The sequence below is a fragment of the Rhododendron vialii genome, chromosome 4a (genome assembly GCF_030253575.1).
Source record: "Rhododendron vialii isolate Sample 1 chromosome 4a, ASM3025357v1".
Taxonomy (NCBI): Eukaryota; Viridiplantae; Streptophyta; class Magnoliopsida; order Ericales; family Ericaceae; genus Rhododendron; species Rhododendron vialii.
The window spans coordinates 7,781,694-7,849,089 of NC_080560.1; the positions used below are offsets into that span (position 1 = coordinate 7,781,694).

Below are 67,396 nucleotides of genomic sequence, written 5' to 3' on the forward strand. Positions count from 1 at the left end.
TTGTGTTGAACCTCAGTCCGGACTTGGAGAATGCACTTCTCTGATCTTTTTCTGCTATAATTGCTTCCCCATACTGGACTTCATGCCCACACCTAATGCAGAGGTAGTCGTTTGGGAATCTAGAGGTATGAGACTTTGCTGACTCTTCTTCAGTCTGCATGTGATCCTCCTCCCCCTGCGTTTGTTTCGTCACATTGGAACCTAGCCTTTTGGCTAGGCCGGCCGTCACCATGTTCACTTCAATCTTGGGAAAAGGATTGGATTCAATTCCCATGGGATCCTTGTCGCCTTTAGCATACTGCAACAGTCCCTTCTGGATCAAGTCCTGCACACAATTTCGGAATGTAACACAGTTGTTAGTATTATGCCTAAATGAATTGTGCCATTTACAATATTCTTTTCCTTTTCTATCCTTATCAGAAGGAATAATATGCCCAGGACTCAAAGTAACAAATTTTTGTTTCAACAATTCATCAAATATTTGGTCAGCTTGTGCCAAATCAAACGAATATTGTCTATAATTTGCTTGCCCCCCACGCCTATTGGGTTGAGATGAAGGCATATTCATTGGTTTTTCTGTTTTAACCAAAGTGTCACAAATTATAGGGGTCTTTCCAATGACTTGCGCTACATCAATCTCAATATCACCTTCCACATCTTGGTAATATGTTCCTAGAGACGTGTTCCTCAAAAGCTCTTCTTCTTGTAAAATAGCTTCAAACTGAGATGCCCTCATGGAGAGCTCAAACAGATCTTTGAAATTAGATCCATTAAACTGCTTTTTAAAATTAAACTCGAGACCATCTTGAGCTATTCGAACTATCTCGGTCTCTGGCACATTACAATGACATTGATTTCTTAATCTCTTAAATCTAGTTAAAAACTGTTCTGCCGTTTCATTTGGCTTCTGCTTTAACTTAGCCAAGTCGGCAATTGAGACCTCTGGTTCATGTCTAAAATATTGAGCATGAAATTGTTCTTCCATATCTTGCCACGTATGGATAGAATTTGCAGGCAGGCTTATGAACCATGTGAATGCTGTTTTAGTTAATGAATGTGGGAATAATTTTAACTTCAAAACATCATCAGAGCCAAGTTCTCCTAACTGTAGACAAAACCGTCCTACATGTTCAATTGTCGACTGATTTTCTGTACCACTAAAAAGTGAAAGCTCAGGCAATTTATACCCTCTTGGCAAAGGAACATTGTCAACCCAATGTGGGTAAGGCTTTCTAAACATGGGTTTTTCCACCCTGCGTAGCCCTGGTCCGTACACATCTTGGATGACTTCTAATATTTGTGCCCTATTAATATTCATGGGATCTGGGGCTCTAAGGACATTTGGTACATAAGGTTGTGCAAGAGGGCCATTCTGACCGTTCCCATTGCCAATGTTTGGCACATTGTGAACGTACTGACCACTATTTCCATTATTCGGTCCTACTGGCATAGTATGATAAGTATAACTGCCATGATTTGGCAGAGTTTGTGCGGCATTGTATATGTGTTGACCATTATTCATGACACGGACTCCTGTGAAACCAGCCTGAGGACTTTGACTAGAATTTAAACCATGATTCTGACCATTTCCACTACTGTTACCAACTTCATATATAGATGGGACACTCTGGTAAAAACTAGTTGGCTTGATTGTGGACCGTAGAGCAGTTGCTTCAACAAACGGTCGACTGTGCACATTCATATTTGAATCGAATGCTGGATTTGTATATACCTGTTGAGGTGACTGTCTAGGCAGATCTCCAGTTTGCAGTTGCTCATGTACTACACCATGTGCATCCACATCTATGACAGATGGGGGCGTAACTACCCTTCTCAATAGGGTAATCAATTCCTGTGCCGCTTCGTCTTCTGGATTAGACAAAACTTGTGCCAACTGCCTGGAAAGGCCCTGTATATTTGTTGGTGCGCTCAAGCCATTTCCTTGGCTATTTTCTGGCACCCTTTGTTCAGGATGCGCCACGTCAGTTTGGCTTTCTAGGCCTTCATTCTGAGGCTCTGCAGGTCGGTCGCCTTGTTTCCTTGTCGCTGGTGCCATTACTTCCAAATTAGTAATGATGCCCTCCTTCTAGCGCCAAAATTGTTTGTCTATTTTACTGATAGTCGACTAATCGACTAGAGATTGCTAAGTGTGCTGGAAATGTGGGTGTTTGTGGTGGTGGAGTTTGGTTCCTTGCCGTATTTCAGGACTTCTCTGGAAGCAAACTTAATGAAGTGAATGGAAATGGAAGAAGAACAACAAAATGGACTTTATTATCCCTCGGTGTAGAAGTCAAATCGACTATGTGAACACAATCGAACAGACGGTTAAATTACAAGCTACTCCTAGAGCAAGAAATGTAAAGTACAGATAAAAGTAGAAGCCTTTGGGCGATTGATTGGGGGCTCTAAATATCTTCCTTTCTTGTATTTATAGGCTGTTGTCGACTTGAAATTCAAATCATACGGACTTCCCTCCTTCGATTTGAATTAGTTGGCTCCATGCTCCCTATTCTTGCTCCACTATCTGCATGAGGCGGTTACTTCTCCATGATCTCACATGTTTCCAACGTTGTAATTATTTCAACTGCCTGCTTGCATTAACCGTCTGACTTCACGATCCGCATGTGATACAAAATTCTGACACGTGTCCAGTCGAATATCAACCGTTTGATCAGTCCATTTTCCTTAACAGGCTTCATATTGCATTTGCATTATATCAATCGGTCTAAAATGCGTTGACACGTGTAACATTCTGACCCAATCGATTATAATATACTAAATACTAAATTATGGTGTAAACAATAACTGAGATTAAAACTATAGTCCATAACGTTTTATTACGTTTTTACAAAAAAGTGAGATCTTCTTAGTTTTTGGACCGTGATCTTTATACCATTTTTTAGTAGTGTCAACCTAATTTTCCTTTGATAATTCTACAAACCAAAGACCGCATCTACTACTAGAATTTTGTGGTTGTACTTGCACCATTGTGTAAGTCCTATTGAGGTCTTTTTGAGCAATTTTTTATTTTTTTTTAGTTCAACTCAATGACAGAAATCGCTCATCATTTAAAGATGCTGTAGAACATCAATCATGCCCTCGATTACAATAATGATAGAATATCATTCACTATCATTTTAAAATGCATTTATCTTACAAATTGGATATATTGAGAGAAGGGGACGTCGTTGGTAACTTTAGCATGCCACAGTATTAATCAAGGATGGTCTGGGTGATTTAAAAAAATAGATGGAATGCAAAGGGGCTGACAATTCGACGTACGGCGACTAATTGAATGGCCCACAAGTGATAGGATTTGTGGAAATTCTAGATAATCCCAAAACGTTTTTGACTCACTTGTGGAAATTTTTCTCTCTGAAAGTTCTTAATAATGACAGCCTCTTTAATTGGCACATTTCTGGAAATTGCAAGATCACCTTCGTCCCATGCACTCTTTTCATAAGACTACAAATCGCCGGCCAGAGGCTGCACCACAGCTTCTCCCAACCCATAATTCCAATCGCTCATTTCATAGACACCTATGAAAAAAATATTTAGTGTCAAATCAATTTTATATCCTAGACAACAATCACTATGTCACGACCCAGCCATGTGACATTACATTTTTCTTACAAAATGGATATATTTTGGCAGAATTAGTTTAAATTCCAATGACGAAATTATGTTAGGGAGATAGATAGTAACACCCTATATTTTATTGGCTTAGAAATTTTTAGTATTTCTAAGTTCTAAAATATAATAGAGAATTTCGTGACTATGTGTGCGCGTGGCTATAAGGAACGAAATCATATCCTAAACTAGTTGTATAGTCCTGCCTTTTCTCTCGAATCCCTCCAAGCAATGTTAGGTACACAAAAAAATGTACCTCGAAATTATCTCCAAAAAATAAATCAATGGTACAGATTCATTTCAGAAAATAAATCAACGGTATAGATTCACTTTTTGAATAATTTCAGGATAGATTTTGTGTACTTAGAGTTATTGAATCCGTCCCCTCCATTTCCCTTCTGGGCATTTCTAGCCTTCGAGTTCTTCATGACTTGTCTTCCTAACATCTTTGTCTATGTCCCTGTAAGATTACATTAGTTTCTGAGTTAAATTGATATGGGTTTTCATCGGTTTCCCAGGACTGATCTATTTTAGAAATTATGTACTGTATAGCTTTAGCCTTACACGTTATAGATAAACTCTTGGTGCTTACGAACTTGTGTTTGATGTATCGTGAACCTTAATCGGTTTGGTTTGATGTGTTTAGGTTCGAACATTGGGGTCCCGTATATAGCTCGCACATTTGACCAGTTTGCTCGGTACGCTCTCGGATGAGAAGCTTTGTTTTGGCTTAGTGGTAGAACTTATTGTTTCACATGTGCTATTATGTTGCAAATATGATAAATGTTTACCAGGATTTTGAACCACGTGAAAAAAAAAGAAAAGAAAAGAAAAGAAACGCATGCTATCTTTTATAATTTGGGATAATTTGAGATTCATAACTATTAATGACACGTAGTTTCAACGATGCCCCGGCCACTAGGGGAAGTAAATAGTGACATGAAGTAATAAGAAGGGAACATAGCTAGTCAGATGATCGTGGGTGACGTCACGCCAAATATTTATATTCAGGGTGGCTCCCTAACTACATTGAACATTTTGCGTATAAGTCGTTAATGAGATGGAACACTTAACACATGATTGTCATGAACAGGCCTAGTTGAGCCGTTATTTGCTAAATGTAATGTTTGCAACATGGATCTAAAATGTAGAATACAAAGATTTATATTTTGAGAAATGAATTCGTTGACTTATAAATTCATGGAAACTAGTAAGTTTGCCATATCTTGTCTCACACTAGCTTAGTGCTTAAGACGCCTTTGTACGTAACGTTGAAGGTATTTTATGATTTTGTGGAACACGCGCTTGATGGCCGGAGAAGTTTGGATGTTGTTGTTTTGTTTCAATTATGTAGTAGGATCGTGTGAATTTGTAATGGCTAAAGAAGTCTGGATGATGTTGTTTTATTTCAATTGTATAGTAGGATCGTGTGAACTTGTAACTCAGACTTGTATCTTTTATTGACGTTTGTGCTGGACTTGTATCCAAGACCGTGGTTATGCTTATGTTTAATTCAGGATGTTTGTACTAACTTTAACCTATCTTGTCACACCCCAAAATGAGAAGTTACAGGCCATGAACCATGAGGCTAACCCATGGAACACGCAGCCTAAATAAATTAAAGTAACCGAAATTCAAATGATCGCTTTTTTTTATTAATTAAATCCAAAGCTAAATAAATCCCAATGATAAGTATGGGGCACAACCATCCCATGTACCAGCCAATGAAAATTTATCACCAACAATAATAGTAATCTCATTTCACTCAAAAGCTATACAAAGTGCGAAAGCGATGATTAAAATATTTATACTAAATGCAACATCCTATAGAGGTTAATAAAAAGAAATCCCTGAGATACCGCCAGAGTCCTTGCCTAAATCTCCAACTTGCTTAGAAAAGAAGTCGGATAAAAATCCGTCAGCTGACAAACTCAGTGAATAGCAAGTATGTATATTAAATAAAGTTGAAAGCGAAGATGAAAATAATTTTCCATTAAACATAATTTGGCATACGAGGTGTCTAGCAGAATAATAAATTGATCAATAAATTAAGCATTTAACCAATGAACATTCTTAGTGGTGATCACAACAATAACTCCATCAACAATGGGGAACCACAATCAAAGAGTACCATGGCCAAAATAAATCTCATCAAAATTGGATCCACTATCGAACTTAGAGTCACAGGGTTGGCAGCCCACGGTATTTTTCCCTAAGACGATCCGGCGAAAGAAAGCCGTTGAGCATTGGGGTCACCGGCCTAACACGGTCTTTTCCCCAATGACCAGGGCCACCCACGAAGAGAAATAATTTCCCTGGACTTCCGAAATAAATGTTCCCATTAATATCTACCAAGTTCTCACCAAAAAGAATATAAACAATTGATTTCAGAAAATTCATCGCATGCCAATTTATAGAACTTATAAACAGTTTTGAATTTCCGAATAACATTCATATAAATTTCTGAAAGAAATACTTTTAAGGGACACAAGAATTAATTTTTTAAAAATACGTAACATACTTAAGTACTCACTTAGGTCCAAACGTAATGGAACTCGAGTACGCAAAAAGATGCTAACTTGAATAAAAGAATTGGATACGATCGTCAAAAATCCCAAATATAATACTACCTAGACTAATAGAAAATTACAGTTTACTAATTAATCCTAGTGCTAAAGTCAATTAAGACCACCAGAACACCCAACTCTATAACTTTCATGTAGAGTAAACTCCTTGATTCCCACGTGGACACCATGGCACACCTCCTGCTCCTTAAAGAATTCACCCAAAACATATTACACCACCTGTTCCACCACACACCACCTCGCCCCAGACACAGCACATCGCATGCTGCCACACACAAATCTCGACATCTGGTCTCGCACCCACATCACATACAACATCTCCACTACTCCATATAATCTCCCAGTAACTCCTTTGTTCGATAACTTTACTCTAATCCATGTACAACAAAGAACGGAAAAAGGGACAAGAACAAAGGAAACAAGTGCCGCTTACCTAATCACGAACCAGCTGAACTCAAACGTCTCTGTGGCTTTTGCCTTTCCCACGCAAAGTTCTCTCAAACTTCTTATCTCAGACGTTCTCTCCAAATAAAACCCTATACCGTGAAAATATCTCCTAACTTTCTAAAACTACCCACTACTCCCTATATTATAGCTAATTAGTTATAATTGGAATAAGATAAAACGTAACACAATTTATAAAATTACATTTCGATTCCACTATTTTACCCAACATCAATCTCATACCCCAAATATTACAATCGTGTCAATCATATCCATAGCACGCACAAAATAATTAGTTGGGACCCAATCATAACACCAATAAATAACGGCAATATAAATAATTAAAATAAACGAAAATGCTAGGCCGTATTACACTTAGCTCTGGTTAATTTATCGTGCTTCCACTTTTTTCAGTAATAGAGTAGTAACTATAAGCTGATGTTTGTACATATATAATTGAATGTCTTGTTCAATGTTTAGAAGTCGTCCTATCTTCGATGGAATTCAAACTATGTAGTTTCGACTTTCGATTTATTTCTCCTTGGTAGGGAAGCATAGATAGCTAGATGAGCAACCATGAATTCAATCACCTAATTGATTGCCCACCATGACCCTGGAGTGCATTACTCATATGTCTACCTAGAACCCCTCTCGAGTGAGCTTTATGCATATATAAAGCTTTTGCTATCACAGGAATGCCAGAAACAATAACAAAATGGTGCCCGTAGTGGTCTGTAAGAGGGCTAGTAGGGTGCATGCCAATTGTCATGCCAAAAGAGGGAGAGAAAACAAGCAACTTAAGATTAACAAATGTGGAGTCATGGCTGTGACAGCCTCCTTTGTACTGTAAGAAACATTGTTGGTAAGAAACAAATCATTTTCTCACATTCGGGTGGGAAAGGAGAAGGAGCCAATCAAAAATATATATTTTTGTACTTCTCTCTTTATTTCTCATCAAATTAATAAATCTTAATGAGTGAATTGGCAAGAAATTCTAATCTTTTTGTTTCTGTTCCATCAAATTCAAAGAGCCTGGAACGAACTTTAGCCCTTAGGTAGCATTTGCCCCAAAAAATCGTTGAAGAGATTTGCAAAGAGGTTTAAAATTCTTAGGCCATAAAATGATGTCACCACCAGTGACCAGATTTGTGGAAATTCTTGATATTGACTAATTGTTTTCGACAGACTTGTGGAAATTCTTAATAAAGCCAAAATCAACGTCTTCCCATATTACCAAACACCTCATAGACATCCCTGAAACAGTACCCCATGGTTGTAACAAACTTCAAGAGAATCAAAAACCCAAAGTTGCAGTTACAGCCCCTTTGTCAACTTAGTAAGAAAAGAAAAGAAAGGGGTGTGGTCTCCTTTATCTATACTACTTCTTTTAAAAGCACGAAGATGTTTTCTACTTTTTGCTTTCCAAAAATGTCCCAACCAGTTTCTATGAATCCCAACTCTATCCCACGCCCCTTACCCATCCCTCCATAACTGGCACACCTGTTCTTTTAAAACACCAAACGGTCATCTGCATCAGTCTACTAACCATCACGTCCCCCCGCATGACTAAAAGTAATTAACACCTATTCTTGACGGGTGTTTCCGCTTCCTTCTGTTCCAAAACTTCTAACGTGGTGGAACTTCTCTCAGGCCAACTGTACGGGGGCCTATTGCATGTACGTTCTCCTTCAATTAATTGGGTTCTATTCTACTGGTGCGTGCCGCTTTTCAAGTAGAGAGATTAATTAGTAGAGAAGAAAATGTGGAGATCAAAGATATTGGAGTGAATTCCCACTCCAACTTTATATGCGTGACGCCGTAAGCACTCTTCAAAAAGTCTCATTGGTTGACGCCAATATCATTGCTCTTCCAACTCCTCTGCAATAGTCTATGTCCCCATTAATTTGGTGGTAAGGATCTGATTTTTCCCAACATAACGTTGTCCATATAATTTAGGAAATAATTCTTCTCTTAAATCGATCATTAATGACCTTGTTTTCTTCTCTTATTTATTTGGTGCTTCTGAAATCGAATCTAATTAATGAAATGATTAAACCTTTTTAATTCTGCATCTGTGTGTGTTTGTATATCCATGGAAAAGACTACAATACACACCTCTTATTTGGGTGTGTATTGTAGTGCTGAATAAGAGTCAAACCAAGCAAACACAAACACACAACACAGAGAAAACACAAGGATTTACGTGGTTCCCCAATAATCGGGTACGTCCACGGAGGGGCAGCGGATTCACTATATTTACTGGAGGAGGATTACAACAATCACTCAAACTCACACAGTATTGCCTCACAATTCACTCGTGTATCACTCTCTACTCTCTGATTTCTGATACAAAACTTTGAGCCAAAGGGTCTCCATTTATAGGCCATTCAAAGAATGGCTGTCATGCCATTTTCAACAAAGGAGGCTGAAGGATACTCCACAAAAGAGGCTGAAGGATACTGGAGTAAGAGTCAAAGATTTCCCTTCATTTTCCACAAAGGAGGCAGAAGGAAATGCAGGCGTGGGTTGGAGCCACAAAAGTCAACAATCTCCACCTTGGCGACAATCATTGAATCAACACTGCCCTCTGCGCCCTTAGGCGCGCACTACTCGAGAGATGTTGATCAAGTCCAAGCAATGTTGGAACTTGATCCCTGTAACCACTTTGGTGAGCATATCCGCAGGGTTATCTGCAGTCGGAATCTTCTGAAGAAGAACATCCCCTTCCTCTACAATCTCCCTGATGAAATGAAACCGAACATCGATATGCTTGGTGCGGGAATGGTGAACCTGGTTTTTCGCCAAACAAATGGCACTCTGACTGTCACAAAAAACCTCCACGTTTTTCTGAGCAATTCCCAAGTCCTCAATCAAACCATGTACCCAAATAGCTTCCTTGAAAGCCTCTGTCACTGCCATATACTCTGCCTCTGTAGTAGACAAAGCCACCGTTGACTGTAACGTTGACCTCCAACTGATTGGCCCTCCAGCAAGTGTAAACACATACCCTGTAGTCGACCGTCGCTTATCTAGGTCACCAGCATAATCGGAATCCACGTAACCAACCAAATGCTGACCAAGTTTTCTGTTTCTCTCGTACTTCAATCCAATATCCACAGTACCCTGAAGATACCGTAGAATCCATTTCACAGCCTGCCAGTGCTCTTTCCCTGGATTGTGCATGTATCGACTGACCATGCTAACTGCGTGTGAAATGTCCGGCCTCGTACAAACCATAGCATACATCAAAGCTCCCACAGCATTGGCATAAGGAACCTGAGCCATTTGCTTCCGTTCGTCTTCCTTCTGCGGCGACATCGATGCACTAAGTTTAAAATGAGCGGCCAAAGGTGTACTGACAGGTTTGGCTTTCCTGTCAATCCCAAATCTCTGCAACACTCGCTTCAGATACTGCATCTGAGTCAAACAAACTGTGCCTTTCGCCTTGTCCCGCTGAATTTCCATGCCGAGTATTTTCTTTGCCTCCCCGAGATCCTTCATGTCAAACTCCTTACTGAGTTGAGCCTTCAGTCTGTCAATCTCCACCTTGCTCTTACATGCAATCAGCATGTCATCTACATATAAGAGCAAATAGACAAATGATCCATCCGGGAGTTTGCAGAAGTAAACACAATGGTCAAAGTGACTTCTTGTGTACCCCTGCTCCATCATAAACCGATCGAAGCGCTTGTACCACTGTCTCGGCGACTGTTTCAACCCGTATAGCGACTTCTTCAGTTTACAAGCCCAATTCTCCTTTCCTGCAATTCTGTAACCATCTGGTTGAGCCATATAGATCTCCTCATCCAGATCTCCGTGTAGAAAAGCGGTCTTGACATCGAGTTGGGCTAACTCAAGGTCAAACTGTGCTACCAATGCAAGCAAGATCCTGATCGACGAATGTTTGACGACAGGGGAGAACACCTCGTTGTAGTCGATCCCCTCTGTCTGTGCGTAACCCTTGGCTACCAATCTTGCTTTGAACCTGACTTTCTCAGATCCTGTACCTTCCTTCTTCGCATAAACCCACTTGCAGCCAATAGATTTCTTGCCATTGGGAAGTTGAACCAAATCCCATGTCTGATTCTTGGAGAGTGAACCCATCTCCTCATCCATCGCCTCTTTCCACTTGTTACTATCTGTACACTGCACTGCCTCCCGGTAAGTGGAGGGGACATCATCGTCTGTCACTGGAAGTGCATAAGCTACTGTATCAGCATATCGAGCAGGTTTCCGGATTTCCCGCCTCGGTCTGCTGGTTGCAATGGATTCTGGCTGCTGTGGTATTTCCTGTAATGAAGCCTCCTCTTCAATAATGACATCCTGATCAACGGGTTGATCCTCAGGACGGCTGACTGTCTGAACAGTCTTGGCTGGAACAAGGGGAGTCTCAACCTCCACCTGTTCTGAATGCTCCACCTGCTGCTGGGCATTCGGCTCCACATTCTCCTTGGAAGGAACCTGCTGTAACATAGCAGATTCGTCGAAAGTAACATCCCTACTTAGAATCACCTTCCTGGACTCGGGACACCAGAGCCTGTATCCCTTAACACCTGAAGTGAAACCCAAGAAAACAGCTTTCTTGGCTCGTGGATCTAACTTGGACTCAGTTACATGATAGTAAGCAGAACAACCCCAAACATGTAATGAATCATAATCTGTAACTGGTTTCTCAAACCATACCTCCATCGGAGTTTTCCCTCCGATTGCTGCTGACGGTAAACGGTTGACAAGATGGGAGGCATATTTGAGAGCCTCACCCCAGAACGCCTTGCTAAGCCCGGCATTTGACAACATGCACCGAACTTTCTCCACCAAAGTACGATTCATGCGCTCTGCTACTCCATTCTGCTGCGGCGTCCCCGCAACTGTGAAGTGTCTGACTATCCCCTCCTCCCGACAGACTTGGAGAAAAGGATCTGACTTGTACTCGCCACCGTTATCTGACCTCAGCTTCTTGATTTTCCTTCCTGTCTGCGTCTCCATCATTTTCTTCCACTGAAGGAAGATTGGAAGGACCTCATACTTGTGCCTCATGGTATAAACCCAGACACGTCTGGAGAAATCATCAATAAATGTCACGAACCATCGTTTGCCTCCCAAAGTTACATTTTTGGTCGGCCCCCAAACATCTGAATGAACATAGTCAAGAATCCCCTCTGTGCGGTGAACTCCAGTGCCAAACTTGACTCGAGTTTGTTTGCCCAATATACAATGCTCACAGAAGCCAACTTTCCCTGTCTTGGCCCCTTTCAACAAGCCTTGCCTTACTAAACCCTGTAAGGCCTTCTCGCCAGCATGCCCTAAACGCATGTGCCATAGCTTGGATGCATCGTCTTCGTCTGAGCTAGTAGTAACGGCCACTCTCCCTGTGACTGTGCAACCGTCTAGGAAATACAAGTTTCCTTTTCGGCTACCTTTCAAGACAATGAGCGCCCCTCGAACTATCTTTAGCACTCCACCCATCATCGTAATCTTGTATCCTTTCACATCAAAGGCTCCAAGCGAAATGAGATTCTTCTTCAAGTCCGGAACATACCGAACGTCTGTTAGCACCCTAAACGTCCCATCATGCAACTTCAAACGGATTGAACCTATCCCTTGGACTTTGCAAGCGGTGTTATCGCCTAGCAAAACAACTCCTCCATCGAGATCTTGAAAACTCGAGAACCAGTCCCTGTTGGGACACATGTGGTAGGAACATCCCGAATCTAGTATCCACTCATCTGAATGGTCAGGTGATGATGAAACTAATAGTGCTGACTCTAGATCATCCTCTGTCTCCTCTGCAACATTTGCAGCTGGTTGTTTGTTCGGACAATCTTTCTTCCAGTGCCCCTTTTGACGACAAAGGGCACACTCGTCTTTCCCCAATCTTCTCTCTACAGACTTCCCCCTTGATTTTGAGCGAGACCTCCTTCGCCCTCCACCACCAGTCCTCCTAGTGTCGGTTCTGCCTCTTGTTGTCAAAGCTGATGCGGACGGGTCACGGTGAGCTTGCTGATCCCTCTTCCGTACCTCGTTATTCATCAAAGCATTTGAAACGTCATTAAACTTGATTTCTTCTTTACCGTACAATAAAGTAGTAGTCAAATGATCATAAGTATCAGGCAATGAATTTAACAACAGTAAAGCTTTATCCTCATCTTCTATGGAAACGTCTAGATTTTGCAAATCAGCCAAAATCTTATTGAAATTGTTCAAGTGTTGGTTCATAGTCGTACCTTGCACGTACTGGAACCCGTAGAGCTTCTTCTTGAGATACAACCGATTCTCAATACTCTTCGTCATGTACTTGTTTTCCAATTTCTCCCATAGCTCTTTAGCTAACGTTTCCTTCATCACGAAGTATTTCTGATCCTTCGTAAGACAAAGTCTGATGGTGCCACAAGCTTGGCGATTAAGCTTTATCCAATCCTTGTCTGAAATGTCGTCCGGCCTCTCCTCTAACGTAATATCCAACTCCTGTTGATACAGAACATCCAAAACTTCGCATTGCCACATGCCGAAGTTACTTGTTCCGTCAAATTTCTCCACCTCGAACTTAGCATTGGAAACCGTATTCCTTTGCCCATAACTGCTCGAAGTGACCTTGGGATGCTCGGTATTCTTCTCTGCAGATGAAGAAACTTCCGAGGTCTCCTTAAACTCTTCTTCCGCCATTAGAACTCCTTAAACTCCACCCACGTGAATATCCGGTGCACAAAAAACACCAAAAACGCGCTTTTTAGCCAACCAACGGACAAAACACCAATGTCGGAGCTGAGTTACGGAAAACGGAGTGCGGCGTTGGATCCGGAACGTCGAGAATAATCAGGAACGACTACTCACTTGCGCAAATCAGAGTTGAAACGGCTCCGAAATCGCAAAATAACACTTTCTGGAATATTCCTTGGATCAGAGAATATTCCCTCTGGTTAGGACTGACTGGACCTGCTGACTCAGCAATAAATGCTGACTGGGCGCTAATGACTGGGCCTTTTTGCTGACGTGGCGCACACCTAGCGCTGACGTGGAAAGACACGTGGCTGATGACGTGGCTGATGACTCAGCCCCTCTGATGATGTGGCTGGTGACGTGTCTGGTGACTGGGTGACACGTGGCGTGCTGACTGGGCGTAACCTTCTGAAGCTTCTGGATCGATGATGTCAAGCTGACATCAGCGTCTCTAGGTGAGCCAGTAGCACTGGATAATTTTTCCCTGGCTTTGACTAGTCAAAAACCAGCACCTGGTTTTCCTCCTTACAGATATTAAAGTAAAAAAAACTCTATTTTCTGAAAAGATAAAAAAACAGATCCGGCGAGCAGCAGCTTCTTTCACGCTCAACCGTCGAACGGAGCGTGTGACCTCGTTGTTACTCCGTTTCCGATGGGTCTTGGTGCGTTGGAATCGTCTCGCAAGGACGCACAAGACTCAGTGGTCAAACGGATTCTTGGATCAGAAAAACGTGGCTCTGTGACTCGGACAGAACACGGACTGAGAAGTAGAGTCGGAAACTATGGTGGTTTTTGTGTTCTTGGTTCTACACTACGTGCTCTGATACCAATTGTAGTGCTGAATAAGAGTCAAACCAAGCAAACACAAACACACAACACAGAGAAAACACAAGGATTTACGTGGTTCCCCAATAATCGGGTACGTCCACGGAGGGGCAGCGGATTCACTATATTTACTGGAGGAGGATTACAACAATCACTCAAACTCACACAGTATTGCCTCACAATTCACTCGTGTATCACTCTCTACTCTCTGATTTCTGATACAAAACTTTGAGCCAAAGGGTCTCCATTTATAGGCCATTCAAAGAATGGCTGTCATGCCATTTTCAACAAAGGAGGCTGAAGGATACTCCACAAAAGAGGCTGAAGGATACTGGAGTAAGAGTCAAAGATTTCCCTTCATTTTCCACAAAGGAGGCAGAAGGAAATGCAGGCGTGGGTTGGAGCCACAAAAGTCAACATGTATCATATGCACCCCTAAAAATGTTATGAATTATAGTGAAAATGTTACGAATCCTATTGCTAAAAAGTTACGAATCGTAAAAAAGTTATGAGATACACCAAAATGTTATGAATTATAATGAAAATGTTACGAATCGTACTGCTGAAAAGTTATGAATTCTAGAACAAAAGTTACGAAACACTCTAAAACGTTATGAATAAACCACAAAATAAGTGCATATGGTACATCCTTTTAAGGGTGTGTATTGTAGACTCTCCCGTATATCCATATATATTCCACCTTGAGTACTTTTTATATTTACATATCACTTTGAAAGTGTTTGAGACAGCGAGTGGATAGAGATGCATATGCATGCGGGTTGTGGGTGTTATTTTTTGTGCCTAAGGAAATAAGCACAAAAGAACAAGATGTACATGGGTACAATTGGTACAAGGGAATTCGTCAATGCACATGGAGAAGTAAAATTATTTACTAATTTGGGTGTCTTTGAAAAGTGATGGAGACTACTTCTTGAAAGCATGAAACACGTACTGGGAGGATGAATAGCCATGAGGGCATCAATGGTGCATATTGTGTCACAATTTGTTAGAATTGTGGCTCATATGTTGAGTATGAAGAGATACAAAAGAGTTCTGGAAATAAGCCAGTTGTCGACAATGGAGCGGACGATCCCTCGGATGATTCCTAATGTGAGGTAAAATAATACTCACCACAAAAATGTTTTCTCATTTTACATCACATGAAGGATCCTCTTATGAGAGAATCGTAATTCTACTTATTCTGCCTCATATTAAAGAAAATATCTACCTTGCAATGAAGGAAGGAAGAAAGATGATCATTCTCGAGAGTTTAAGCTTCAATAGAAAATAATACTACAATAATTACATGTTTTATTGACTGTCACTATTACATAACTTGACATTGCTTTCACGTGCACCGCACGTGCATTTTTACTAGTTAGTGAGAAAAAAGAAGAAGAAAGGAGTATGGTTTTCCGACATCTTATTTGGATGGACAAAAAATAGGTGTGTAAAGAAAAAAGAGTATCATAGGTACGTTTACCAATATAACCTTCCTATTTATTCCAACCCTCATTCCCATCCCCTTCCCAATCGACAGTGGTCTCCCTCACGACACCTACCACTGTGGAACGAAACCCTGGTTATCCACGAATAAATCACAACATTAGGTCTCTCTCTTTGTTAAATGTATTTTGAGGGGTGAGTTGCAGATGGTGGGCTGAGGACAGTGAGGACAGTGGTGTGGCGAAGGTGAGTGGAGCGGCGTACAGGGGTAAGACTGGAAACATCTCGATCTCTTTCTTGCGGAATCTCGCCAATATTGGCCGATGAGAAACGAAATAAGGGTTTGAAGGGGTTCTGCACACTCACCCTCTCCCACCGTTTCTCCAGGGCCGGCCAGGGGTAAGCCCCACAAGCCGGCAGGCTCGGGCAACCCCCGGCAAGGGGCAACAAAAAAAAAAAATTGTATGCTAAAAAAAAAAATAGAAATCCAGCAAAAAATATATTTAGGGGCATCATCTAAAAAATTTTGTACAAATTTTTTTAAAAAAATAAATATGTATGGTTTCCACCTACTTTAAAAAATTATGATACTTGAGAAAATCAGGAAGGTAAAAGAGAGGTTTTTACATACCTGGGGTAAATAACAGAAAAAAAAATTAGGAGGGCAAATTATTAAGAGAGAAAATTAGGAGGGCTATCAGATAAAAAGAAAAAAAGAAAAGGGACGCTATAGCCAAAACGAGAAGGGACGGATGATGTAATTCAAGCTAAATAGATAATATAATCTTGTTTTTGTCCTTTTTTTTTTGTTGCTTGTATGTCTTTTTTTTTATACTTAACACTAGTGGGCAACGAGCCCTGTTATTCGCAATAAAGATTTGTAGACAACCACAAAAGGAAAAACTCGTTTGGACCCATTCCAGGTCCCACAAAAATCTAAAAAAATATCCATAAATTTTTTAATATTATTTTATAGGGCCCTGTAAAAAATCAGCTTCAACAGACATCAGTAAGTGTTACTTTTGAATTCATATGGGCGAATTGAGCAGTTTCGCCTCAACGAATCCAAAAGTAATACTTACCGATCGATATCCCTTGGAGTTGATTTTTTACAGGGCCACATAAAATAATATTCAAAAATTTTTGGATATTTTTCTAGATTTTTGTGAGTCCCGGAATGAGCCCAAATGCATTTTTTCTTGCGTGGTTTCCTGCAAATCTTCCTTGCGATTAGAATTTTCGAGTGGGCAACCAAGCGGAAGGTCGGGCTTGGGCAACCCAAATGTCGGGACCGGCACTGCGTTTCTCACCTTCTTGTCCATCCAAATGCACTGAGAGAGAGCTCTCTCCCTCAGTTTCTTTTCTTTTCTCTCAAAGTCCCTCCATCCAAACGACCTGTTATTGCTTACATTGCCAAACACCTTACTTGTCTTTTCCCCTGTATCTCTGGTACGTGCTTTGTTAATTTGGACTCTCAAGGTTATAGATGATACCAGCTTGGTCATTGTTCTTGGTTTTGTTAATTAGTCTCTTTAATGGATTCCAGAACCCCTTGGCGAATTCACACGCCCCGGTCCAATAGACCTCTCTGACTGAGGGAACTAGCAATAGAAGTGGCAAACAAATAGAGTATCAATAACGTACGACGTCCCCTGGAAGCTAGAAACTCTGGCGTGCCGTCTTAGTTCAGTTGAGTATTTCTAAAATCAGGAGGACTTGCTGGTGGTGTATAATCTCCGATATTGACCGTGGTGGGATCGAAGCATCTGATGGAGGAAGGGAGGGAGAGAGTTGGCGTAGGGGGAAGGGAAATTACAGGATAGTGACAGTTAGGAGGCCAGCACCGTAAGAAAAATAAGGGATCCCTTATAGGATTCAAATGAGGAACTCTTAAAATGCAAACTCCCCTTTTCCGATCGAATTTCGATAATCTGAGCCGCTCAATGTGTTCAAAATGTGATTTTAAGGGTACCCGTGAGAAATTGGCAAAAAATATTGACTACAAAGAAATTGATTTGAACAATTTGTTATTGAACCGTTAAATAAGGGTGAGTTTTCCCAATGGGCTGACCCCAACAAATACCGATTTTAAGACCGGTCATTATCCTCATATACTATATCAACTTTTGGGACTAAAGGGTTATTTGTTTAGGAATCAAAGTTGCTTATTTCAATAACGTGTAGCCCAGGGAATTTTGGGAAACTCAACCTAATTTTCCTTTGATAATTCGGCATACCAAAGACCGCATGTACTACTAGAATTTTGTGGTTGTACTTGCACCATTGTGTAAGTCCTATTGAGGTATTTTTGAGCAAATTATTTTTTTTTGGTTCAACTCAATGACTGAAATCGCTCATCATTTAAAGATGCTATAGAACATCAATCATGTCCTCGATTACAATATTGATAGAATATCATTCACTATTATTTCAAAATGCATTTATCTTACAAAATAGATATATTGAGAGAACGGGACGTCGTTGGTAACTTTAGCATGCCACGGTGTTAGTCAAGGAGGGTCTGTGTGATTTCAAAAAATAGATGGAATGCAAAGGGGTTGACAATTCGATGTACGGCGATTAATTGAATGGCCCACAAGTGATAGGATTTGTGGAAATTCTAGATAATCCCAAAGCGTTTTTGACTCACTTGTGGAAATTTTTCTCTCTGAAAGTTCTTAATAATGACAGCCTCTTTAATTAGCACATTTCTGTAAATTGCAAGATCGCCTTCGTCCCACCCTTTTCATAAGACTCCAAATCGACAGCCGGCCGGAGGTTGCACCACAGCTTCTCCCAACCCGTAATTCCAATCACTCATTTCGTAGACACCTATGAAAAGAATATTTAGTGTCAAATCAATTTTATATCCTAGACAACAATCACTATGTCACAACCCAACCATGTCTAATATGTACAAAACCCGAATTTGCATTATAATATTTTCATGTGCTTAAATAGTTAAATATGTGAAATCAAACTTAACTAACTTTTTATCGAGTAAAATAGTTAAATAGTTAAATAGACCGCTAATTAGGATAACACTAAAATCTTAACTGGAGAAGTGATAAAAGCCAACGGAAGAATCTCGAGCGTTCGAAATGCAAAAGAACTTGAGAAGTATACAAAATTTATGAGTTGCTAGAATATTTTAATTTCAAGTATCCAGCAGAAATATGAATCGATCTACTATGTACTATCAGGAGAAGAAAGGGGATTCTACTACGTACTATTACATTTTTCTTACAACATGGATATATTTAGAGAACATAACGGATTAACGGTACGCTATAGAGAACATGCATTTCAAGCTTTACAAATATGGGGCCATAAGGACTTTTCGATGGAAGTTCATATGGGAATTAGTGATTTATTCACACTCCTTTTCTATTTCTATACTATTTTTTGTATTTTAGTGTTAAAAGTGTATTTATTTTTTTCTGCTAAAATGCAAAATAAATAATATGAATATAAAAAAAATGAGTGTGAAAATCATTTTTCTCTCATATTTGTTAAGGGGCTGACAAATCAACGGCCACTAATATGTGAAAATTTTCAGTGTCAAGCGAGTACCACGTGGTGCCCGCTCAGCTCATCTAAACCGTCTATTTTGATTTTGGACGACTGAGATTTGAAGAGAGAAAAATGAGAGAGAAAGAAGAGAGAGAGTGGTGGGGTGAGAGGAGAGATCGAGTGTTTCAATCTGGGCCATCCAACACACTTTTGGACTGCCCGGATGTGAGTGCTCAGCACCACGTCGGCTGGGTGACGTGATACCCACCCGGCACCCAAAAATTTCTCAATTTAATGGCCCACCGGTGACAAGATTTGTGGAAATTCTTTTGATAACACCAAAATTTTGTTGACTGACTTGTGGAAATTTTGTTTTAGAAAACTCTTAACAATGACAGCCTCTTTGGCACATTTCTGAAAAATTACAATATCACATTCGTCCCACCCTCTCAAACTCGACTTTGTGGGTTTCGAAAGACTACCAAACTACTTCCAACCGCGTGAAATCAATTTGGTTGAACATCGACAGAAAAATGATCAAGCTAATTCTTAGCTAACATTTTTCTCAATACGACCTCTATAAAATAAACCTAAAGTTACTTGCCTTGGCTGCTACTCAAATTTCGGGTACCATCCCTCCTTCCTTATACAACCTATCGTCGCTAGCTAGTTAGGTTAAAAGTGTTTCATAACCGACTTTGGGGTAGTCTACCACAGACATTCAGTTTCATATTCCCTCACCTTAAGGTCCTTCAGCTATGAGGCAACCAATTTAATGGCCCAATTCCGCTTTCAATATCCAACTCTTCGCAGTTGGTACAGCTAGAATTGCAAATAAACAATTTCACTGGAAAAGTAAGAAACGATTTCGGAAACTAACAAATCCCAAGTACGTAACATGCTTAACCACTCACCTGAGTCCGAAAGTAATGCAACTCGAACTGCGCAAAATGAGCCAAACCTGAACAAAGCATCATATAGCAATATTATCACTAATTGTATCAAGTATAATACTACCTACGGTAGTTTAAAGCTTTCTGGAACTATACTAATTTAAGCCTACGAATGATTTAAGACTAATCCTACCAAAATCATTATCCAATTTCTATTTCCATTGCTATAACCTTCTGTTCAACCACATACACCCCAAAACCCAGTGCTTTGTTCTCTATGCATTCCTCTTGTTCTCTCCCAAACCATTCAAAACCATAAACATCATTCACCATTCGCACACACACATACCACGTGCACCCACAAAAACCGCCAGCCCAATCCTCCAACACACCATGGTCCATAGTGAAACTTTTGCAAAGCTACAGACAAAACCCATCTTTCCCTTTATTAACTCCACTGATCTACACCTCCAATAAACCCAAGTTTTGTTTTCTAGTTGAAACCCATAAACTACTGGAGCATGGGAAAAGGAAAAGAGAAACAAGAATTGAAGAGTAACTAACCACTTCGGCAAATCACCCACCAAGCAAAACCCTCTACTGCGGCTTCAATCTCTAACCAAGCAAACCCTCGACTACGGCTTCTCTATCCCACAAATAATAACCCTAGTCTAAGAGCATCAACAGTGGAATAAGTAAATATGAATAATCAAAACATGCCACATCAAATTTTGATTATCCATTTAGAGGTTGCTAAAGTTAGCAATGTCAAATTCCACATTAGTTATTTTTTGCCCATAATCAAAACCAATGGGCCCTCCAAACTTTTTTCCTTCATTTCATGCATATTTTTTGAAAAAACAGTTTTTTTTTCTACTCTCTTGTCCCTTCTCGACGGTCATCTGGTCAAGAATAGCCGATTGGTGGAACATAGCTTGGGTGGCACCTTCAAATTTGGCGGCTTTATCTTTCTAGTGGTTCTCTTCTCATTTCAAAAATTTGGAGAAACATCTTTGGGAGTGTTGTTTCTATGCAACCCTATGGTCAATTTGGATTGCAAGGAATGACGCTATTTTCAACAATAAAATTGTGGATTGCAATCATCTGGAAGAGTTAATCAAAACAAGAGCAGCCGTGTGGATCAAAGACAAGTTTGATATAAAGGTGTATACGGTGGAAGATATCAAATCAAACATTGACGGTGTTAAAAGACTCATTATTTAGGTGTCTTTTTTGGGTATAACTTTTCTTTTATTTTCCTTCCCTTTTTAGGGTTGTGGTGAAATTTCTGGTTCTCCCTTCCCTTTTACTCGATGTACCCTCTTCGAGTTTAATAAATTTTTCTTTTGCCGAGCAAAAAAAAAAACAGTTTATGTTAGAAACAGTTTTTCAAAAAACATACTTTGTTCACTTAAAAACTGTAAATACAATTTTGAGAAATTTTGAAAGAATTATATTTACACAAATAGTTTTGAAATTTTAAAAACTATAAATACAGTTTTTTAAAAACAGATTTTGTGTAAAAAACAATTTTCTATAAAAGAGTTTTGAAATTTCAAAAATAGATTTTTGAAAAACACACTTTATTTACTTATAGTTTTTAAAAATTTTGAATAAATTGTTTTTTGAAAAAAAAAAAAGTTTTTGAAAAAAACAGAAAAAAAAAATCTGAAAGTTACGGTTTTTTAAAATTATTTTTTGAAAATATTGTTGAGAGAGAGAGAGAGAGAGAGAGAGAGAGAGGGAATGGAAGAGAGAACGTTTTTGTGTAATATTGGTGTATTTGATTGAGAGATAAATTTGGTTATTGACAAAATATTGCTAGCTTTGATTATTGAAGAGCCAAAATTTGATGAGTTGTTAAGAGGTTGCTAGATTTGGTTATTCCAATGTGAGCACTTTTTTGATCCAATATTGCTAACTTTAACAATTTTTTGTTTTGCTTATTCCACTGTGGATGCTCTAATATAATAACTTCCTCTAACTCACGTCCTCTCTTGGGCCTATTAATAAGCTACTTGGTATTATAGACCCTGTAATATTACTTCATCTGTCTTTTTTTAAGTGTCCTGCTTCGTAACTCCAACTTATTAAAAAGACATCATCATTACACCTTTCACATCAACTTTTTCCTCCATTTTCCCAACTTACCCATCATCATTACACTTTTACTCACTAACTTTTCAAAATAGAATCTACTTTTAGGGGCAAAATGGAAAATTCACCAATTTTTACCCACTAACTTTACAAAATGAACACTTATTAAAGGGAAAATTTCAAAAAAAACCCTGAACTTTCTGACAATTCGCAAAAAAACACCTGAACTTTCACTATTAACAAAAAAACACCTGAACTTTCTGACAACTCGCAAAAAAACACCTGAACTTTCACTATTAACAAAAAAACACCTAAACTTAGCATTCCGTAAACAATTAGACCCCCGCCGTCCAATTCCGTTAGTTTGTAATGGATGGAGCTAACGGAAGGCGTTAACTTTTTTTTTTTTACTTTTTACATTAAAAAATTACTTTTAACTCTTTCTTTTTTTATTGGTAAATAAATATGCAATAAAGTTCTTTTTTTTTTCTTACTATTTATCAAAAATTACTTTAACTCTATTTTTTACTATTTACAAAAATAACCTTAACCACCATCTTTTTTGTTACTTTCAAATTTTACCTTTCCCCTTCTCTCTCTCTCTCTCTCTCTCTCTCTCTCTCTCTCTCTCTCTCTCTCTCTCTCTCTCTCCCTCTTTTTTTTTTAGAACTTTAACCCCACTCCACCAATCAACTGCCAAAACTCTAACTCTAATTTTAGAAATTCAAAATTGCTTTTAACCTCCTTTTTTTCAGCATTCTTGTTTTTTATATTTTTTACTTCCAAAATTACTTTTAACTCTTTATTTTTAGTAGTAAATAAATATGAAATAAAGTTTTTTTTCTTATTATTTATCAAGAATTACTTTAACTGTAATCTTTACTATTAATAATAATAACTTTAAGACCCATTTTTACTTTCAAATACTCTCTCTCTCCACTGATGAAAATCCTCCCTCCTCTTGTCTCCACCGATCAGTTTGGAGAAACCCAAAATTCCTCTATCAGTTGGTTGTGGGGTTAAATTTGAAAGTAAAAAAAAAAATAAACGGGGCGGGGTGCGGGGAAGCAGGGGGTGTTAAAATAATTTTTGTAATAGTTAAAAAATGGGGGTGAATAATTTTTGAAAAAGAGAAAGGAAAAAAGAACTTTATTGCATATTTATTTATGACTAAAAAATGAATGAGTTAAAAGTAATTTTTGGAAGTAAAAGTAGTAAAAAAACGAAAAGGTTACAAAGAGAAGGTTAAAAGAACTTTTGAATTTCTGAAATTGTGGCTAAGGCTTAGGCGGTTGGTTGTGGGGTTAATTGGTGGTGTGGAGTCGATTCTAATAAGAAAAAAAGGGGGAGAGAGAGAGGGGGGAAAGGTAAAATTTGAAAATAAAAAATAGGGTTAAAGTAATTTTCGATAAATAATAAGAAAAAAAGAACTTTATTGCATATTTATATACCAATAAAAAAAAAGAGTTAAAAGTAATTTTTTAATGTAAAAAGTAAAATAAAAAAAAGTTAACGCCTTCCGTTAGCTCCATCCGTTACAAACTAACGGAATTGGACGGCAGGGGTCTAATTGTTAACGGAATGCTAAGTTTAGGTGTTTTTTTGTTAATAGTGAAAGTTCAGGTGTTTTTTTGCGAGTTGTCAGAAAGTTCAGGTGTTTTTTTGTTAATAGTGAAAGTTCAGGTGTTTTTTTGCGAGTTGTCAGAAAGTTCAGGGGTTTTTTTGAAATTTTCCCCTTATTAAAAGACAGCCCAAAATGAAATACTGAACTATAAAATAGGGATGGAAGGAGTAATATAAACCATATAACTAATTATGAAATCTAGTCTAATACCAACTGTATTATGATACTTATAAAATTTACTTAACAAAATGAATTCCTATACTCCAAAATTACAACTATGTCAATAAATACCCATAGCGCAGAAAATACAAATTTGGACCCGACAATAACACCCAATTAATAAATGACCATTATAAATAAATAAATAAATAAATAAAAATGCTAGTCCGCAACAAATACGCTAGAAACTAGAGGACTAGAGCACCAAGATTGCACAATATTTGGTGCTCATCAAACCACTAATATACTTAGTGTTAGTTCATCCCACTTTTGATTAGTATTAGTTAGAGGTGGCAATTCCAATTCATATTTTTTAATCCGCCCACTTGTAACTCAATCCAACCCGTACATATTTTATAATGGGTTTATATGGGTTCAACCCATATAAACCCACATTTACATGGGTTTAAGTGGGTTACAAATGGGTTCAATATGGGTTAGAATCAAAAGACCCACCCCTGCAAAACAGTGAACTACACGTAATTGATCTACTAATCTCTCGCTCATCCTCTCGCTTCAGCTGTACGCCTCATGTACAAAACAAGAATGAGCTATTTTTGCTAGAAAAAAGATCCAGTGAGATAAGTACATCCATACAAATACTCTCTCTCTCTCTCTCTCTCTCTCTCTCTCTCTCTCTCTCTCTCTCTCCATTTCAAAGACTTAATCTCCAAAATCGATCACTCTGACAAGGCTTGTTCCGCTAAGAATGAGGAGTTTTTTGGTGCCGGATCGGTATATCTCACGCGGTACCCGCTCGGTACATTCAGACCGTCAAATTTATCCACACAAATTCTCTCTCTCTCTCTCTCTCTCTCTCTCTCTCTCTCTCTCTCTCTCTCTCTCTCTCTCTCTCTCTCTCTCTCTCTCTCTCCAGTCCCTTGAGCTCCTCTCTCTCTTTTGGGCTTTTCTTCGTTTTGTTCTTATATATTCAACTTTTTTTCGTGCTTGTTGTTTTGCGACAAGTATTTTACGATTTTTGATTCGCTCCAATCGGAAAAGTAAAAAATTATGACTTTCACCCAAATTACTTTTCAATTCTCTCGTCGAGACGAACTAATAGAGGTAAAAAGTTTCTCGCAAAACAAGCAAATATAAAAAAAAAAAATTGAACAGAGAAAAAAAAAAAGTCACTTGACTTTTTAATCCAAACCTAAGCGGTGGCTTCGGCTCTTCGTAAGTCTCTCTCTCTGCATACATAAACTAACCACATTCTGCATCATTGATTTTAATAGTAAAACTAGAGACGATTTCGTGTTTTTTTTTAAGACATGACTTGGAGTTTTTTTTTCTTATTGATTATGAAAGGTTCGTAGATGTGGTATTTTTGTTAGCAAGTTTGAGTTTCGATATAGGGGAATTAGTTTTTTTTTTATAATTATTATTTAAAAAAAAAAAGGGGGGGGGGGGGGGGGGGGGGGGGGGGTTGGGGTGCCTTGACCCGTATTCAACCCGACCCGTTTCAACACATTTACTTTTGACCCATATTTGATCTGTGACCCGTTTCAACCCGCCCAGACCCGCTCATTTGCCACCTCTAGTATTAGTTAATCTGATGATTAGTTACACGTGTAGCAATTCAGTGGTTAGTTTGTTAGTGGAATGGTTTGTTAGTGGAATGTACTGCTGAGCTGGCATTCCCTTGAGGGGATTTAAGGCCAGTTGTGTAATGTTGAACACAACGGAAATGAGAATGAAGAACTGAGTTCTCTCTCTCTACATCTTTTTCATTTCTGCAGTACCAATGAGACAAAGACTGAAGAACTGACCTCCAAACAAAGACTCGCACCAATGAGATAGATATCATGTGGTCGAATATGATTATACTAGAGGACGGGGCACACGTGATTCGCGTGTGAGTCGAATTTTGTCAAAATATGCACAATAACTTTCTGATTATCGTTTGTTCGATTATTTCCCAAATTTTATAAAAATCTAAGTTGCATATGCATTGCGTGTGCCCCGACCTCTAGTTCTAAATAATGCCAATCAGTGTGTCCTCCTGTTCAACCCCACATTTCCAGGACCCATGTACTACCCCTATAGAGATCGACGTTCAAAAACCGATCCACTTGCGCGCAAACAAAGACTTGACGAATGAGACGACTAGAGTCAATTAGCTTAGGTAGATATCCCGTGGTTGAACAATTGGATCTTCATGTTACATATAGAGTACGTAGTTCAAACATAATTGAGAACTCAAATTAAACCACACAACACGAAGATGAGTCTAGCAACCAAATCTCTCTCCATTGATCTTCTACCCTTATTTCTCCTTCTCATCCCATTGCTTCATATCAGAGCCCTTGCCCGTGACACAACATCATCCCTTAGTCTTGTTAACACCATTCATGTTGCTAGCAACGAGACTGATTTCCATGCATCATTGGCCTTCAAGTCAAGCATTTTCCCAAAGTATCAACAGGCTTTGAGCTCATGGAATGAATCTCTCCATTTCTGTCACTGGGAAGGTGTCAAATGCGGCCGCCGACACGAACGAGTCACCGTTGTAGACCTCACCTCTAAAGGTCTAGCAAGTTCTTTGTCTCCTTATATCGGAAACCTCAGCTTTCTACGGGAGCTTAGCCTCAGAAACAACACTTTCATTGGTGAAATTCCAATTGAACTCGGTAATCTTTTCAAGTTACAGATACTGAAACTCGCGTATAACGGTTTTGAAGGGAAAATTCCAACAAGCCTATCTCGTTGCTCCAATCTCCCGTTCCTTAGTGTAACCAGCAACAAGCTAGTTGGAGAGTTCCCGAAAGAACTTGGTTATTCAATGCCGAGACTCAAATCACTCTATGTTACCAGTAACAATTTGACCGGAGGGGTTTCTCCGTTGATTGGGAATCTTACTTCTCTGGTAAACTTTAGTGCCTCTTCCAATCCGTTTGGAGGAAGTATTCCAAATGCTTTGGGTCAATTGAAAAATTTAAGGTATTTTGGGTTAGGTGCCACTCAAATTTCAGGTACCATCCCTCCTGCCTTTTACAACCTATCCTTGCTAGTTGGGTTATCAGTGCCTTATAATCAACTTCGGGGTAGTCTTCCGCCGACATTGGGTTTCATGTTCCCTCACCTTCACCTCCTTCAGCTAAAGTACAACCAATTTGATGGTCCCCTTCCGCTTTCAATATCTAACTGTTCGCAGTTGGTACAACTCGAATTGGATGCAAATAATTTTAGTGGGAAAGTAAGAAATGATTTCGGGAGCCTACAAAATCTCCGTGTTATATTTCTATCTTGTAACAATTTTGAAGCTAGGGGATCGGATGGACTAGCCTTTCTTAGTTCTTTGACCAATTGTAGCAATTTGAAGCTGCTGGGTTTGGAAGATGACCAATTTGGAGGTGTATTACCAAATTTTGTGGGCAATCTATCAATCTCGATCTCTCTATTGGTTGTTACTAGGTGGAAATCAATTGTATGGATCTATTCCTTCAACAATAGGAAACCTTGTGAATATGGAACTTTTAGGTCTAAATGATAACCTATTCACAGGCCCGATTCCCGATAGCATAGGTTATCTTCATAAGTTGCAAAACTAGGCATTTTCAAATAATAAATTCTCAGGTGAAATTCCAAAGTCGATTGGAAATTTGTCAATGATGAGTAACCTTTACTTGGCGGAAAACAGACTAGAGGGAGCCATTCCCTCGAGTCTGGGAGACTGTCGAAATTTGTTAGAGTTAGCACTTGAAGAAAATAACCTTAATGGGAGCATTCCAAGACAACTTTTGATGGTCTCTTCTCTATCAATTGCTTTGGATCTTTCTCGCAACCGCTCGTCTGGATCCTTGCCACCAGAGGTTGGATACCTCAAAAATTTAGCAGAAATCGATATCTCTGAGAATGTTATGTCTGGTGAAATTCCTGGGACTCTAGGAAGCTGTAGTAGCCTTGAAAACCTGTATTTGCAGCAAAATTCATTTGAAGGATCTATTCCTTCGTCATTGAAATCCTTGAGAGGTATTGAGAATTTGAACTTTTCTCACAACAACTTATCTGGTCAAATTCCGAGCTTCTTGGGGACTTTTTTCTTGAAGAGTCTCAATTTGTCCTTCAACGATTTTGAAGGAGAGTTACCAATGAGAGGTGTCTTCACAAATGCAAGTGCAATATCTGTTGCAGGAAATTATAGGCTTTGTGGTGGCATTTCTGAACTGCAACTACCTCGGTGCACCACAAAAAAAATCAAGAAATACGAAGTTTCTTTCACGGACGTTAGGAATCACGGTAGCTGCGATACTCGTGTTGGGAATGCCTTGTATTCTTTAGTCCCACATTGGTTAATTATGTTGTTCCCGTTTTTGTAGCCTATTATAAATAAGGCTTTTGGGGTACTTCTAGAAATTATCTTTTGGGCTTTCATATTGTGGCCTTTCTAGAGTTACGGATTATAGCCGGCTCTTTGTATCTCTTTTTCACGTTGGTTAGTGAATCCTCTCTCTCCTCGCCCGTGGACGTACCCATCTTGGGGAACCACGTATATCTTGTGTCTTTGTGATTTCTTGTTTAGTTTTCAATTTCTCGTTCTTAGCTTGCATTCATAGCGTTCGTTACAACAAACTGGTATCAGAGCCTTAGGTTGCAAAAACTAGGGTTTCGTTTCCGATTGTGGCTATGGCGGCTAAATTTGAGATTGCGAAGTTTGATGGGCAGAGCAGCAGTTTCAGTCTTTGGAGAGTAAAGATGAAGGCTCTGCTAACCCAACAAGGATTGCACAAGGTTTTGTTAGGCAAGACTAGTTCTGGAATCAAAGAGGAAGATTGGGATGATAAGGATGCCAAAGCTCTGAGTTCTATTCAGTTGAGTCTGGCAGATGACGTTCTTCGCGAGGTGGAAGAAGAAACTTCAGCAGCAGGAATTTGGCTGAAGTTGGAAGGCATATATATGACGAAGTCGCTCACCAACAGGTTATATCTCAAACAACGTCTTTATACGTTTCGTATGCGAGAAGGTATACCTGTTAAAGATCATTTAGACGAGTTCAACCGTATTATTATGGATCTGAAAAATATTGATAGTAAAATTGAGGATGAGGACCAAGCCCTAATTTTGCTATGTTCTTTACCACTTTCGTATGAGCACTTTGTTACAACCCTATTGTATGGCAAAGACACGATATCCATGGAGGATGTTAAGGCCAGCCTATATTCGAAAGAATTGAGGAAAAAAGTGTCAGGTGAGGGTGATGCACATGCGGAGGGTTTATTTGTTAGGGGAAGAACAACAGAAAGGGTGGAGTCAAGTAATAGGGGAAGATCCAGATCATCAGGTAAGAAGAAGGGAAAGTGCAATTATTGCAAGAAACCCGGGCACTGGAAAAGTGACTGTTTAAAACTCAAGGAGAAGGAAAAAGAAGACCAGAAAGGGGGTAAAGTAATTGCTGGAATTGCTGAAAGTTCAGATGAGTCAGATAATGTGTTATCAGTTACAGAGGGCGATTCTCGCTCTAATACCGAGTGGGTTCTAGATTCTGGATGTTCATACCATATGTGTCCGCATAGAGAGTGGTTTTCTACTTATGAGGCGGTCAATGGTGGTACAGTTTTGATGGGCAACAACATGGCCTGTAAGACTGTTGGTTCAGGAACAATTCAGCTTAGGATGCATGACGGTATTGTTAGGACTTTATCTGAGGTTCGACATGTTCCGGATTTGAAGAAAAATCTTATATCTCTGGGTGCTCTTGATTCTCATGGTTGCAAATTCCTCGGTGAAGGTGGAGTTTTGAAAGTCTCAAGCGGTGCATTAGTACTGATGACGGGTCAAAAGCGTGGTAACCTTTATACACTCCAGGGCAGTACAGTTTTAGGTGCTGCAGCAACGGTTGCTTCATCCAAGGTTTCAGATTCAGACTTGACTCGTTTGTGGCATATGCGCCTTGGGCATATGAGCGAGAGGGGGATGACAGTTTTGAGCAAACAGGGTTTGCTATGTGGCCAGAAAATTGAGAAACTGGATTTCTGTGAGCATTGTGTCTACGGCAAGCAGTGCAGGGTAAAATTCAGTACAGCTGTTCATCGCACCAAAGGCACGGTGGATTATTTTCACTCGGATCTTTGGGGTCCCGCAGAGGTAACTTCTAAAGGTGGTTTTCGATATTTTATGAGTATTATTGATGATTTTTCTCGTAAGGTTTGGGTGTATATGTTGAAACATAAGAGTGACGTCTTTAATACATTCAAACAGTTTAAAACTTTGATTGAGAATCAGACTGGTAAGAAAATAAAACGTTTGAGAACTGATAATGGTATGGAGTTTTGTCTTGGCGAGTTTGATAGATTTTGCAGTAATGAGGGCATTGTGAGGCATCACACAGTGAGAAAAACCCCTCAGCAAAATGGTGTGGCTGAACGAATGAACAGGACTCTTTTGGAGAAGGCACGTTGTATGTTGTCCAATTCCGGATTGGGCAAAGAATTTTGGGCTGAAGCCGTTTCCACAACATGCTATTTGGTGAACAGGTCTCCGTCGACTGCTATTGAGTGTAAGACTCCGTTTGAGGTATGGTCAGGTCATCCGGCTGATTATTCTGTGTTGCGTGTTTTTGGGTGTCCAGCTTACGCTCATGTGAATGAAGGTAAACTGGAGCCACGGGCCAAGAAGTGTATTTTCTTGGGTTATGCAGCAGGTGTCAAAGGGTACAGGTTATGGTGCTCTGATGATTTGAAGTTTTTGATCAGTAGGGATGTGACTTTTGATGAAAATTATCTAATTAAGGGGTCTAAGCAGGTTGATGATACAGTTCAAGAACATAGTGTTCCAAAGCAGGTGGAGTTTTTGGGTGAATCTTCCGACTCAGGGAAGAAGCACATTGAGAAGCCAATTGAAGAGGAGTTCAAGAGTTCAGACACAGAGGTTGATGCATTAGTTGAGCAACCACGCACTATTGCTAAAGATAGGCCAAGGAGGGAGATTCGGCCTCCTGAAAGGTATTCGGCTTATTCTGAGATGGTGGCCTATGCTTTATCAGTTGCTGAGACAGTTGAGTATGAAGAGCCTTCCAGCTATACGGAAGCTATTTCGAGCACTGAGTCTGCACAGTGGTTTGTTGCTATGAATGAGGAGATTGAGTCTCTTCAGAAGAATCAGACATGGGAGTTAGTAGAACCGCTGAAAGGGAAGAGGATTGTTGGATGCAAGTGGATCTTCAAGCGCAAACCAGGTATTCCAGGGGTAGAAGACGCTCGGTTTAAAGCTCGGCTAGTGGCGAAAGGATACAGCCAGAAGGAAGGTGTTGACTACAATGAGGTATTTTCACCAGTTGTAAAACATAGTTCCATTCGCACTTTACTTGCTATTGTTGCATGTTATGATCTTGAGTTAGAGCAACTTGATGTCAAAACTGCGTTTTTGCATGGCGAGCTTGAGGAACAGATTTATATGCGTCAGCCTAAGGGATTTGTTGTTTCTGGTAAGGAGGATCACGTTTGTTTACTTCGTAAGTCTTTGTATGGCCTCAAACAATCCCCTAGGCAGTGGTATAAGCGGTTTGATACTTTTATGATAAGCCAGTCATATTCTAGGAGTGAGTATGACAGTTGTGTGTATTTTCGAAAACTTCCAGATGGTTCATTTGTTTATCTACTGTTGTATGTTGATGATATGCTTATTGCTGCCAAGAGTGTATCAGAAATCAACAGGTTGAAACAACAGTTAGGTGGTGAATTTGAGATGAAAGATTTGGGTGCAGCAAAACGTATTTTGGGTATGGAGATTTGCAGAGATCGAGTAGCTGGCAAACTATTTTTGAATCAGAAGTCTTATGTTCTTAAAGTGCTTGAGCGCTTTGCCATGCAGAACTCGAAGCCAGTCAGTACCCCTTTGGCAGCACACTTTCGACTTTCAGCTGAGTTGTCACCACAGTCGGAGGATGAGGAGAAGTATATGTCTCAGGTTCCATATTCGTGCGCAGTTGGGAGCCTTATGTACGCCATGGTATGTACTCGTCCTGATATTTCACATGCAGTTAGTGTCGTTAGTCGTTATATGGGGCGTCCAGGAAAGGCACATTGGGAGGCTGTGAAATGGATACTACGGTATTTGTGCGGAACCGCAGGTGTTGGTCTATTGTTTGGGATTGTCAATTCTGGTGATCATGCTGTTGGTTATGTTGATTCGGATTTTGCCGGTGACCACGATAAGAGGAGGTCTCTGACAGGTTATGTCTTTACTCTGTCCGAAAGTGCCATTAGTTGGAAAGCTACTTTACAGGCTACAGTTGCGCTGTCTACAACAGAAGCGGAGTATATGGCCATTGCTGAAGCTGTGAAGGAGGCATTGTGGATGAGAGGTTTGCTTTGTGAGCTTGGTCTTGCACAGGGTGTGAGTTCAGTATTTTGTGATTCGCAGAGTGCTATACATTTGACTAAAAATCTGATGTATCATGAGAGGACTAAGCATATCGATGTCAGGTATCACTTCGTTCGGGATATCATCTCACAGAAGCAAGTTGAGGTGAAGAAAGTGGGTACGGCAGATAACCCAGCAGATATGTTGACTAAACCGGTTCCGGTTGCCAAGTTCAAGCATTGCTTGGGCTTGCTTGGTATTTGCAGTTGATCGCCCCTCGGGGGCATTTGGCGAGTGAGAGGTTAGAAGGGGATAGCTATATTTGGTGATTTAGTTCGGTGGAATTCAAGTCAAGGTGGAGAATTGTTGGGAATGCCTTGTATTCTTTAGTCCCACATTGGTTAATTATGTTGTTCCCGTTTTTGTAGCCTATTATAAATAAGGCTTTTGGGGTACTTCTAGAAATTATCTTTTGGGCTTTCATATTGTGGCCTTTCTAGAGTTACGGATTATAGCCGGCTCTTTGTATCTCTTTTTCACGTTGGTTAGTGAATCCTCTCTCTCCTCGCCCGTGGACGTACCCATCTTGGGGAACCACGTATATCTTGTGTCTTTGTGATTTCTTGTTTAGTTTTCAATTTCTCGTTCTTAGCTTGCATTCATAGCGTTTGTTACAACAACTCGTTGGTGTAACCGTAGTGTCATCTTTCATCATATGTTTGTTCAAGAAGAAAAGAAAGACCAAACCTACAGTTTCATTGTCGAAAGATCCATTCTTGAAAGTCTCTTATGGAGAACTTCTCAAAGCAATTGAAGGTTTCTCTTCGAGAAATTTGCTTGGCTTTGGTAGTTTCGGTCGTGTGTATGAAGGTGTTATTGACCAAAATGGGGAGTTAATTGTTGCTGTTAAAGTACTTGAGCTTCAAACTCGTGGCGCTACCAAGAGTTTCATGGCAGAGTGCGAAGCATTAAGGAATATTCGACACCGAAACCTAGTTTCAATCATAACTTCTTGTTCTAGCATGGATTTTCAAGGGAACGAGTTTAAAGCTCTAGTTTACGAGTTCATGCCGAATGGAAGTCTAGATAATTGGTTGCATCATATTCAGGAGGTAAATAATGGGGAACGTGAGATCTTGGGACTCGATCTTCTACGTAGAGTAGACATTGCCATAGACGTGGCTTGTGCACTCAATTATCTTCATCACCAATGCGAAATGCCAATTATTCACTGCGATCTAAAGCCGAGTAATATCCTTCTTGATGGAGACATGGTTGCCCATGTTGGAGATTTCGGTCTAGCTAAATTTCGGGTAGAGCTCACCACTCCAAGTACTAGCAGCTCAAGTGCAACAAAGGGAACCATTGGATATGCAGCTCCAGGTATGAACAAAATTTTTTATCCGTTTCTTTCTTTATTTCTACTTTATCTATTATCAACTCACCAAATTTTAGCACAAGGGTAGTTAGTTAGACACCACGAAAATATTAAATTGGTTGTGATCTGTCCATACCATTCAAGATGTTGAATTTGGTATTGTGTCAAGGGAATGCAAACACCATATATAACTGAATGGTAATGGTAATATAAGTAGTTAGAAGGATAGCTTTGGCATAGAAAATAGTCACATGCACATAAAGAATGAGGGGAGTACCCTTTACACATTAGAGTAAATGTACTAGCTCACATGGTGTGTTGAAATCAGGTTTTCTCTGTCTTTTGTATCACTTTTGTAATCCGAGAAAAGGATTCTTTGACTTTAAAGTTTGAATTTTGCAAATTGCAGAGTATGGTCTCGGAAGCGAGATGTCAACTAGAGGAGATGTTTATAGTTATGGGATCGTGTTGTTGGAGATGATAACAAGGAAGAGACCCACTGACAAAATGTTTGAGGCGGATCTTAATCTTCATAACTTTGCAAGCATGGCCTTGCCTCAACATGTGATGGAGATTGTAGACCCTATGCTCCTAACCGAGGACACAAATGGCAGCAAAATAATGGAAAATCTAATCTCTCTTATCAAGATAGGACTGGCATGCTCTACAGAATCTCCAAAAGACCGAATGGACATGAATATTGCACTCCATGAGCTTCATCTGGTGAAGAACAATATTTTGAAGGTAAGCAGTTAAAGATCTTGCTCAATATTTTGTATATTCATTCTTTTATATATGGTTTTTCTCCTTTTCTCTCATATTGGCTTCAATATTCCATGGTTTTATTTTTCTTGGGCAACATTTATAGCTAGACATTGTTGATGACTCAGGGTGTTCGAGCCAATATTCACACTATGAAGACCTGACCCGCGCTTGGATTGATTAAATTAGTAACCGAGTTGAATTAGTTACAGAGGTTAAGCATTGGAGTTTTTTTTTTTTTTTTAAATTGAATAGTTTGAATATACTATGGAGGAAAACTATGAACAAAAAATAACACTCAGAATCTGCATCTCGAATTCATTCGTTTTAAATATGTTTCTCTTGAGTTCGAAATTGCACGAATTTCTGTATGAAGCATTGAAATTGGGACGAAGGGATTATTCCGTTTATTTTTTTCCTTAATGTTCTTCACTATCTGTTGTTTAATATTTAAGGCTGTGATTTTGAGGTGACCCATCTGTATATATTTCCTGGATCCGCCATTGCTTGTGTGTGACGTATCGTGAACCTCAATAGGTTTGGTTAATTTGATGTGTTTAGGTCCGAACATCGGGGACCCGTAGCTCGCACGTTTGACAAGTTTGCTCGGCACGTTCTTGGTGAGTCTTGTACATGCGTGCATTCTTTTAAACTTATAAGTTTGGAACTTATTTCAGTATTTTTTACTTTTCGTAACATTTTGTTTAGCTTTTCAACGTAATTTTAGGGGTTAAACGTTTGTCTCGACGTAACTTTTTGTTTAGCTTTTCATATTTAGTTAACTTTTTTGTCATAATTTTATACTTTTTAAATTTCTCTCATTGAGATGGATGTTTATCCAAAAAATAAACGCGAATCTAACCAAAATACACAAAACAAAGAAATAAATTAAGTTTATAAGATTGAAGCCGTACTTAAATTTTTGGATGACAAGCATGCGTGCTTTGTTTTGGCTTATACGTGTTGCAGATATGGTACTAAATGTTTACAAGGATTTCGAACCACGTGAAGAAACAAAGAAACTCATGCTATCTTTTTAAATTTCCATGATTTATATGAAAACGGATAATTTGGGATTCATAACTATAAATGACACATGGTTCAAACAGTGCCCAGACCGCTTGACACGTGATTGTCATGATCAATGGGTCTAGTTGAGCTGTTATTTGCTAAATGAAATGTTTGCATTATTGGCCTAAAATGTTGGTTATAAAGATTTACATTTTGAGAAATGAATTCGTTGACTTAAAAATTCATGGAAACTAGTAAGTTTGTCGTATATATTTTGTCTCACACTAGTCTAGTGCTTAACATGTCGTTGTACGTAACGTTGCAGGTAATTTTATGATTTTGTGGGACATGCGTAGCGGCCGAAGAAGCCTGGATGTTGTTTTTATCAATATGTAGTGTGATCTTGTGTACTTGTAACTCACACTTGTATCTTTGTTGACGATTGTGCCGGCCTTGTGGCCTAGACCGTGGTTATGCTTATGTCGAATTCGGGATGTTTGTAATAACTTTAACCTATCTTATACTTCGCTCTGGTCAACTTATCACACTTCCGCATTTTTTGGTATACTTGAATACTTTTAGTTATTTATAGATTCATCAGTAGATGATCCCTAAACTATTTAATTACCAGGCCTTAGTGGGTTAACCTCACTATCCGGTCATGATCCATGTGTTTTTGGGTTGGGTCGTGACACGCACACTTTGATCTAGTAGAGAGACCAAACCCATCTTCCATTCAACAATGTTGGAAGAAAGCAAGAATCAAATCACCTTAGCAATGCCCTCCATGACCTTGTAAAATTGGATGAATTCTATGTTATCTTCACAGTTTTCTAAGTCATGTCTTCGACTTCTCTAAAACTCTGGGTTTGACTTGTTTATACTTGCTTACTTTTTCGAATCCTATCTGGGCATTTAGTGAATGTTTTCGATTTGGACACAAAGTGTATGGTTATACTTGCTTACTTTTAGTGTATGTTGTGTATGTTTTCGATTTGGGCATTTAGTGTATGTTTTCGATTTGGACACAAAGTGTATGTTTATACTTGCTTACTTTTAGTGCATTTAGTGTATGTTTTCGATTTGGACACAAAGTGCATTTAGGGTATGTTTTCGATTTAGTGTATGTTTATATACTTGCTTACTTTTTCGAATCCTTCTACTTGATTCGGACACAAAGTCGTTCCACTAGATAGATCCATCGGTAGATAGTAGATTTGCGCTTAAAAATAGCTGACAAAAATTCGAAAAATTAACTAGAGAAATGTCAAAGCTGGTATTGATTTGCAATTTATATTTTACTCATTAATTCCAATTGAAAACGGGAATGTAAAATGCAAAAGGATCCTCTCCAAGGTTACACGGTCCTTGAGTTTTTTTTTTTGAATTGGTCTTTTCTTTGGTTAATCCGATGATCAAAAGCATTCATTTTTTATTATTATCAAAATCAGTATTGTTAAAATAGTTAAATTAGTATCACTTTTGGAGAGGGGATGAACCATGATCTCCTTTCTCCTAACACCTAAGTGGACTCCCTAATCCCGTTGTCAAAGGATTTTTGGCGAAACAACTGACAATTGTCATTTAGTATGTAGTTCATTTAATTTAGTGAAAACACACCATCCCACAGAAATTAATTTTGGGTTAATAATTCCAAATATCCAACACCCCATGTGATTGGACTTGGATTGCTTGGACTTTCATGTTAGAAAAATTGCTGAAAATTCTTAGAATAACGGCCCGACCAGTGACCAGATTTGTGGTTAAACTTGGACCTTCATGTTAGTACATGTATTACATACAGTTCAAACATAATTGAGAGCTCAAACCGCACATGAAGATGAGTACTCGATCTATTAACCAAATCTCTGTCAGTACTTCATCTCCTAGCCATATTCCTCTCCCTCATCCCATTTCTTCAAATCACACACCATGATGAGTCTCTTAACCAAATCTCTCTCTATTTCTTTCCTACCCTCATTTCTCTCTCTCATCCCATTGCTTCAATTCAAAGCCCTTGCCCTGCTTTAGCGCTCGACAAAACAAGTTCCTCACAATAGCACAATTTAATTTATTGTAGTGATTAAGCTTGAAGCCTCTTTGTAGAAATGTGTCATGCTATAAACACTTACAAGAAACACAACCAAGGAATAATTAGTGTCGAGGGCCTTTAATTATGTGACAAATGAAATTGGGTACTGGCGATTCGGAATTATTCCAAGTACGAGTCAATTTAACTTCTACTGTTGCCAGGGTGGTAATTTTGTCTAAATAATCCATGAAAAATATGGATTATTTTAGAATTGATATCATATTCGAAAAATTAGTTGGTAATGTAATAATTGAGGCGTAGCAAATAAAAGGTACTATAAAATGACAGTATTATGCAGTGGGAGCTAGACATATTACAGTATTATAATCATCACCTGCTCCCTTCTTATAAATATATATAATGCCTTGGTTAGTGGGAAAAGCGGGCTGGGAATATTCAAAAGAAATTGGGCGATATACTTTATAGCACTGTACCTACTTTCAACCCCACATGCTTTAATTTCTCTCAAACTTAAAAAACCCAGAAAGATCGAGAATTGCAAGTTGCAGCAGCGAAACAATCTATTCTATAGTTGAGAACTCAAACCACACACCAAGATGATCAGTCTCCTAACCAAATCTCTCTCGATTCCTAGTCCTAGCCTTATTTCTCTCCCTCATCCCATTGCTTCACATCAAAGCCCTTGCTCTTGACACAACAATATCATCCCTTAGTTCGACGAACGCTATTATTGTTCCTAGCAACGAGACCGATTACCATGCATTATTGGCCTTCAAGTCAAATATTTTCCCAGAACATCAACAAGCCTTGAGCTCATGGAATGAATCTCTCCATTTCTGTCGCTGGGAAGGTGTACAATGCGGTCGCCGACACGAAAGAGTCACTGCTATAAACCTCACATCAAAAGGCCTAACGGGTTCTCTGTCTCCTTATATTGGGAACCTCAGTTTCCTCCAAGAGCTCAGCCTCTTCAACAACACTTTTATAAGTGAAATCCCAACGGAACTCGGTGATCTTTTTAGGTTACAGAAGCTGAATCTGGGGGTTAACGGTTTCAAAGGGAAAATTCCACCAAGCATATCTCGCTGCTCCAATCTCAGGTACCTTAACTTACGTGAAAACAAGCTAGTTGGAGAGTTCCCGAAAGAACTCTCGTACTCATTTCCGATACTCACAACACTCTATTTTCCTGGCAACAATTTGACGGGCGGAGTTCCTCCGTCGATTGGGAATCTTACTTCTCTTGAAAACTTCAATGCTGCTGAAAATCCATTAGGAGGAAGTATTCCAAACGCTTTGGGCCAATTGAAAAAACTAAGGTACTTTGGATTGAGTTCCACTCAAATTTCGGGTACAATCCCTTATTCCGTATACAATCTATCCTTGCTAGTTAGGTTATCCGTGGCTGATAATCAACTTCAGGGTAGTCTTCCGCCGACATTTGGTTTCATGTTTCCTCACCTTGAGGTCCTTCAACTATACGCCAACCAATTTAATGGTCCCCTCCCGCTGTCAATATCCAACATGTCACAGTTGTTACAGCTCGAGTTGGGCCTTAACAATTTCAATGGAAAAGTGAAAAATGACTTTGGAAGCCTACAAAATCTCTTTTTGATAAGTCTGGCTTTTAACAATTTTGACCATAGGGGATCTGATGGACTAGCCTTTCTTAGTTCTTTAACCAACTGTAGCAATTTGCAAGCCATAGGTATGGAGGATAGTCAATTTGGAGGGGTATTACCAGACTCTGTGGGCAATCTATCATATAAGCTCTATTATTTGACGCTAGGTGGAAATCAGTTGTATGGATCTATTCCTTCAACAATAGAAAACCTTGTCAATCTGGAATTCTTTGGTCTGGATAATAACCTATTCACAGGCTCGATTCCCCGTAGCCTAGGTTATCTTCATAAGATGCAACTAATGGCATTATCAAACAATAGCATCTCAGGTGAAATTCCGGAGTCTATTGGGAATATGTCATTGTTGACTAAACTTTACTTGGGAAAGAACAGGCTAGAGGGAGCCATACCGTCGAGTCTTGGCAACTGTCGGAACTTGTTGTCGCTAACACTCTCTGACAATAATCTTACTGGCGTCATACCGATACGACTTTTGAATGTCTCTTCTTTATCGATTACATTAGATCTAGCTCGCAACCAGTTGTCTGGATCCTTGCCACAAGAGGTTGAAACCCTCAAAAATTTGCTAGAAATCGATTTCTCTGAGAATGGTTTGTCTGGTGAAATTCCTAGCAATCTTGGTAGGTGCAATAGCCTAGAAAACCTATATTTGCAGCGAAATTTGTTTCGAGGATATATTCCTCCTTCATTTGAATCCTTGAGAGGTCTTAAAAATTTGGACCTTTCTCACAACAACTTATCTGGTCAAATTCCTACATTCTTAGGGACATTTGACCTGAAAACTCTCAATTTGTCTTTCAACAATTTTGAAGGAGAGTTGCCAATGAATGGTATTTTCACAAATGGAAGTGCAATATCAGTTGCCGGAAATTATAGGCTTTGTGGTGGCATTTCTGAACTACGACTACCTCGGTGCACCACGAAAAAGTCAAGAAACAAGATGTCTCTTTCACAGATGTTAGGAATCACAATAGGTTCAGTACTCATTGGAGTAGCCGCAGCATCAACTTTCTTCATTTGTTTGTTCAAGAAGAAAAGAAAGACCAAACCTAAAATTTCATTGTTGAAAGATCCATTTTTGAAAGTCTCTTATGGAGAACTTCTCAAAGCAACTGAAGGTTTCTCTTCGACAAATCTGCTTGGTTTTGGTAGTTTCGGCAGTGTATATAAAGGTGTTATTGAACAAAACGGGGAGTTAGTTGTTGCGGTCAAAGTGCTTGACCTTCAAACTCGTGGCGCTACCAAGAGTTTCATGGCAGAGTGCGAAGCCTTAAGAAATATTCGACACCGAAACCTGGTGTCGCTCATAACTTCTTGTTCTAGCATTGACTTTCAAGGAAATGAGTTTAAAGCTCTAGTTTACGAGTTCATGCTGAATGGAAGTGTAGATAATTGGTTGCATCCTATTCCAGAAGCAAATAATGTGGAACGTGAGTTTGTGGGACTGGATCTTTTACAAAGAGTAGACATTGCCATAGACGTGGCTTGTGCACTCGATTATCTTCATCACCAATGTGAAATGCCAATTATTCACCGCGATTTAAAACCGAGTAATATTCTTCTTGATGGTAACATGGTTGCCCATGTTGGAGATTTCGGTCTAGCTAGATTTCGTGCAGAGCTCACCGCTCCAAGTACTAGTAGTTCAACTGCAATAAAGGGAACCATTGGATATGTAGCTCCTGGTAAGAACAAATTTACTTCTTTGTCCCTTTTCTTCTTTAATATAAACTCATCAAATTTTAGCACAAGGGTAGTTAGTTAGACACCACGAAAAGTGTATAATAAGTAGATGAAGGATGACGTTGCTATAGAAAATAGTGTCACATATTACTGTAAATGTCCTAGTTTTATATTAGAAAACTCACACGGTGTGTTGAAAGAAAATTTTCTCTTTCTTTTTGTATCACTTTTGTTATCCGAAAAAAGGATCTTTTGTTGTTATAGTTTGAATTTTGCAAATTGCAGAGTATGGTCTCGGAAGTGAGATGTCAGCTAGTGGAGATGTTTATAGTTATGGAATCTTGTTGTTGGAAATGATAACAAAGAAGAGACCTACTGACAAAATGTTTAAGGCAGACCTTAATCTTCATAACTTTGCAAGTAATGCATTGCCTCAACGTGTGATGGAGATTGTTGACCCTATGCTCTTAACGGAGGAGATATATGACAGCAAAATGATGGAAAATTTGATCTCTCTTATCAAGATAGGATTGTCATGCTCTACAGAGTCCCCAAAAGACCGTATGGACATAAATACTGTACTCCATGAGCTTCAACTGGTGAAGAATAATATTTTGAAGGTAAGCAATTGAAGATCATACTCAATATTTTGTAAATTCATTGTTTTATGGTTTTTCTCCTTTTCTCTCATATTGGCTTCAATAGAACTCCATGGTTTTAATTTTTTTAGAGCAACATTGATAGCTAGACATTGTTGATAACTCAAGATGTTCGAGCCAGCATTCGCGCTGTGAGGACCTGACCCGTGTTTGGATTGATTAAATTAGTAACTGAGGTTTTTTAATTAGTTACAGAGGTTAAGCATTATTCTTTTTAAAATTAAATAGTTTGTGTAACTTAAATCTTTGAGTAAACCTTAGACTTAACTTGAAAACCCCCCACTAATGGTGTTATTTTTCTCCTCTCTGTTTGAAGACCAGAACCAATCTGGACGACTGGTACCCATCCGGCGATCAGTCATCTTCCGGAAATTTCCTAGGAATCTATAAAACTACGTTTTTTATGATTCTTGTGCCAAAAGGTTTTTTTTTTTTTTGAATCTACTATGGGGGAAAACTATGAACAGAAAATAACACTCAAAATCTGCACCTCGAATTCATTCATTTTCCATCCTGGTCCAGTTCTGACCAGATTTGGTGTGTTCAGTTTTCACCCTACTTCTGGGCATTTCTAGCCTTCAAGTTCTTCACGACATGTCTTCCTAACATCTTTTTCCATGTCCCTGTAAGGTAACATAAATTTCTGAGTTAAATTGATATTGGTTTTCATTAGTTTCCTGGGACTGCTCTGTTTTAGAAACCATACCTTATAGCTTTACACGTTATAGATTAACTTCTTGGCGCTTAAAGTACTTGTGCATGTGTGACGTATCTTGAACCTCAATAAGTTTGGTTTGATGTGTTTAGGTCCGAACATCGGGTACCCGTAGCTCGCACATTTGACAAGTTTGCTCGACACGCTCTCGGTGAGTCTTGTATGCCTTACTTGAATTTTCGGATGAGAAGCATGCGTGCTTTTTTTTTTTTTTTTTTTGATCCGCAGAAGCATGCGTGCTTTGTTTTGGCTTAATGGTAGCACTTGCTGTTTTGCATGTAAAGATGGGATCGGGGGGTCTAGTGGCGGCGACCGCCACGACAAAAATTTTAAAAAATACAATTATTATATGTAAAAAAAAAAATTATGCCCAACTTATATAGTCTCCCCACCACTAGATGTTTTTAGTATATATTTCGCCACTGCTAGGGTAAAATTCTGGTTCCGTCCTTGTTCGCATGTGCTATTATGTTACAAATGTAGTAAATGTTTATAAGGATTTATATGAACACGGATAATTTGGGATTCACAACTTTTTACGATACGTGGTTTCAACAATGCCCCGGCCATTAGAGGAAGTTAGTAGAGAGGCGAAGTAATGATGGGAAATCATAACCAGATGATCGTGGGTAACGTCACGTCAAATAGTTATATTTAGGGTCGCTCCCTAACTACCGGTGGCCATTGAACATTTTGCTTATGAGTTGTTAATGAGATGGAACACTTGACATGTGATTGTCATGAACGGGCCTAGTTGAGCCGTTATTTGCTGAATGAAATGTTTGCAACATGGGCCTAAAATGTTGGATATAAACATTTATGTTTTGAGAAATGAATTCGTTGGCTTATAAATCATGGAAACTAGTAAGTTAGTATATCATGTCTCACACAAGCGTAGTGTTTAAGATGTCGTTGTACACAACATTTGCAAGTAATTTATGATTTTGTGGAATATGCTTGACGGCCAAAGAAGCATGGATGCTGTTGTTTTGTTTCAATTATGTAGTAGGATCGTGTGAACTTGTAATTCGTACTCGTATCTTTTTTGTTGACGGTTGTGCCAGACTTGTGGCCAAGACCGTAGTTATTCTTATGTTTAATTCAGAATGTTTGTAATAACTTTAACATATCTTACACTTAGCTTTAATTTATCGATCACAACTTTCACATTTTTCTGTTATACTTGAGTATATTTATTCATTATAGATTAATGAGCAGAAAATTTCTAAATTATTTAATTAGCAGGTCTTAATGAGTTACCCTCATTGGCCGGTCATGACCCATACATTTTTGGGTTGGATCGTGACACGCACACTTCGATTAACCCAAGAGACCAAACGCACCTTCCACTCGAAAATATTGAAAGAAAGCAAGACTCGAATCCCCTTGGATTGACCCACCATGACCTTGCATTTTTGGGTATATTAAACAAGAATCAATTTGGTTAATGGTGTGACCAATAGGCTTTCCTTGTAAACTGGATCAGTATATGTTAGGACCCCATAACCGATCTTTTCTAAGCCATGTCTTGGACTTCTCTTAAACTCATGTACGCATATATAAACGACGAGAAACCAGATTCGGCCACATATCGCTAGGAAATTCGAGAAACCCATCGATCAAACTCCAAGAAACTTGAAAAAACCACCGGAGGAAGTCGAGCTTGAACGGAGACAGTAGAATGACGACAACGGCGAGATCTGACTTAACCGGATGGAGTGGCAGTTGACCAGTCTTCCATCCGTAGCAAAGAAACAGGGCTGAAGACGATGATGACCGTTCAAGTTCGAGGGGCCAAAGAAATTAATTATGAGAGCTCTAAAGCCAAAAATTAATTATGAGTCTTAAGGATAAAATGATCAGACAAATATGATCTTCGCATCGGTTCGAACGAATTGAAAATTAGAACAATTATGTATCTGCTCTTCATTTAATTCTACGGCTCTCTTAGGGTTCTCATTTGAGAGCTCTAAAACCAAAAATTAATTATGACTCTTTAGAATAAAATGATCAGAAAATAAGATCTTCATACCGATTTAAACGGATTGAAAATTGGAGCACTTAAGTATCTACTCTTCATTTGGTTCTACGGCTCTCATATGAGATCTCTAAAGACAAAAATTAATTGTTTAAAATAATATGATTAAAAAAAGATCTTTGTATCTATTCAAATTAATTAAAAATTGAAACACTTAATTTTTTGGACAATGTTATAAGCACACACAATCACATTATAAATAATTCACTAATGAAAAAACATGAGCATTATTGTTTTCAATTTTGCCCCTTCATGGTGGCTCTCATTAGAGAAGCCGTAAATGGATAATAACCCTTTTTGCATTATTTTTAGGAATTTTTTGAAATTATTTCCCTTTTCTCATATGATGAAGTTTAAATTTATATTGTGCTTGATTGTAAATTTGTGTTCAAGTGTAGTAAAAATTGGTGCCCCCACCAGAGAGAATTCCTGGATCCGTCCCTGGAGTCAGGTAGGCGACGACATTTCTTTAACAGGTGTTGGGGTCAACTTTCACATACACCTCGATTAATCGCTGAAAGACCAATATCGCGTTCACTAGTGCAGGCCATTTAGAGCCGGGGAAGGCAACGGGTAACGGAGGACCAAACGACATGATCCTATTGCTTGGCATCAAACTGCATGATATATAGCTCAACAATTAAGAAACTTACATTGGGTTCAGAGAAGAAATATCTGATTCTGAAGGCGTAAATAGGCAACAACCCCACGCCTCCATTCCTGCTGGAGAGCCTTCAATGCATCGTCCAAACTGTTGGAGTACCATTTTGCTAATAAGTCAGAGCAACCCCATTAAAATGTCTCTCCCCCCAAATCCGAATTTATTTTGGGTGTTCTTTTCGGTGGGTAGGTGGAGATAGAAAGTGATTGATTGATCCCCAAATCTTGAGGACTTGATATGATACTATGATACTAATAGTAATTAAACCCTTTGGTTGGCTTTAATAGTTGATGTATCCATAATTAAATGGGCAGGCACAAGACTCATACTTATCTCGAAGTACAAATTCATTCCTTTTAATTAGCCCTCCTTGTTGTGGTTGGAATGACTATCAGGTCAGGAGAATCCGGGCTAGCTTACACGCACACTGTGATTGAATCTGTTCCCGGTTCTGTCGCCATCCATGTCAAGTACAGAGAATTCACAAAAAATTACTTTCTTACGACCTGGCCTTAAGAGTAGAACCCTGGACAATTGTTTGGGGAGAAACACTTACCAACCATCCGGACTAACCCTCAAGGTTATGGATGCTTATTTAGCATCTGATACACAACACATCATGTTGTGAAATCGGTCATGTTACAGAGTAACCACAAACCTTGCTCCAGAGTTTTACATGTTAACTAATCAAAAGCTCTTGGTTGCTTGGAAATATAAATTTGCTAGGTTTGCTTGGGGTATATTGTAGACTAAATTTGGCAGCCACATCACTCTGGCCAATATGTGTATCAAAATATGGGATGCCTTTAATCCAATGGTTTTGATGTGAGATTGAGCCAAAATGGCACCAAACTGGTGCAACATTACATTACTTTTTTTTTAACTTTTTAACACCGTAACAAATGATAAAATGATTTTCGCAAACTAAAGGAAGAGAAGCCCTTTCTAGTGGTTCGTCCGGCTTGTGGATGACTACTCTGTCCCAATAGGGCTCAGTGCTCTCAGATGTTTAGGCATTTTCCACCTGTCAGATTAATAAACTTTCTCCATTTTGAGCCCAAAAAAAAAAAAAAAATTTAAGCAAGGAAAAAATTCCTTTAAAAGTTACATGCCCTTTTCTTAAAAAATCAGTGCCCACACAATGGAACATACTCATGTGCGTATTAATTGAAAATCCCAGCAAACTTCTTGACTCAATCCCCACACTGAAGAGCCCCACTCCTCCAAAGTACAAACTTTCAACAGTATATATGTACATATCAGAAGGTTGTGGGGGAGAGAAAACAGAGGAGATGGCCAACACCAGTGCAACATTGTGGGTTATTTTAACTCAATTTCTATTGCTAGTTTTTGCTGAAGGAAAAAACAAGGTTCCAGCAATTATAGTGTTTGGAGACTCATCAGTTGATGCAGGAAACAACAACCAGATTCCAACCATTGCTAGGAGCAATTTTGAGCCTTACGGCCGTGACTTCTACGGCGGCCGGCCAACGGGCCGTTTCTCCAATGGCCGGATTCCGACCGATTTTATCTCTGAGGCGTTTGGTCTTAGAACAATTGTGCCAGCCTATCTGGATCCGGCACACAGCATAAAGGATTTCGCGGTTGGAGTCACGTTTGCATCAGCGGGAACTGGCTATGACAATGCAACTTCTAATGTGCTAGTGAGTTGCCAGTTATTTGAATCATATTGTTATTTGTAGCTTATTATTTCAGATTCCCATGTTTAACTAAGCAATTGATGTGCCAATAAAAACCATGGTACTGGACTTCCACTTTCAAACTTTAGTATAATTGCCTTTTAGCAAAAACAAAGTACCCACACAAGTAGTTTTTTTTTTTTTATTCAAAAATAACACGTCTTTTCAGAGTGGGCTAATTTTTTGGGATGAAAGAAGTACTAAATTATGATTCTTTTATAACCTCGTGCCCTTTGTTTTCAAGCCCATTATTGCTTATTACAAACATATCTTTAAACACCATGTACCTAATCCATTTGGAGCCACGTTTGCGTCAGCGAGAACTGGATATGACAATGCAACTTCTGATGTGCTAGTGAGTTGCCAGTTATCTGAATCACATTGTTATTTGTAGCTTTTTATGTTCAGATTCCCATGTTTAACTAAGCAATTGATGTGCCAATATAACCATGGTACTGGACTTCCATTTTTAAGCTTTAGTATAATTACCTTTTAGCAAAAAAAAATATGCACGCAAGTACTTTATTTTTTTATTAAAAAATCACACATCTTTTCAGAATGGACTAATTTGTTTTCAAGCCCATTATTGCTTATTACAATTGTATCTTTAAACATCATGAACCTAATCCATTTGTACCATCTACATGCTTTCATTGCAGTCTGTTATACCACTGTGGAAGGAACTAGAGTACTACAAGGACTACCAAAAGAAACTGAAAGCCTATCTTGGTGAAGACAAGGCCAAGCAAACCCTAGCTCAAGCACTATATGTGATGAGCTTAGGAACAAATGACTTCCTGGAAAACTACTACACACTCCCTGGTAGGCGGTCGCAATATAACATCGATCAGTACCAAGTTTTCCTCATCGGAATCGCCAAGAGATTTATCGAGAACCTCTACGGTTTGGGGGCTAGAAAAATATCCCTTGGCGGGCTTCCGCCAATGGGGTGTTTGCCGTTGGAGAGAACGACAAATTTCATGGGGGAAAATGAGTGTATGCAGAGTTACAACATTGTGGCCATGGCTTTTAATGCTAGGTTGACAAGTTTGATGGGGAAACTGAACAAGGAAATGCCTGGGATTAGAGTGGTCCTATCAAACCCTTATCCAATTTTGATGCAAATTGTTCAAAAACCCTCTTCATATGGTAAGTTTTGCCTTTAATTTCGCCTTATTTTAAGCACTAAGCATGCTCCACGTGACAAAAGTACAAACAACGACTGCATTAGATTTTGAGTGTACGTAGTTTTTAATTTCTCTGCTCATTCATTGATGATAATGGTACGCTCGGTTGGTTTTTCATGTGCAGGGTTTGATGACACATCGGTAGCTTGCTGCGGTTCCGGCATGTTTGAGATGGGTTATGCCTGCGCTCGGAACAACCCTTTCACGTGCTCAGATGCTAACAAGTTTGTGTTCTGGGATTCATTTCACCCCACGGAGAAAACGAATCGCGTAATAGTTGATCATTTGGTCAAGACTACTTTGGCTGTGTTTCTTTGATTTTTCATGCCCTTATTAATAACCAAACCAAACCAAACCGAGCCTTACGTTCCAATCACTTGAGGTCGGCTACATGAATCGGTTTCTTTCCTTGGTTGTAATTTTGATTGAATAAAATGAGGTAACATCAACTCCTTTGGCAAGCTTTTCGTGGTATGAAATATGCTTTCTGCCAGGGGGCGGTCCCAGGGGTGAAGGGGGACCCGGGCCCTGTACAATTTTAAATATTCTCGTGTATTATTATTATATTAATTTTTAGGTTATTTAAGAAAAATTCTACGGAATTGATCCCTAGAAGTCCCTTGAGTGAAATAAATTGATTAAAATTTCTCTCCGTGTAGGGTAAAAATCTCTAAAATTCCAAGTTATCAATCTTTTTTTTGGTTGCGTGTATGTTACTGTTAAACGATGGCTACACATATACACACAGTATAGTCTCTTCTTCAAACTCGCAAATAAAAATATAAGTATCATTTTTATTATGAATAAGAAAATGTATGTGGTTCGAGCCCCTACTAACTCCGCCATTGTTTTTCTCTTGTGATATATTTTTTTGAGTAAAAAGAAGAAGAAAGTTCAGTGTTAGTGGCTAGATAGGAGTAATAAACTCCAATACGGCTGGACAGATGGTAAGGAGTAAAGGAGACAGTGATGGAATTAATAACAGTACAACACCCCCCATTGCATTCTACATGACATGCTTTTGTGAGATTTCACAATTCACATCCAAAAAATATTTTAAGCCCAACTGCGAAAATTTTAATCATATCTCATCCCTTTTGGATGTACAAGCTAACCTCATGCTCTAATGCGGGCAAACAAGGACCAGACTAAGGTCTAAAGAATTATTCAGTTTTGCTGAGAAAAACGTAGAGGATGAAGTGACTAGTCTTAGCAATCCTCTCGTATAAGGCCCAAGGAATTGGAATCCTCGACACAAATCTAAGCGAAAGACCCTCTTGCAATCGGTGGTTAAACGATTTTGACATGAGAGATTATGCGTGCCATCAATTTTATTTCGGAGTTCATCACCATGAACTATCACCATTAGTGATTAGTGTGAGTGATATAATCTAGCAAAACAATACTCCATCCGTCTCATTTTCAGTGCCCAGCTTCATAATTCCAACTTATTAAGTATACATTATCATTATTATACATTTCACATCAATTTTTACCTCCACCTTCCAAAACCTAACACAAGAACAAGGTAGCATGCACGCGGTTTCAGCCGTTTCATATGTATATATCAAAATATAGATATCTAAAGGCTCCAGAAACTTCTCATCCCTAACTCGTATTTGATGGTTCTTGTCATGCAAAAGCAAAAGGTCACGAAGCCACAATATGCACACACAAAATTTGGCATTCGAATAAACAGCTACTTAAGCGAAATTACACAGCAAACAGCATCTGCCGAAACGAGAACAATTTTCGGCGAAAAAACATTCAAACGTTACAACTCTTCACCTGCACTTTATTCAACACAAAAAAGTGCCCTTCCAAATCCCCCAGCTTTTTCCTCTATCGAACGATAAACAACAATATCCATTTCCACATAACTGCAGGTGAAAGGGGGACCTGGAGGCACAAGTCTTCGAATTCGTTTGTCTGACTGAAACTCAGCAGCAAAATGTGAACCCGAGACAAAAGAGAGGAAGAGAATTAAATTAATCCGATTGTTCATGCGAAAGTTCTGAAGAATCTGACAAGGGTAGTTGAGGAGAAATAGCATGGTCTGATGCATTTTCAGGAGTTTCGGTATCCAGTTTCGGATTTTCGTTGACTTCAGCCTCAGGTTTATTGACCCAGTCACTAATACTAGCTAATTTAGGGGGAGATTGCTCCAATGAGAGGACCGTCGGCATATTCCTCTGATATGGGAAGACAGGCGGATAAAAAACAGGGAGAGCTGGAAAATTCAAATCAGAGTTGTAAGAATATCCTGTCAGAGGGTGGTCATATTTGCATGTTGGGCCGTATTCGCAGAGTCCATAAAAGCTGTAGTATGAACAAACTGGTAGCCCCTGCATTCGCAAAGCCATAGAGTCAGATAACAATAAGAGATCATATAAATGGAAGCATTCAACCTTAGCTATTATGAAGTAAGGCTACGTTTGGATCATAGATTAGTTGGAGCGGTTAACGAAGGGAAAGGAAAGCAATAAAAAAAAAAACCATGTAAATTTTGCTTATTCACTTCCTTGAACTTTTCCTCCCCTCCTCCCCCGTAAAAGCCTCACATATCCATGATCCAAACATGATCTAGCAAAGAGCGCATAGTCTCAAATAATTCAGCATGATTTCACGATGAGAGAGTTTATCCAAACTCATCTTCGTCGCTCAATAATTTCCTAATACAAATCTGAAGGCGCAAAGTGCCCAAAAACAGATCCATCACCATGTTAAAAAGATATAAAACTCACAGGTCTCGATGGAAGCCCAAGCGGGCCTAAGGAATTAGTTGTCCATTGAGCAATTCTCTCTCTTGGATGATGGTACTTGCAATCAGACCCATATTTGCAGCTTCCAGTGCTCATAAAACGACGGCATTCTGGTTGGTCGGGTCTCTCAGGTAGATAAGAAATGATTGTAGACGATTGCACCAGGCCACCGAAAGCTGCCTCACCCTGATTTGTGACGTTGTAATCAAGATCAGTTCCAGGAACACTTGTACTCTTGAAGAACATAAACATCCATTTTTTAAAACAGAAGAAAAATAACATCTCCATCTGAATGAGAATGCAATGAGATACCTCCTCACACGTTCCCATTATTGCAAAATAAAACTTTTACAAGATACAAGAACCTAAAACCTACTAACTTCAAGCTCGACTAACCATCAAATTTTCTACCAATGACATTTCCGTTATAGTTCAGTCCATTCTTTTTTATTAAGAAATGAAGACACTCTGTGGCCTGTGCCCTACATACATGAAACTAAGTAGTAGTACTGTAGTATGATGTATCTGACTCAAAACAATATGCTAGAAACACAACTACATGGAAGAAGAACACGAAACTGTTGAGTTAGATACATCCATCCTTCACCAAAATACTTGTATGATAGACTGTCTGGGAGATTGAGGGCACTAGATGGCTGGAGACTGCCGGAGGAGGTGAGAGATGAGCACCCTTAGAAGAGAGAGGATGAGAAATGACTAGAGCACAACTGTAGGTGTCTTCCTTAGTGGAGACCCTTAATTATATAGTGTGACAAAACATAGGGCACAAGCAAGTGGCAAGTGGACCTTATTATATAGTGTACCTTTCCTACAAAAGTTTGTCTACCTGGCAGCCAGTGTATCATAAGTCAATGGTCGTACCATAGAATCACAAATAGTTGCAAAGAGACAATACGAGCTCCAGTACACAAGGATTATTCGAAGCAATCAAATTAGTAGAAATCTAATCACCAGTGAGAAGCTATTCAACACCAGGAGGTGAACGTTCAAGAGACGGAGTTAAAATAACATTGTTTTGGTGGATTTCTAAACAATGGACACTGTAACTATTAGGAAAGTAAATATTTGGTTGTCTCATATTGACTGGGATAAGATACCATGGTCGACAAAAACCAAAGGCAACAGGTAAAAAATGTATCCAAATCCAGAAGCAATATGTGAAACTGAACAATGAATAAAAGTGCTTAGACACCAAGTCACTTTACCAAATGAAAAACACTTATCAACCTTGTTTCCAAATTATGACAATAGTCACTGACCAAGTAAGTGTTCCATCCATGTGCAGCAATGCCTTCAGAGGGAGACAAAACAACAGGTATGTATGCCTGGGGCCCTTGAGCAAAGGGACCAGATAGATACGGTACTCTTGGTAAGGACATTGTTGGAGCTCCTCCCCCAAAATGCAAACCAGATGAAGTCGGAACTGATGAGCTTGGAAAGCCATAAACAGCAGGTCCAGAAACGGGAGAAAAAGTTCCAGCACTTGCAGGCTGAGGATGATGAAACTTGCATGCAACTCCAAACTTACACGATCCAGTTCTCATGTAATGGGGACATGCATTTCCTTCCTGAGAAATTTATTAAAACGTCAAAAATCTGATCTCTATTGTGTATTTATGCCTAGTTGTTAATATGGCAACAATTCCAAAAACCGGGAAATGATTCAATTGATGAAACTGGCAGGACATGACAAGTGGGAGGAACCACAAGCAAGAACTAAGCACCTGACGCATTGGTAAGCCCAAGCTATTCAATTGGACAGGTCCTACACCATTCTTGTCCCGTGGGTGATGATATTTACATGCCGGTCCATATTTGCAGGTTCCTGTCTTAAGATAATGCTGAGGTGCAGATTCGAAAATAGACAATGAAGTATTAGTTGTCATAAACCACAATGAGAGTGAGAGAGAGAGAGAGAGAGAGAGAGAGAGAGAGAGAACTGGAATTACCCATAGACACTGATTCCTTGTTGCTAATAATCTATTATCGACATCACAAAGAATTGAACAACTTTTGGAAATTAACGTATACATCAGGTACAAATCTATTTCACACCATACACTTGTCATTGTCCTATTTGATTGATAGATACATCTCAGTCAATAAACTGGCTAAAATTACCCCGCAAGCATGAGCAGACATGACTATGCAGCACAAGCTTTACTTAATCAGGCAATGTAACAAAATAAATTCAAGCCTCAGAGATAATCCTCAAGCTCAACTGAAGCTACTATAGGATCAGAATTAGGATACATACACGCAGAGTATCTAAATTCAAGCTCACTAGAATTTGCAAAGTCCAGTTACAACTTCTTCCACCGAAGATATAAAACTGAAAACCAGAATGCAAGTACTCCAATAACAATCAGTTGACAAGCTGAACTTAACAGAGTTGGATTATATCTGAGACTTACATTACAAGTAAATTCTAAAACTTTTGGATGACATAGCAACAACAGTACTTACCATAACAATGACATAAATTGATATCATTAATCACAATGATATAAATCTATAACAAGTGACGAAGAAGGATATGCCAACAAACATATGGTTAAAATTGGCCTATGAGCAGTTTCAACTAGAGTCCAATCAAACAGCTTAAATAACCATGCGATCCTTTGAATCCCAAATAAAAGACTTATCTGTCATAAATTCTGAGAACCAGTTAGCTCTGTTTCATGCTGCAATTCTTCAATCACTGAATTACTTCTTCAACTCTCATAATAATCTTTTGTACGATGCATACAAAAGATGTCATAAAAGAAAAATACCAAGACTTTATTAATAAACTACACCAGGTTCTTATAACACATGTTATCTACTATCCTGGCAGGGGTATACAAACATCAATCAAATGTGGTAAAAAGAGAATTAGAGAACGATCAGCTAAGAGAAGTACCCCACAGACAGGTTGCCCGACTCTTTCTGGCAGTTCACCTCTGCGCTGAGTCTGCTGACCACCCTGTACACAAACACAAGTAATAACCTTAACCTAAATCTTTAACTGCAAAGGAAACAGGACAAGGAAACCCAGAAAGGGGGCTTTAAAGTTTTACACATTTATGCACAAATCAAGTTACCTGCCCAGCATAAACAGGGTGATTAAATCTACACTTGCTTCCATAACCACACAGCCCATTTCTCATGTAGTACATGCAATTTGGTTCCCCCGGCCGATCTGGGTAGTGGAAAGAATTAGCCACCACACCACTATCCTCATCATCAGTTGTCTGAATTTTCAACCTTTGAACGGCCTCTGCAATGTATTGATTTGGAATAACCAAAACTAGCAAAACGAGACTACTCCCTCCCAATCAAGTGGGTGAAAATTCAAAACTGTGATCAAAACACTTGCAACAATATTAAAGCACTCAACACATACATTATTTCTACATTCACACTGATGTAGTGATGTGTTCACACATACATAGTGATAAAAAAAAATCTTAAGTAATGGGTAGATCAATTGCACACGAAAGATGATTCCGCCGCAAATGACAAGCAAGTCAGTTGCCAAGATGAAGCCACATAGACCAATTTAACAAGATTTCAAAATGGGAGGGAAAGCTATCTCATAACTGTAAGACTCTTAAGATATGAATCCATATGTGACCTTACATAGATTGTACATCTGTTTGCAAAATCATATATCACTGTGATCTGCAATGTAATCGACCTTGCCATTACATTGGCGTAGTAGACAGGATCACAATTCCATAAGTAGATAGATACAGGGCCTGTTTGTGAGCCAAGGTTTTGCAATCTGCATTGTGCAGATTTACATTTTAGGCGTTTGGGAGCTGATTATACAAGAATGCATTCTAAGTGTTCGGAGGAGACTTTTGGATTCTCATTACAAATTCACACGCTATCCTTCAGCAAAATCTTTTTCCCTACATTATCATCCAAACACTCTTACGGATTCAGATTATAATAAATACATAAAAAATCTGTAATTTATCCTCCAAAATAAAGAATGTACAATTAATTGCTCCCGCACACCCCCACATATGGATGTTATGATCGTCCAGAGAAAGTTAGATAGTATTAACAACAAAGTAACCAATTAACAGATAGGGGGAAAAGACACAAGGAAAAGAACAATTTTTTTAAATAAAAAAAAAAAAAAGCAAGATACTAAATTTAACTACTTCAAGCATTGCTAATTCCAGTCATGAAAGTTTATTAATTTCCACATCATAAAAACAAGAACAGAACAACTACGAAACGACGATCATACTCCGAAAACCATCGCTTTATACTCAAACATGAATAGAAAACCGAAATTTTACCTTCGACTGATCGGCTGGACGATTTGGACAGGACGCCATTGCTCTCAACCGTGCGATTATCCGGCATCGGTGCTCGATAATCTCCCAGCACAATATTACACGAATGAGGATCAGAATATGTTTATATCAATGTGTAAAGTATGTGTAGAGAACCCTTGGTTTTAGTCAGCAATCAGTTTCTCTCTCTCTCTCTCTCTCTCTCTCTCTAGAAAGTGGAACCGGACTGAACCTGAGTCTTTTCTTTTTCTGTGACTGATCAATGACAGAGGTTGTGTGTGAATGGAGAACCAGAAAAGAAAGAATCACAGTAGTAAATTCTCCTCTCTCTCTCTCTCTCTCTCTCTCTCTCTCTCTCTCTCTCTCTATAGCTCTCTTTCTCTTTCTTGCTTTTTGTTTCTATTCAGGATTTTAGTCCTTTTTAGATGGACAAATTATATTAAACCCCCTCAATTATGACTTTTTTACTTAAAGTTTAAAACTCAACACTTAGCCTCGTTCCGCTTTCTTAAATACTTAAATGCTTAAAAAATAAGCATTTATTTTCAAGCTTAAAAATAATAAAATTACGAAAATTTGCAGGCTTGAGAATTATCAAACAAGATCTATGTTGTATATTTTTTTATTTCAGTAAATCTATTATTTTTAAACTTAAAATTTTTAAATAAATACTTATTTTTTAATGAGCGAAAGCAAAACACCCTTAATCCCCTTCAAGCTTCAACTATACGACTCATAGATGTCAATGGAAAATCATGATTTACTCTCTTGCTCGTTAATCATCTGCCCACCCATGTTCTTTTTACCTCAATCTTCACACATAACCTCCCTAAAAGCACCACATCGAAAACCAAATTCAGGTACCTCACTCCATGGAAAGCTATTTCAACATCAATCACCTCCTATCATGCGATCACCCTTTGATTCCCCGCAATTAACCTAGCAGTTAGGTTCTTTAACTCCGTCATCAACCTTTTCTAATTTTGAAAAATTACCCTTGGATCATTTTGTCATAATACTTATCTGTCATGTCATGTTTTGCTCACATGATAAGGTCCATCCAAAACCGAAATGGTTTGCTAACACATGTAGCTTATGTCATCAGATGAATACTTTGAGGGGGGTTAAGCATTGAGTTTTAAACATTAAGGAGGTTGAGTGAAAATCAGTCCTAGTCGAGTGGGCGTTTAATGCAATTTAGCCTTTTTTGATTTGGAAGCAGAGGAATATCATACCGGATCTCCTCTCACGGTCTGAAACTTCCCCATCTGAAATTCTGAATACTAAAATAAATAAATTGATGGTGTAAAGAGTGTAAATTCCATCCATCTTAGGTGGACAACTTGGATTTTAAACTACCATTATTTGTAGGTTCCATCATGTGTATATTATAGTAATCTAAACCGTTCATCTTGTAGGACTCACAAAGTAGTATATCTTCACAAAAAATCACATTTATTGAACAATGATAGATATATAAAAAATTGAAGTTTGGTTTTAAAAATCGACGGTAGATAAGTTTAAAGCTATAGCCGCCTATTTTATAAACTAAGATTTAATTTTTTTAATATACCTATCGATATCTGATAAATGTGATTTTTTGTGTGAATGTACTACTATACGAGCCTTACAAGATGAGCAGTTCAGATTATTGAAAAAAATATACGGCAGAGCCCGCAATGCGTGGTGGAAACCATGGTTGGAAAGAATTTATAAAATCAAAGTTCTTTTCCCTCGTGTACGAAATACGCGGATAATAAAAGAACCTGTCTGATGTATAAAGACGAAACTGTCTGCAAAGAAGAAAATAGTTCTTAGCTGTTTCAAAGGGTAAATTTGTCCGTTGATCGACTTTTGTTACGGTGTACTACTTTTTTTTTTTTAAATTGTCGATTTGTCGGCTTGGTTAGTGTAGCACTAGTAATAAAAACCAAACGCGAAAATGTAGTAAATATTTCTTTTTGTGTGTTTTGTTTCTGTTTTTTATTTGTAAAGCCAGAGGGCAGTTTTTGATTCGTGGACCAAAATGGGGTCCATAGGTATAACAAAAGTCTGCCACAATAGACAACGGAGTATAAAAATATCAATAAGTTTAGGTACACTATCGCCAACTACTACACCATTCATATATTTTTTGTATGACCCACCTCAAGTTTCAAAAATATACAGAAAAAATGTTCATAAATTTTAAAATAATATATTATGGGGTCCTGTAAAAAATCAACTCTAACAAATATTGATAAGTATTATTTCTTAATTCGTAGGAACGAAACTGTACAGTTGAGTAGTTTCAACTCTACAAATCAAAAAATAATACTTACCGATATCCGTTGGAGCTAATTTTTTATAAAGCCCCATAAAAAATATTATTCTAAAATTTATGGACATTTTTCTGTATTTTTTTGAGACCCAGAATGAGCTCCACAAAAGATGTAGTAGATGGATGATAGTGTATGTAGCATCTCTCTAAAAATAATTCAAAATGCTCTTCTTTTTTTTTAAAACATATTATGGGTCTCTATAAAAAATTATTTGAATCGGACATCGGTAAGAATTTTTTCGAGATTCAGCGATTCGCAGGGCGAACAGGAGATATCTCTAGGGGCTTTTTCCAACGGGATATTGGTGGACTTTTAATGATTCGCCCTTATTGATATCCAGTTAAGATAATTTTTAAAGAGACCCATAAAAAAAGGTATTAAAAAAGTGAGTTGTTCGAATTATCTTTGCGGGACCCGAGGTGAGCCATGCAAACACGTCTGTGTAAGATATGCAATACTGTATGTGTAAAGTGAGCCGAGTTTTTTAGGGTGAGTCATATATCGATATTGCCTTTTTCTGGTTTTGGAATCTTTTGGTTTTATTTTTTCAGTTCATCTCGAATATAAAAACAAAGACAAAATCAGGGCTAAATTCTAAAATTCAACTCTGAATAAAAACATGTTTAAGAAATGAATTTCAATCCTTTGAGGTCTTTTGTTTTTTTGTTTTTTTTTTTTGTCAAATGGAAATAATCCTTTGAGGTCTTTAGTTTACCTTGTTCAATTCTTTAAAGTTCCATTTTCTAGATTATTCAATCCCGAATAAAAGAAATAAGATTTCTTTGATAAAAATGGAAATAACCACTACACGCGGAACAAGTAATAATAAGTAGTAGTAACTTTTAAAAAAGATTCTCGCACCTCACTTATTTATCAATGCAAATTTTATTTCTTTACACACAATGCAATATTTAAAACACATTAAAAGACAAAATCTATAATTTATTCATATTAATTATAGGAAAGTGGGATTTGAAAATCTTTTAAAGGAAATTTACTTAATTAAAAAGGAGATCAAACTTTGGTTTTGCTTGGCACCCAAGAAAGTACAATTGCACAGCTACACAGATTTATTAGTATTTTGCAGTAAATTCGAAATACTGTAACAAGTATGGGAATTTCCACACAAGTGGTCCCCCCATGTGAACAAATGTACCCAAATCTTCCTCTGTTTAAACCCCAACCGGCTCTGAATTTCCTTTTCTTTTCTTTCTGAGAAACAGATTTTAATAAGTCAAAGCAGGGGCCAATGGCGAGACCCAGGTAGGCATTTCTGCCAAACAAATCACTGCGCATGGTCGTAAGGAATGACGATGGTTGAGGTCATGAGAAATCTTTGGGTGCCGACCCTCGTGCCAAAGAATGCGGAATGTAAATGCCGTCTTCCTCTACCTCAAAAATCTTTCAGGCATACTTGACTAAAAAGGGGATACTAATTGGCGGTATTCATTGGCGACTCTACCCGTTCAAATGTGTTTTGGACAGTTCAGATTTACTCTTTCTCTCTCTCTCATCTCAACCCAGATTTCAACCATCCAAATCTGTGTAGTACCCGTCCGACACCCAAAAACTTCTTAGACGTAATGACCATTGACCAGCACTATGTGAATTCCTTCTCCAGTTCGCGTGGTTACTATAACAAAGGAAATCTTATACCGATAATACCCGAATCGATTAGCAAAGATCGATCGGAGTGGTAGTGGTTTACCCAAGTTTTTAATTGCGGGTTTGTTTTTTGTTTTTAAATTTGAATAAAAGACTGATTTTTTCGGTTCGTTTATGTTGTATATCAATACAATTTCGGGTCGGAAAGGATTAGGTTTCAATAATTCAAGTCAGATGACCACCCTTTTTGGAAAAACCCCAAATCGAGCCGATGATTTAAATCAATTTCGATTAGGGACTGGTTGAAAAGAAACCCGTTGAGTATCGATTGAGTTCTCTTTCAATTATAAATTATGGGTTCGGGCCGAACTGATCAATTGTGCAGGTGGTTAAGGTTCGAGTCGTGCAATTGACGCTTCTTTGAACTTTGCCCTTTGCAAACTCTTAGAGGGACGTGAAAGCTATAGCTCTTTGGTTCTTCCTAGATCCCGGCCACCGTGAGGTTGGAGTCCTATGATTCCTCCCAAGAAAGGGCTGTTATGCCAAGTTGCCCCTCTTCCACCCATTTTTATATGGTGGAAAAATAACTAAAGAATTTCCACTTTGGTGGAATTGTTTGATCGTCTAGACAAGTAGTCTCTCAAATGGTTGTGATCAAAATTTCGTACCTAGATTTGATCGGGCATATATTTGAGCATAACTTGAAATTATTAAATCAGTCGTGTAAATGTATAGTTTACCATGAAATATGTTTGAGCATAACTTGAAATTATTAAATTGGTCGTGTATGTTGCACACACGTTGCCAATCATTTCATGGTAAATTATTTGTACCATTTACCATGAAATATGTTTGAGCATAACTTGAAATTATTAAATTGGTCGTGTATGTTGCGCACACGTTGCTTGGAATATTTACTAGCAACTGTGACTTCAACAATATTGGATCATGGTCAATTGAATTTTTCAAAGTCTTGCAATGAATTATGATTCGCAACCATATTTGATGGAACATGAATTATTTTTCATCAAAATTGGAAATTGGTCAACATAACATAATAAGTTGACCATGTTGGTGCTGAGTTCAAATTAGGGAAATTCCTTTTCCTTCCTTTAATGCTATAAACGTGGAATTTTCCTTCTTTTAAGTTTGGATTAAGGCAAGTTTCAGTTACTAATGATAACGTCTGCACTAAATGGAACGAGAAATCAGTGGGATTTGTTGGAATATTTGAAATTTTGAAAATTTTCCTCTCTTCCCCTCTTATATCTCACTTAATTGCATATGTTTCCATATTCATCCTAATCCCATAAATTTAGAAAACAGTAAAAGTAACTCTCTCTCTAGATCTCTAGTGCAAGGATAATAAGGGTAATTTATATAATGGAATGATGAAAACATAAGCATAAAAAATGAGCAGGATGAATTCTTACATGGCAAGGCTAAAGAGGATGATTATTTAAATTTTCCGGTTCTTAACCCATCTGATTTTCCCCTTTGGCTTCCAAAGGGTAGGTCTAGAGTTCGACGCTATGGAGAGACGTCAAACCCCCTGTAGTTGTTAACTTACTAATTTCCACGCTAATTCCTCATGTACCACATGACGGTGCCCCAAAATCATTCAATAATTATTCGTTGACGATGATGACAACTGAACAACCACAATATAAAAAGCAAAACCAGTAGCCACTCGAGTCTCAACATATGCTAGTCTTGGTCCTTGAGTTTGAATGGAAATTATCTCTCTGTAAATGGGTTTAGTTTGCTAGTCTTGGTCCTTAAGTTTGAGTGGAAATCTCTCTGTAAATGAGTGCAATTTTGTTCACCCTCCTCAAAAGAGGGTGAACATTATCCTTCCTCTTATTGATAGAAATGGTGTTGATTTGTTTGGTCCTCTCTCATTACTGGTAACAATTACCCTAGTGTAGATCTCGTGAATAAAATTGCCACATTTTTACTAGCTCATGATAACACAATTTTTTTATAGCGTCTTCGTAGTACCTACAGTCCCACACTTCATAAGCAAAGACGGAACTAGGGCTTGGCTTATAGGTGCCAGACCGCCAAGGCCACCCCTATTAGGAAAATCCCATAATTATCTTATATTTTTTGGTTTTATTTTTGACTTTTACCTGTTGGCTCCCCATTGATTTGTATGCAAAATATTATTTAGTAAAGAGCAATTGTTTCATGTTTTTTGTAATGGGAAAGAGTTGTTCATGTTGTGGGCTCCTCGTATATGAAATTATGGTTCGTCCCTGTTCATATGCGCTCCTTTGTTCTGAAAAACGATTCGAAATGTGAAATCAAAATATAACACGAAATGAATTATATAAACTATGGTTTTTCTGATAGTGTTGGAACGATACCATGCATGAAACGTAAAATTTTCGACTCGACAAAGGAAAACACAATTCTTCTGTTTGTATTCTGTAAAACAAATGTGGACTATTGTACTGCCAATACATTTTAATGGAGTACTTGGTTTGGCTTCTCAAATTTATTGCATTTCAAAGCACTCCATTTCGAAGTTAAGTCAATTGTCCACGGAAGGACTAATTTGTTGAGTAATTTCTCAACTTTCACAATCGTTCAAAGTTCAACCCGTTTAAAGCGGGCATCAAAGTCTCACCCTTAATCACATCAAACGTGTGCGTGAATGCAAACATAAATGGAAGCACGAGTATGAAAACGTTTTTTTTCGAAAATATCTTGAAATACTACTAAAATTCAACAAAATGACGATTGAGAATGAATGCGGAGGCTATGGTAAATGGATCGTGTGTGACTTAGGGGGTGTTTCCACTAACCAACAGGCAACAAGTTGTGGACTACAATTTTTTACGTAGTTTTTTCTTTATTCAAATTTTAAAAAAAAATAGGAGTATGACTTTTTCTTGAATATTTTCAAAATTACTTGTGTAAAAAACATAGTTTTCAACTTTTTTGATTCCTCTTGTCGAGATGAACCAATATTACATAAAAGTTTGGCGCAAATAACAAACGCGAAAAAAATTTAAATGAAAAAAATTAAAAAATTGTGGTCCACAACTTGTGGGTTTGTAGAAACATGCACCCAAGTATTCATATTGGGTAATAGTAGTACCCTAAATTTATAATGTCGCTCCTTAGGAGTGGCAATATCATTTTCACAGAGAATGACCGGATGTTATGATTGGTACCACAAAATTCTCACAATAAATGGAGACAGTTGGGGGTTGGTGCAGACAGTTAAAGCGAAGTCGAAGCTTTAATCTAAAGTCACCTAAAAATAAAGCAAGGCTTAAATTAAAGTCAAGCAACTAATTAAAACAGGAAAAGAAAAAGGGGTCCAAAGAGGTAACTATATAGTATGGACTAATGAGAAATCCCGGTCACAGTCTAAATCCTGTCATCTTTCAGTACGGCCTTCCGTTTCCGCTTTGCAAATCTCGCTCTCACGTAAGGAAGATAATTTCGTCCATACCATTAATTAACCGAACCGTAATGAACGGAGGACTCTAGTGATATTCGTGTGATTGTCAATGACTCTTCATTTTCTTGATAATTTCTTCGTAAGTAGGCAATCTAGGAAAGCACAAGGAATTTCAGGCAAAATTTTGGAGAGCATCAGAAGTTCAATTTTCCTCTTTTATGTATTCTAGATTTCCAACTCATTTTAAGGTACCTTTGGAAAAAATATTATGTTGACTTTTTGCCGCGGTCTTTATTTTGGTTGTTTTCTCGTTATCCTAATTAGATTTGAGTCGAATTTTTACACCACATCGTTCGTTGAGAGAAATCAGAAAAATATAAAATTATAAAAAAAAATTAAAAAATTCATATCATATAAAACAAAGAAAAAGTCCTAAAAATCAATCTAAAAAACATGATCCCAAACCTAAAACTAAGAATTAAAAGAAAAAATAAAAAAGACTGCGACCAGAAGTCTACCAAAAGTTTTTCTGAAGCTACCCGTAACACTTTTCACCACGAACCTGCAACCAAACATCCGAACCTTGCAGATTAAATAAAAAAACCATCAATGGGAACTGACAAAAAATGTACGATGATGGATAGATCGGCGTGCGGAACCCACTTTCGGGTCTTGTACAAATGATCAATACTGTTCATTAATTCAATTTTAAGCGTGGTACAATTAAAAAGTTTGTTAAAATTAATAATCAATTCAAATTATTTTTGAAAGACTCGAAAGTAAGTGTCGTGCGTCTATCTGTGCACTTCTGGTGGGTTTCCCTCCCATAGGTGTGTGTGGAAAACACCAATAACCTTTGATCCAAAAGAAAAAAAAACACACTGAAAACTGGTTGCCATGTTCCACTTAATTTTTCGTATTTTTTATTTTTATTTAATCTTTTTTTTTACATTTATTAATTTTTCGCTAAAATTTGGTGCATTATTAATTAACCTTTTTGAGACAAGTCAGAAAAATATATATTTTTACTTTTACTCAGATATTTTAAAAAATAATTACTTTCTAAAAAAATTATAAAATAATTTGAGACAAATTAACAAGGGAGACTTAAAGAGTAGTCCTCGGGTTCATCTCTTTGTAAGTTTTCATCCGGTACTTTTTGAACAATTATGTTTTCATCCTTTTAGATGGTGAATTACCTATATTACCCTTTTAATAAGATATTCATATGTAATTATATATTTCCTTCCTAAATTAGTGGGATTCTAGTAATTATAGTTACCTAAAATCATGGGTTGATTAATGGATGAAAATGGGGGGAATTTTTAATTTTTAAAATCCTTAAATGAATATATTCTAAAGCATTCTCTCTCCTTAATTTCGTGACTGTTCAACTCCTTAATTTCCGTGAATTGGTCGTAATATTTATAAACTTATATGAATATGGTTCGACCAATTTCACAAAAATTCACGATTGAATGAAAAAATATGAATACACCATTTTTATTCATGAAAACACATGAATACGCTAATCAAAAAAATATGAAAACATGAATAAATTAATCTAAATGCATGAAAAAATATGAATACGCCATGTTTTTAATTGACCATGAAAAACATGAATAAATTAATCGGCCATGTTTTTCATGAATACACCATTTTTTATTCATGAAAAACAAAAATAATCATGAAAATCATGAAAACACATAAATACACCATGTTTTTTCATTCTTTTTTAACGGCAATAAATTTTTTATTAATCTTTGAATAAGCATTACAAAGGCTAAGGAGCAAGGATTTATACGGACATAACAATCCGCCTCAAATATCCCAACTAGGTTAGCACATAAGAAATGTGACAATCATATGTCAATCAAAGACCCAAAGAAGACAAAGGAGATGACAATAAACCAACTCAAATAAGAAAAAGAAAAAAGAAACAAAAGGAAAGAACAATAACAATGGAACAAGTATCCCACATCAACAGTATCACAAACCTAACTATACGCTTATTCTTGAATAGCAGCAGAATAATTTCTCCTGAGGAAGTTACACTCCAGTAGCCTTCAACATGTTATACAACATAAGTTACCAGCATATACAGCAAATTCAGTAACATCAGTAGCAATCAACAGATTTCCTTAGCCGAAGTCTAGCCATAACTTCTAAACTTCTCTACCACAATTCCAGTTGAGATCGAGGTAGAGTGAGATAGAGAGAAATAACACCCCTTGCGTGATTCCCCGCTCGCCATTTTATTGCACTGCCGCATCCAAAACCTGCAAAATGAAATGGAAGATTTTGCCATGCGTCGTCCGTGCATCTCCTTCCTGCACTACCGCTCACTGCCCGTTGCTCGTTGCTCGATCATTTCGGTGCATCTCCTCCCTTCGCCGCCGGTTGCTCGATCATTTTGGAAATTTCAGAGGGCGGAGGAATTTGGAAATTGAAAATGGAAGATTGGTTGGTTGGGGGGTGGGGTGTGTGTGTTTATAGTTGCCGAAATTAGGGGTAAAAGATTTTAAAGATTTGCCTAAAATTTTGGGATTCAAATTAGTGGTGATTATCATATAATTAGGTTAGAGGACCTTAAAGATTATTTTTTAGTCCCAAAAATCTCTGCCTATATATACATATATTATATATATAAACGGCAATCCTGGAATTATTTTAAAGTGAGGATGGAAACATAACTGTCCAAAAAGTGCCGGATGAAAACTTACGAGGGATGAAGTTTGAGGATGAATATTTAAAAACTCCAATTAACAAATATGAAATAAATTGAAATAAAGATAAAAAAGCCCGAATTTACACAAAAGAAAAAGAAAAAAAAAAGACCGAGGAGTCATCACAGATCACACCCTCCAAAATTATCACGTGGGCCGTTTCCGACCTCAGGTCCGATCATCGTGGGCCCCTCTCTTTCTCTCTCTCTCTCAGCACCACATCTCCAACTTTCAACTGATTCCCCATCCGAACTTCCCTACAGAGAGAAGCAGAGAATCGAGGATAGAGAGAGAGAGATTCTCGATGGACGAGGCATCAACTGGGGCAGTGGTGCCGGCAGTGAAGGCGGAGGAGGCCAAGCCTTTTCTGCCGGCTTGGGCGGCCGAAGGCGCTGGCACCGTCGCCGTGTCGGAGGTGGTGGCGGGTCCGGCGCCGGCCGAGATCGTCGACAGGGACATGCTGTGCCCGATTTGCATGGAGATAATCAAGGACGCGTTCCTGACGGCGTGCGGCCACAGCTTCTGTTACATGTGCATCGTCACTCACTTGAACAACAAGAGCGATTGCCCTTGCTGTGGGCTTCACCTCACCAGCACCCAGCTTTTCCCCAATTTTATACTCGACAAGGTTGGCTTTTGATACGGAGTGTTTGGTAATTTAGATTAACTTCCCTTGTTAGTTGTAATAGTTAGGGCTGCGAACGAAATGAGATGTTTGCGAGCAGCTCTGAGGCTCGACTTGGCTTGTTAGTAAATGAGTCGTGCTCAAATTTAAGGCTCAGTTAGTGAATGAGCCGAGCTCGAGTAATTCGGCACGTTAATAAAAGCTCGGCGAAACCAGCTGTTTGCAAGGAGCTCGAGGCTCGACTCGGCTCGTTAGTAAACAAAGCTCATTTAGTAAATTAGCCAAGCTCAAGCTCTTGTAATTCGGCACGTTTATAAAAGCTTGGCCAAAACTAGCTGTTTGCAAGCAGCTCGAGTTTTAAGTTCGTTTAGTAAATCAGCCGAGCTCAAGCTCTTGTAATTCGGCACCTTTATAAAAGCTCGCTTGTTTAGTAAACGAAAGGAGCTTGGACTCCTTGATAATAAACGAACCGAGATTGAGCTAGGATAGTTTTGAACGAGCCGAGCTCAAAGCCTCAAACTCTTCAAAGGTTGACTCGTGTGCAGCCCTAGTAATGGTTTTGGTGGTGGTTTGTAATTTGTGTCCTGATGTTACTGAATGAAGTTTTGCTTGGTTGTGGAAAGGAATGTGAAAGAGAGTATTGTCATTTTCTCTGCATTTTATTTGATAATCTCCACGCTTCAGTCGATGTGGAGCACTTTGAAAACTCAGATTGATGCATAAAATTTGAGTAAAAGCTTCATTAGCAAGTGAACACAAAGGTGTGATTTCGGAAGCCACAAAACAGCCTTGGAAATTTTGAGTGAAGAAAAGAGTCTCCCTTCATTCGTCTATTATTGGGTAATTCAGTTTGATATACTCTGGGTCAGGGAGCAGGGAGTTCTTTTTTAGGTTTTTCTATTCGAATTTAATTATCAGGCGACATTTGTGTACAGTGTTTGAGACACATGATCTTTTGCTTCTTGATTCATGGGTCCACGTTCGGTTCCCGAAAAGTGGAATGAAAAGTACAATTATATAGCTATGTGCAGTATGCTGTATTGCGATTAGGTGTATATGTTCCTGTAGCTTGATTTTATCAGCAACCAAATGGAGGTTATTTGATTCTGATTGATTTAATTGACACTTGGTTTTCTTTTTGGTGCTTGTAAGTTTTGACCGAGTGATGTGAGACAATGTTTACTATGAGAACATTTTTTTTGACAAAAGTGAAAAGCAACGCAAGTGACTAGCCCTTATTTAGTTTTTTTAGTAATTCTGATCCCATGACTTTGGGATATGGTGTATGTTGTCATGGGGTTCTTAAATGTGTTAGACTCAATGGAATGGGACTAAAGTGGATGCTCAAAAGGGCCGGAAGTTTTGCCAGTAGAGTGTGTTTGGTATGAAGTTTCAAGTGTTTATTTGGTAAGGGATGACCAAGTACAAGATTGCAACCTTCTTCCAGATATTGATGGGCCTGATGTTTGGATGTTCATATCAGGTTATAGGTTCCTTTGTGTAATATTGCGTGCTCACTTGTATGGTTGTATTGAGTTTCCTTTGAACTTCATTACCGATATGCATGCTGCTGCTGCTCACTGAATTTGGTGATGCAGCAAAAATGCGCATTGTCTATGTTTATATGAGCACATTTCCCAAGAGGCTTATTTGTTTGTTGGACATAATTCGTATCATGAAACTATTCCCTTCAATGCAGCTTATCGCTTTCTATGTACCACATTTGTAGCTATTGAAGAAGACGTCTGTGCGCCAAATATCAAAAAATGCATCCCCTGTAGAACAATTTCATCAGTCATTGCAACAGGTCAGTTATTAGTTTGCACTTTGCACCTTAATATTCTT

At 38.4% G+C, this 67,396-nt stretch overlaps 5 protein-coding genes and 1 long non-coding RNA gene across 7 annotated transcripts in view; 4 read left to right on the forward strand and 2 right to left on the reverse strand.

Annotated features, from left to right (window-relative positions):
- The first annotated feature begins 26,217 nt into the window (after positions 1–26,217).
- Positions 26,218–35,216, forward strand: LOC131323618 (receptor kinase-like protein Xa21). Its single transcript, XM_058355470.1, has 5 exons — positions 26,218–27,454; positions 27,570–28,219; positions 32,960–33,677; positions 34,082–34,416; positions 34,996–35,216. Exons 1-5 carry the CDS (start codon positions 26,218–26,220, stop codon positions 35,029–35,031), a joined length of 2,976 nt encoding a protein of 991 aa, XP_058211453.1. The 3' UTR covers positions 35,032–35,216.
- Positions 35,217–38,110: 2,894 nt separating this feature from the next.
- Positions 38,111–42,283, forward strand: LOC131322998 (probable LRR receptor-like serine/threonine-protein kinase At3g47570). Its single transcript, XM_058354606.1, has 2 exons — positions 38,111–40,826; positions 41,110–42,283. The coding sequence occupies exons 1-2, from the start codon at positions 38,948–38,950 to the stop codon at positions 41,454–41,456; spliced, it is 2,226 nt and encodes a 741-aa protein (XP_058210589.1). The 5' UTR covers positions 38,111–38,947; the 3' UTR covers positions 41,457–42,283.
- Positions 42,284–46,044: 3,761 nt separating this feature from the next.
- Positions 46,045–48,245, forward strand: LOC131322999 (GDSL esterase/lipase At2g04570-like). The gene is made up of 3 exons (XM_058354607.1): positions 46,045–46,561; positions 47,257–47,746; positions 47,909–48,245. Exons 1-3 carry the CDS (start codon positions 46,052–46,054, stop codon positions 48,100–48,102), a joined length of 1,194 nt encoding a protein of 397 aa, XP_058210590.1. The 5' UTR covers positions 46,045–46,051; the 3' UTR covers positions 48,103–48,245.
- LOC131323000 (uncharacterized) lies at positions 46,796–47,348 on the reverse strand. The gene is made up of 2 exons (XR_009199053.1): positions 47,220–47,348; positions 46,796–46,884 (listed from the first exon to the last, which is right to left on the reverse strand). It is a non-coding gene; the product is annotated as an uncharacterized LOC131323000 (long non-coding RNA).
- A 1,205-nt stretch (positions 48,246–49,450) lies between the features above and the next one.
- On the reverse strand, positions 49,451–55,239 carry LOC131323001 (zinc finger CCCH domain-containing protein 3-like). 2 transcript variants are annotated; one of them, XM_058354609.1, is made up of 7 exons: positions 54,863–55,239; positions 53,651–53,748; positions 53,470–53,532; positions 52,292–52,408; positions 51,827–52,135; positions 50,529–50,732; positions 49,451–50,129 (listed from the first exon to the last, which is right to left on the reverse strand). In XM_058354609.1, the coding sequence occupies exons 1-7, from the start codon at positions 54,927–54,929 to the stop codon at positions 49,773–49,775; spliced, it is 1,215 nt and encodes a 404-aa protein (XP_058210592.1). In that variant the 5' UTR covers positions 54,930–55,239; the 3' UTR covers positions 49,451–49,772. The 2 variants fall into 2 exon arrangements, with proteins under 2 accessions (XP_058210592.1, XP_058210591.1); XM_058354608.1 differs by having other exon boundaries at positions 53,651–53,826.
- A 9,823-nt stretch (positions 55,240–65,062) lies between these two features.
- Positions 65,063–67,396, forward strand: part of LOC131323003 (E3 ubiquitin-protein ligase COP1) — a 10,021-nt gene continuing 7,687 nt past the window's right edge. The window contains exons 1-2 of the mRNA XM_058354610.1: positions 65,063–65,554; positions 67,281–67,358. Of these exons, the coding sequence (XP_058210593.1) occupies positions 65,231–65,554; positions 67,281–67,358 (402 nt within the window). The 5' untranslated portion in view covers positions 65,063–65,230. The remainder of the gene's footprint in view (positions 65,555–67,280; positions 67,359–67,396) is intronic.

Coding starts and splice junctions, on each gene's coding strand:
- LOC131323001 (XM_058354608.1), bottom strand. CDS start 54,929: ATGCCGGATAATCGCACGGTTGAGAGCAATGGCGTCCTGTCCAAATCG. Junction 52,409..53,469: donor TCGGGCAACCTGTCTGTGGG/GTACTTCTCTTA, acceptor TCTGCACCTCAG/CATTATCTTAAGACAGGAAC. Junction 52,136..52,291: donor TGGGCTTACCAATGCGTCAG/GTGCTTAGTTCT, acceptor TAAATTTCTCAG/GAAGGAAATGCATGTCCCCA.
- LOC131323618 (XM_058355470.1), top strand. CDS start 26,218: ATGAGTCTAGCAACCAAATCTCTCTCCATTGATCTTCTACCCTTATTT. Junction 27,455..27,569: donor CTTCAACAATAGGAAACCTT/GTGAATATGGAA, acceptor ATAAATTCTCAG/GTGAAATTCCAAAGTCGATT. Junction 34,417..34,995: donor TGAAGAACAATATTTTGAAG/GTAAGCAGTTAA, acceptor TGATGTGTTTAG/GTCCGAACATCGGGGACCCG.
- LOC131322999 (XM_058354607.1), top strand. CDS start 46,052: ATGTGCGTATTAATTGAAAATCCCAGCAAACTTCTTGACTCAATCCCC. Junction 46,562..47,256: donor ATGCAACTTCTAATGTGCTA/GTGAGTTGCCAG, acceptor CTTTCATTGCAG/TCTGTTATACCACTGTGGAA. Junction 47,747..47,908: donor TCAAAAACCCTCTTCATATG/GTAAGTTTTGCC, acceptor TTTCATGTGCAG/GGTTTGATGACACATCGGTA.
- LOC131322998 (XM_058354606.1), top strand. CDS start 38,948: ATGTTTCCTCACCTTGAGGTCCTTCAACTATACGCCAACCAATTTAAT. Junction 40,827..41,109: donor CATTGGATATGTAGCTCCTG/GTAAGAACAAAT, acceptor TGCAAATTGCAG/AGTATGGTCTCGGAAGTGAG.